The sequence below is a fragment of the Protopterus annectens genome, chromosome 16.part0 (genome assembly GCF_019279795.1).
Source record: "Protopterus annectens isolate FY-2018-M chromosome 16.part0, PAN1.0, whole genome shotgun sequence".
NCBI lineage: Eukaryota > Metazoa > Chordata > Ceratodontiformes > Protopteridae > Protopterus > Protopterus annectens.
Window position 1 is genome coordinate 808,780,889 of NC_056750.1, and position 72,089 is coordinate 808,852,977.

The following is a 72,089-nucleotide window of genomic DNA, read 5'->3' on the forward strand; positions in this document are numbered from 1 at the left end:
ATGTACTATACCATACTCGTAATCAACTTATTTTTCTCTCTCCCTATTTTCCCCTCTTTTCTCTTTGACACATCCTGACTACCCATCCCTCCACTTCTTTCTTACTCTATCTCCTTCTCCCCCCCACACACTATCCCTTAATCTTAAATTAAATCTCTCCTCATCTATACACTGTTCCACATCCTCTGATGCTGTTACTATTTTCCCCATGTTCCTCAGTTATCATGATTCAAAATATCAGCTGAAGTATATAATTCTTTTTTCTTTTCATATAAATTGTAAGGTATACAGTATTTACTTATATGTTTTACTCTAACTCTGTAGTCTAATTTCACCTTTATGCTGTACTCTACATATGTATTTTTACTTGTTAGCAATCACTTTTTAATAGAGCTTTTCACCCCAAACCTCCACTAAAAATGGGTTTATGCTCAGTTGGACTTTCCTGGTAAATAAATAAATAAATACCAGTGGAACCACAGCTTTCCTCAGATTCACAGTGAACTAGTCAGCACACGGCATACAGTTTTTGCATGTGTAAATCTGTAAAGATTTTGTTAAGTGCAGATCTGTCTCTCATATTATAGGAAAAAAAACATTTACTAACACTTCCATGAATGAATGTTATGCTTACCTCTACTTTATAAAAAGCTATGCAATAAAGAGTAAAGTAGTACAGCTTTTTAAATTAGTCTGTAATGAAGAGACATCTGAAAAAGAGCAAGAGGTCTTGAAAAAAATATAGAGCTCGCAAACTGGCAGCTAGTAATGATATCTATCCAATTCTACATCATCCTAAGAATTGACAGTATAAACATAAAGCTTTTTTGCTAGAGTAGGACTATTAGAAAATTCATCATTTATAACTGGAATATTTTAAAATGGCACAGTGACATTTTTAATGCAATTGGATAAACAACTTTGCTTTTTCTTACTAAGAGGCTACAATTTGAAAGCTTTCTTAGAGAGAGATGATACCATATTTGAAGTTCCCTCTCACAAGAACATTGGTACTTAAAATGTAAGTAATGTAAGCAATATAAGTATATTATTTCCAGGCTAAATATATAGTTACACAACATTAATGAAAGCACAGGGTCTAGGAAGTCTTCCAACTACAACTCTGTAGGCTTTAGTTACTTAGCAAAATGTGAAACCTACAATGCTTTCTATCTAGGAAAGACACTGCATAGTTTAATTTAAGAATATTGCAGCATTGCTTATCTATAAAGAAAAAAGTTACTTAAAATGCATTTTACCCAATAATGTTTAAAATGAGCTACTTTCAGGAAATACACCTTTTTCATGATAGGTCAGATTGCTTTAGACCTGAGAGGAAGGAATGCGGAGGTTGGCTGAAAAAAGAGAAAGTACAGTTGTGTTAATTAAACTTACCATACTAGTAGATGTTATATGGGTCCTGCTCTCTGCACAGGACAGTCTTACAAAGCTCTGGGAGATATCCAAGTGCTCCAACTGGCAGGAGCTTGTGGAGCGTTCTATATCACCATGGCATCAAGAATACTTGGTCTATGGATCTAAACCTCTTCTGCAACATCAACAGAATTGTTTGGAGGGACAGGAATATCTCACAGAAGATACTGCTCCCTCTCCATTTTCATGCTCAACTTAGACACATCAATGGGAAATGGAAAATTTACCCCCAAGACATCCTCCTGTACTACTAACGGACAGAGGCAACTCCTAAATGATTTACCAATGAATGGGTCCCCTCAAATTATTTTACGGTATTCTCATTAGGGGTAATGCATAATTATCAGCAATGGCACGGGTAAGGCCAATCTATAACCAAATGAGATAAGGTTATTTTCAACACAAAAAAGGAAACGGGTTAGGCTTAAAATGGCCCACAAGGGTAGCTAACGTAATACTTATCGGTGAACCTATGAACCTATAAAAAAGGCAGTTGGAGCGCCAATTTCTTCAGGGCAGTTCTGTCTAAGAGGGAAGGAAGGATGAAAACAAGATCCCTAAACAACTTGTACTAGGAAACAAAGTGAACTATATAAAAAAGAATGACACCAAGCACACCCTGGCAACACAACATGAATAGCGAGATATTGGGGGCTCAGCTACTGCAATGATGATCCATTAGAACATCTACTGTTATGGAAAGTTTATTTACACGACTGCACTGTGTGTAAAACATAGACCCCCATTACAGCAGCCTAGGCTGGGTGGGTAAATTATCATACGTTAGACAGGAAATTACTATATGGGTAAATTACAGTAACAGTCAGGAACAGACTATATAGGTAAATTACAGTAACTTGGACAGGAACAGACTATATGGGTAAATTATAATAAACAACTAAAAAATAAAAAAGAAACCAAATATAACGACCAAAAACAGGATCCACCACAGATTTATTGAAATAATCTCTAGCGCCTCAGCATACGCCTTACAAGGAGAATACAATCAAAAGCAACAAGACACATATTTATACAATAAAACCATATCAATTAGACAATAAAATATTCAATTAACTAATTATACCATCAGCTATTAAAAAACTTTCCAATTACATTCTACATTAATACCACCAGGGGCTAAAGTACCATATTTCAGTATAAAAATTGTTTCTTTATATAAAAGTTTCTTTTTTAAATAAACATCATTCTGAACAGTAGAAATATGTTCTAAAACAGTTGCTAACATGCCATTTGGATTACTGTTATGATAATTGTTAAAATGCATTGGTAATGGACTTTCTACTCTCTCATTTCTCATATCCCTTACATGTTCTTGCAACCTTGTTTTAAAAGCACGTTTACTTTCACCCACATAAAACATTCAACATGGACATCTCAGTGCATATACAATTCTTTCTGTATTACATGAAAATTTACCTGTAGATCGAAAATGTTTTCATTTATATTCTGAAATGTCTTATTTATATATTGGCATGAGATACACCTACCACACGGATATGTACCCATTAAATTCACATTTATGTTTAAACTAATCGTCGGGGTAAGGAATCTGGCATGAACCAACATATCCTTTAAATTTTTACCTCTTTTAAACGAAAAATTTACATTTTTTTCAAAGATATCTTTCAAATCTCTGTATTTAAACAAAGAGGTCCAATAAAATTGAATTATCTGCCTCACCTCTTCTGACAATAAATCATAAGTCATTACCATATAAATTTTTCTTAAATAATCTAATTTCTGACTGCCACCATAATGTTTATTATAGCTTTTACCAACTTTATGCATGACACGTTTTCTAACTTTATCTAAAGAAAGTGCCACTTCTTCAACATTATATCTTCTTTTGATGAATAACCAAGATGTCTTTTCAAGTTCGCTATCAAGTTCAGTAGTATTATTGCATAATCTTTTTACTCTCATAAGTTCCCCATATGGTAAAGATTTCAGTAAATGCGGGGGATGGAAACTATATCCATCAATAAAATGTAAACCCTCCTCAAATTTACGAAATACTTTAGTAATGATTTTTCCATCTTTTCCTCCTTCAAGACTGATGTCCAAAAAATTCACTTTATTACCTAACTGAAAGCCATCAAATTTTAAAGAAAACCTATTCTTCTGAAGGTCATGCAAGAAGTTATTAACTTCTTCCCTGCCCCCATTACAAATAAAAATCAAATCATCGATGTAGCGACAATATTTTACCACGTTTTTTAAAAAATTCCTTTTGATACAAGAATTCCGTTTTAAAAGAAACATCACAACATTAGCATACATGGGGGCAAAAGCTGCCCCCACGGCTGTACCCTTTAACTGATGAAATATTTATCCATCAAATATAAAATAATTATTTTTTAAACAAAATTCCACTAATTCTACAATATAATATGATAAAGAACTGTCTCCCAAAGTTTTTATCAATGCTTTTAGTCCATGTTCATATTTAATACTTGTATACAGACTCTTCACATCGGCTGTTAGCCAATACATATCCTTAGTCCACTTAACTACTAACACTTGTTCTAAAAAATCAAAACTATCTTTGATGAAAGATCTTTGTCTAGTAACATATGGCAAAAGGAAACTATGCAAAAATATACCTATATTATTCAAAAAATAACTACATGCAGACACAATAGGATGACCAGGTGGATGATGGATATCCTTATGTATTTTAGGTAGACAATAGAACTTAGCGATTTCACAGTTCTCTGTCTTAAATTTATAATCCATGTCATCCTTTGAAAAATATCCCAAACGATAGCCTTTTTGAACTAGGCTATTAAATTGTTTGGGTAAATTATATATGATTATATGGGTAAATTACCATAAGTTAGACAGGAACAGACTATATGGGTAAATTACAGTAACTTAGATAGGAAAAGAGAAGAAGGAGGAAGCCAATAATAAGAAGTTATGTACCTACCATAACGTTCCATGTTAGTTGTCTTCTTCTCGCCTTCTTTCTTGCTGGTTGGGGTTTGGAGCCGATCCTCGGCTCTGACTCGGCCATCTACTAAAGCTCGAGAGCTATTTACTGGCTCGAGGCCTCCCCTTATCCCACAATGCTTGGCGCTAGATACCCAGATCTCGTTTGGCAGAGCTAACACCATAGAAAAAATTTTAAGGACACCTGTCCAAACTACAAGGTTTACCTACAGTACTAAAACAGAGGAGGACATAACCCAGATAAGACTTAGCCAGAGGAAGAAGGCCTCAAAAAGGGACTCTTTTCCGTCTGTCCAGGCTAGGGGGATGGAGGGTGGGACGCAAGAAAGAAGGCGAGAAGACAACTAACATTCACGTTATGGTAGGTACATAACTTCTTAATGTTAAGTTGCCTATCTCACCTTCATTCTTGCTGGTTGGGACAGCATCCCTAGTACCTTAGTCCTGGGTGGCTCATCGGAACAGACTCTTGAGCACAGTGGAACTAAAATCAGCTCTACTCCTAGAGGCCATATCCAACTTATAATGTGAAATGAAGGTATGAGGAGTGGCCCAAATAGATTCCATTGGTAGTCTAGCTTGAAAAGCTACCAAAGTAGCTAACGCTCTGGTGGAATGACCTTTAGGTTTCGTAGGGAGTTCTTTAGGTCTCAGCTGATAAATCAAAGTAATAATAGAGGACAACCACCTGGATAAGGTTACTTTAGAAACTGGCAGGCCCTGTTTGCCCTCAGCATAGGACAGGAAGAGTTGGTCTGATTTTCTTCTTTGCTTAGTCCTATCCAAATAAAAATGTAATTGCCTATGAACGTCCAATTGGTGCAACTTTTGTTCAGCTTTGTTCGAATAGTTAGGAAAAAAGACAGGTAGATCAAGAGCCTGATTCAGGTTTGTTTCAGAAGGTATCTTGGGCAGAAAAGAAGGATTAGTCCTGAGTGAAACTCTATCCTTGTGAAACACAAGGTAAGGAGGACGAATACAGAGGGCTTAAAGTTCCGAAACTCTCCTAGCTGAGGTGATGGCTACTAAAAAGAGAGTCTTCCAGGAGAGTAATTTTAAGGAACAGGAAGCCGCAGGTTCAAAAGGAGGGAGAATCAAGGATGCTAATATCAAGTTTAAATCCCACGGAGGCGGGGGATCTCTGACCGGGGACCTAAGCAAAATAGTCCCTTTAAGAAAGGCCTTGCAAAGTTTGTGGGACATGATAATGGTTTCTGACAGGCCAGCGTGGAAATTTGTGATAGCAGCTAATTGGACCCTAATGGTGGCAGACGAGGAACCAGCTTGAAAAAGTTCTGCTGAAAAATCTAGAATGTGATGGACAGGGGCTGTAAAAGGGTCTATATTCCTAGCCTCTGCCCAGAAAGAGAAACGTTTCCACTTACTAGCATAAGTCTTCCTAGTGGTAGATTTGTGCAAAGAAAGGATGATTTCACGCACCGGCTGAGAAATATGTGGAAGCCTGGCTAAGGTTGAAAGTGGAGCAACCAAGCTGTGAGGTTGAGAGACTGAAGGGATTGGTGCAGCCCACCCGACTGATGGACCAAGAGGTCTGGCACTGGGTCCAGATTCCAAGGCTGCTCCAGCAGATGACGATGCAGGAATAGGAACCAAATTTGTTGAGGCCAATAAGGGGCAATGAGGAACATCCTGGATCCCAATGCAGTCGCCTTCTGAATTATTTTGGGAATTAGGGGAAAAGGCGGAAATGCATACAGAAGACCCCGGGGCCAATCGTGAACTAGAGCGTCTCTGGGGGACTGGCCAGGGAGGGGGAATAGAGTGAAGAAATCGTCGCACTTGCTGTTGAGAGGAGTTGCGAAAAGGTCGCAGCAAAGTTGACCCCATCTGCGGAAAATTTTGTCCGCTACTGACTGATTGAGAGACCACTTGTGAGGCATGAGAATAGCTCTGCTTAGTCTGTCTGCCATGACGTTGGACTTCCCGGGGATGTGCGTTGCTTTCAGAAACTGTTGAGAGGAGATCGCCCACTGCCAGAGTCTGAGTGCTTCTCGACATAAGGGATAGGACTTGGTTCCGCCCTGCTTGTTGATGTACCACACTACAGATATATTGTCTGTTTGAATTGCAATAGTCCTGGTGGGTAGAGAGTCCTGAAGAGCTTGCAATGCTAAATGCACCGCTCTCATCTCCAAGACATTTATGTGCAGGTGGTACTCTAAAGGTTGCCAAGTGCCCTGGACAGTCCTGCCCTGAAAATGCCCACCCCCACCCGATCAGGGAGGCATCCGTGGTCACCGTGGCAACAGGAGGAGGAAGAACAAACGGTCTGCCCTGGAGTACTAGAGGGGAGTCCATCCACCAAGCCAGGTGGTCTTTGCATGATTGAGTGATTATTATGTTGTGAGACATCGGAAGTTGTTGAAAAGACCATTGGGTAAAGAGCATCCACTGAAGAATCCGCATGTGAAAACGAGCCAGGGGAACTAGTATGATTGCTGCTGCCATGAGACCCAAAGTTTTTAGTACAAATCTGGCCTGAATCCTCTTGCACTGTCGTAAGACCTGCACATGTCAGCGAATGACTGACACTCTGTCTAGAGGAAGTTTTGCAGACAGCTCTTTTGTATTTAATCTTGCGCCTATAAAGGTTATAGACTGACAAGGCGACAATGTAGACTTTTCGAAATTTATTGAGATACCTAGCTCAGAGCATGTTTGGATGGTATAATCCCTGGCTCACAGTAGCTGATGCCTGGTGGAAGCAGTAAGGAGCCAGTCATCTAGATATGGAAACACCTGGAATCCTCGCCATCTCAGGTGAGCCGTAACCACTGCCATACATTTGGTGAACACCCTGGGGGCTGTGGTGAGACCAAAGGGCAGGGCTCTGAATTGATAGTGACTGGCTCCCAGCCAGAAGCGGAGAAACCTTCTGGAGCGCCTGTCCATTTGATATGGTAGTACGCATCCTGAAGGTCTATGGAGCACATCCAATTGTCCTGACCCAAAAAGAGTAGAATGGACTGAAGCGTGACCACACGGAACTTCGTTCTTTTAACAGATTTGTTTAACCTGCTGAGATCCAAAATAGGTCTCCAGTTCCCTGTCTTTTTTGGTACCAAAAAGAACTTGGAGTAAATTCCGGATCCTTGCTGGTCTGCTGGGACTGGGTGGATGGCCCTTTTTTTCTAGCAGTTTTGAAATTTCTGGCACTGCTTGTTCCCTTAGACCGGGTGGAACATCTGGAAGGGACTTGGTTGTTTGTACAGGGGTGTGGACAAAGGGGATTTTGTAGCCCTCGGATATGATGGACCGTACCCATTTGTCTTGTGTGAGGAGTTGCCAGGCTTCTGGGTACAGTGACAATCTTCCCCCGACTGCCTCCGAAGGCGGACAGTCGGGCAGCCCCTCAGGGGGTGCTGAAAGGGTTTGTCAGAGAAAGATTCTCTGCTACCCTGATTTTGCGGACCCTCTCTGCCCCTCGGGCGGCGTCTATTATTGTTCCCTCCCCTGCCCCTGGAGGGAAACTCGCCACGTGTGTCAGGCACGACTCCCTGGGGTTTCCAAAACCACATTTTCCCACTCTTCTGACCCTTAGGGTATGGTCTATAGGGAGTAGAAAAATGGACTCCCACGGCAGAGAGAGTCTTGCCTTCCTGCTCACACCTGGTAAGGGTATCCTTCACCTGTGGTTCAAACAGAGCCGAACCATCAAAGGGGGTATTGGTGAAGGACGCCTTAAAGGGGTCAGCAAAGTTACATAACCGCATCCAGGCATGTCTTCTCAAAGCCACGCCTGTACCTGCGGCCCTACTCGCTCCATCGGCTGCATAAGAAATGAGCCGCATGGAGGAGTTGACGATAGAGTTAAGGGTCACCAGCTGGGAGTTAATCTTATCCTGATCTCCCGCAGCTGATGGATCCTGAGGGGTATCACCCAGTTCCTTGAGAAGATCCCTTTGAAGGCGGGTGAAATGGCACAGATAATTCAGCGACCGCATGGAAAATGTGGCTGAGGAAAACATCTGCTTCCCATACCTGTCCATTCTCTTAGACTCTTTATTAGGTGGATGGACAGGCACCGAAGGGTCAGCCAACTCCTTAGTGGCTGCTGCCACCACCATGGCATCAACGGGGACACCTTTTGTCAAAAATTGTTTGTTGGGTGGGGCTGTAATGAATTTAGTTGGCCTGCGGGGAGTTGGTTCCACTGTGTCCGGGGCTGACCACACCCTTCGAGCCACTACTTCCATGAGCGGGTCGAAGGGTGGAGACAGCCAGGAGGTGGAAGGGCAAGAACCAAACGCGTCCAGGTATACCGACTCGTCCTCGGAAGGGTTAAGGGCAGTCCAGTTCCCCCTCTGCTTAAGGATCTCTAGGATGTCTGAAAAAGAGACATCCTCAGAGGGGGATCTTGGGGACCCTTCCGAATCCTCCAAGTCGGTATCAGACGTGACCGACTCGGGGGAGTCGACATGTTTCCTCTTACATTTGCTCTTCCGAGGGGGCTCCTCTGAATGATCAGGGGAGGCCTCGGAAGAGAAAGATACGCCCAATGAGGCAACCTGGAGCATCGGTTCTCCATGCTTGGGGTCAGGAGGGTGGACAGAGACCAATACAGGCACCATGGGGGGGAGGAGCCGAAGAGGCCGATCGAGGAGCCGACTCAGGAGTCAGCACGCTCCTCATGACCTCGAAGGCGCCCCTATCAGGCAGAGCAGAGGATCCCTGCTCTGAAGAGACGTGAACCCCTCCCGGCACCGAGAGGGACAGCTCCGAGGCCGATGTCGGGGGCGAGCTCACCTGCGCCAAAGCCCAGAGAGGGAGAACGGGGTCGGACAAGAGTCCGATGCCACTCGCCCCCTCGGAGCCGACGAGGGAGTCCTGGCACTGAGATCCCTCCGAGGAAAGAACCAATGAAGAGATCGGAGCCGACGAAGATGTGGTATCGGCTCCGACGTTTCCAAGATTCGAGCTCCAACCAGCTCCGGCTCCGAACACAAAAAGGGAGTCGGAGGAGGAACTGCTGAAGACACCGGGACAGCCACAGTCTGTTGAGAAGGGCTGGTTAACATTTTGGCCAGGGCCTGCGATTTAAGGAGTCTACTGACCACCCTCTCCAAGTCATGATCGGATAACCTGGAAGACCGAAAGGAGTGGGACCTATGGCTTAGTTCTGACTGAAGCAACGGCGACCTCGGAGCCGAACAAACCAATTCTAGGGAAGGGGACCTAGAACGTTTTCGGCCCAACGACGGTTCTGACAGTAAAGTCGGAGCCGATTGACGTCTAGGGATGTCGGCTCCAGCCGGAGCCGAAGAGGAAGCAGATGCTCCGCCCGGCGACGGCTCCAAACTGAGAGCCGACGGCTTGGTGGGCTTTGAGGATTTCCCCGACTGAGGCTTTGCCGGTGATCCCTCTGGCTTAAGTAAGCCTCTCAAAATAAGCTTGTTCCTACGCTCCTGCAGGACTCTTGGGCTGAAGGGATGACAGACCGAGCAGGAGTCCTGCAGGTGTAGGGAACCCAAGAAATAAACACAAGAAGTGTGACCGTCTGTCAGAGACATCTTCTGACACACGAGTCACACTTCTTAAAGCCTGAAACTTTAGTATCCTTGGATATACTGGCCCGGGGATACTAAAGAGAGAAAAATTAAACTAGTGCTTAAACAAGGCACACAGAAACACTCACACACCCGCACTAGTTAAGCTAACAATAATAACCACAAAAACTATCACACACACTTAATAACAACTATCCTTAATAAAAAAATACAAATAGTACAAGGCTAAACACTACCCATATAGGTACAACAAGGGTGAGGTTAGCCACTAATAGAGAGAAACAAGGGGGAGGGAAGGGTAGAAACTCTTTAACAGAAAACGAGTTTCCTTAGTGGGACAAACTAGGGGATACACAGTCTAACTACACTACAAGGAAAAGACAATTTATATCTAAGAAAAATACAAGGTAAATATTAGCTAGTAATACAAAAAAAAAAGGATTAATACGACCTGAGCCAGTAAAAGCGCAACCTCATAGCTGAAGCGGCAAACGAGATCTGGGTATCTAGCGCCAAGCATTGTGGGATAAGGGGAGGCCTCGAGCCAGTAAATAGCTCTCGAGCTTTAGCAGACGGCTCCGAACCCCAACCAGTAAGAATGAAGGCGAGATAGACAACTTAACATCTAAGAGTTCAGGACCGCCTAGAGTATGGTCCCTTGCAAAGCCTGTCCTGAACCTTGAAAAGGAATTTGGTTTGTACTGCTTTGTAAAACTATCTATAGAAGACTATGTTGCAGACTCTAGAACACTTCTGGAGTACATCCCTTTCCAGAAAGCCACCAAAGAAACCAATGCCATTGTTGAATAAGCTGTTACCCTGCCTGGAAGTGGTTTATTATTGTGAGCATAACAAATACATAACAACAGACCTATACAGAAATAGTCAATTTTGTCACTGCTTGTCCTTTCCTATTATCTTCACAGGATACAAACAGCTGATCAGCTTTCCTGAAAGTTTGAGCTTTGTTTAGTTAGTATCTGAATTTCCTGTGTAGATCTAGAGAGTGAAATAATCTTTTTTCCGTTGTTCTTTGGTTCAGGAAAGAAGACTGGAGATGACTAGTCTGCATAAGTAAATTCTGAGCTAACTTTACGCAGAAAGGTAGGATTTGTTCTCAAAGAAACCCTATCCTTATGAAAAATGAGATAGGGTTGATCCACCATAAGTGCGTGTAACTCAGATACTAGCTTAGCAGATGTCAGAGTAATGAGCAAAACAGTCTTTCATGTTAAGAACCTCAAATCAACTCCATGAGCTGGTTGAAATGGAGACATGCAAGCTTCTTCAGCACAAAACTAGATTAGATCTGGATCATTGCCACTGTTAAATTGATACCTCAACCCCATGTGCAAAAATGGGAGAAAGAGGTTATGGGTGGATGGACCACTCCCAGATTAAGTATCTTTTTTAGTGTGGTTTAGTCTTGTGATACCTCCTACTGCCATCAAAAAAATTAATCATATGAGTCTGTTGACCAACAATAAAGAGCTCTTCGGTGCTAACAGAATGAGTGCTACTGAAAGCGAAACCAATAATTTCCTTCAGTGTCCTTTCAATGAAGGTGTGGACATGTTTCTGATTTCTAAAGGTATGATGTATAAAGAGGTCATATCAAGGGCATCCTAAAATATACACAGTTCAAATATTGACACAAGTCAGTATTTGCCCAAAAGTATGCAATTTCACTTTACCATCACAAGATAAAAATGATGTTCTATCCCACTGAATGTAGTAGCAATACTTCAGGAAAATGTTTGTGACTCCAGATTTGCAGTCTTGACAACCAAGCACTATTATCTACTCGGTTGTACTACCTGCAAACCCAAGTGTCACCATGGTACAGTTTCCTAAACTTTAATGCAAAAACAAAATATGATAAGCATTAAAAATAACAACTGTGTTTATCACCTGATTATACTGATGAACTAACTGCTTTTTCCTGCTGCTGTTTGTCACCTACCTTTACTGCCAGTGCTTAGTTCTAGGTTTCTTGCTAACCTTTACTCTAATATATCCATCAATCAGATTCATCAATCTACTAATCTGTATACTATTCTGCTATGGGCCTTCTGCCAGAGTAATATAGTCCATCTCTTTCTTTTAGATCTTGCAAGCTGTAACTAACTATGGGATTAAGACATGATTAAGTTGCAATGACAGCATGTTAGAAGCCCTTGACTTTCAGCTGCCCCTAGTATGAATCATACATCCACAACCTTACTTAAAGACAGGTAAGAAGTCCTATTAGCTTGGGTTTTAAATATGTTGTGACTAAAGGACTCTCCTAACGAAACACAAGGCTATTGATAATAATGTACATTAAGAACATGAGATGGTATTCATAAGCGACTAAGGATTATGCACAGCTCCTTTGTGTGGCCTTGTGCAGTTGCAAGTTTATTACAATTCTAAAGCTGCCATTGTTTAGCTGAGCAATGATTCACAGCTGAAAAGCAATGTTCCCTAAGTACAGTACTTTTCTGCATATCACTGGCATCACTGTTATGGAAGGTGTACAGAGTAGTAATTCAAAGATGGTCATACTATGCAACCTCAGCAAAGAGTCCATGCAGCCATTATCTGCATTATACCGATTCATTTTAATAGAGAATATCGTTTCCTTAATCGAGGAAGCAGTGGAAATAGCTGTAGCTGCACGGCTCAATGCTTCTGGGCTGCTGGTAAACATTTTAGAAACATGACACCTCAGTCAGAAAAGGATACTGCATGTAAACTGGACTATTGTGAACAAATATGTGCTGTTTATAATGACAACACCCCCCCCCCCCCGAAACCTAGTGAAAATGAAATACTATATATCAGCTAGATTGTTTCAGGAAACTGAAAATGCCATGACATCACATCCTATCAAATGCATTATTCATGTAAAATATATTCTACAGTTTACAACTTAACTTTGTTAAAAATGAGGGTCTGAGGTTCAAATACCATCAACTCAATTTGCATATCAGTTGTTAGACTCCCTCTTTGTTGCATGATTTTATCCATGACAGCATTTCCACCAGTATTGAGGGTCAGGCTTGTGCTGTGTAAAGGTATCTACAAGGTGCTTCCATCTAGTTTACTAAAGTAGGACTGATTGCCACTCCTAAAAAGCAGAAATAAAGGTCAGAAAAATGTAGCCTTCAGCAGTACACTCCAAAACTTGAAATACAGGTTCTGGATACATTTCCATGTTTTATGTATTGTCACTGTGAAGACACTATTTGTATCTATGCAGTATATTACTGGAAAGCTTGGTAGGGTTCTTGCCTTCTCTGTTCTACTTGCATTAATATTTACACAAAACCAAACAGTTGCATTAATATTTAAATGACACTGAACAATGTGCTTAATTGTACAGAACTTAATGTTGCTATGTGAAGAGGGAGGGACGGGGATTCAGGGAGGGACTGAGCAACTCATATTAACAGCCTGGGAGACAGGTGACAAAAGACAGGTGAGTTTGCACTTAATAAGTAACTAACCCTTTGGCTGATGATACGTTACGAACATTTCCTTAAGAAGACTGTTACAGAGAGCTTGAGGCCAAACAATTATGTTTTGGGCCCATTCATGAAGAAACAGCAATGGCGTTAGTGTGGATGTCTGAATAAGCTGGCTGAGCTATTTTTTCTGTATCCTTTGGCACTACAGCAAAGTACATTGTTTAAAGAGACATAATTAATTTAAAGAAGAAAGGCGGAGTTAGAACTTACATTGGCAGATCTTGAAGCACTAAGAACCGTATAAGATAAAAAGTTGGATCACCTCACTGTAAAGTACACCTCCGTCCTTGATGATCACTGAATAGTGCCAACCAGTCGATGGCCATGCTAAATCAATGGGAAATTATGCCCCCTCATCAGCCCATACCGGAGTGCCCCATTTGCTACACAGGCTATGATAACGTGTTCAAGACCCCACTGCTGCTGTCCTGCTCACACACTTTTTGCATGGAATGCCTGTCAAGGATGTGCATCTTTATGAAGCCATTACACACTTTTTACTGTCCACTCTGCAGAACCGCCATCCAAATTCCAGCAGAAGGAATTCCTCGCCTTCCACCCAACATGGACATTGTAGCCCAGCTCCCACTATGGATGCAGAACTTACAGACAGTCCACATGGAAGGTTCGAAACTGTGCTGGGAAGACACAACTAGAACAAGGGGAAGTTCACCTTTCCAGCCTGAGGACCACAGTCTGGATGTGCCTGAAGCAAGAAGAGTCATCACTGTTCATCTGTTGCCAGCTAACAGCTCACAGGCATCCCTGCCAAATGATATGATCAGTGTTGTCACTTCAGGGCATTTGTCTAGGTTCTGCGCTGTTTCCCACAGAGGCTGTTGGTGCCTTGTGTTGCTCACACTCATTCTGCTTCTCATCTTGTTTAATACTATTTTCTTTCCTCTCTTCTGGAGAAGTTTTAAGAGGCGTTCTCACTAATCTTACTCATTACTAGGATTTATTGAGCTGGACCTTGTCAACTCAACAACAAATTTTCTTTTATTGTTACTGTTTTAATAAAACAGACAGGCACCAAAAAAAGCAGATAAAATTATTGGTTAACAGTCTGTAAAGAGTACATATCATATCTAGAAAGTATAAATTGCTTCTCTCAATTCTGGGATAAATTCTTAATGTGAACTAAAATATGCTAACTCATAATTATCTCTCGGTATAAGAAGAATCTTGCCTGACATTTGGAACTTTGCTTACAGGCTGAGTCATTGCTATTGTATATTATGTACATTGTCTCTACGAATACCTGATTAAATAAATCTTGTATAATGAGAAAACCTAACCTGCAATATTACTAAAGATAATGTTTGTATACTGATCTAATGGAGTCAAAAATACATGCCTCTTATAATTACGGTCATTAGCCTTACAAATTACTGTGGTACATTATGAAAACTAATAGTATTTTTTCGTGTGTTTCAATGCTTTTGGCAGAAACACTTATGAACAGAAGTTATATTCAGAAATAAAACTTCCGAAACATCTAAAACACAGTACTTCTGAAAGTATGAGCTCTGTTTGCCTACTAATTCTTTGGTGCCTGTCCCTGTTTACAGATATACATGTTGAAAATTAATTGTTAATCATACGTACATGGTGATGGCAGAATGAAAGTTGTTCATAAGACTTCACTGCAGATTTTTGACACCAGAAATATGTTTACTTGATTTCCTTTACTTATATTGAACATCACCTTCCCAAGACCACAATGCAAGATGCCTTGCTTTGTGTTTCACTGAAAGATCAGAAAAACTGACAGAACTGCTTCTTTAATAGCAAACAAAAAAATAGGACTTTCAAGATGACAGAGTAACAGTTTTGAGCTGAGGTTCCTTACTTCTATAGTATCCCCAGATTCAGCCCACTACACAGGTGCATTAAGGTGAATAAAGCTATCAAGTGTCAGTGCCAAATGTCGCTCTAATGCTAGTCTACTGAGGTAATTTTTGTTCAATATAAAATAATTCTATGACTGGTCAAACATCTCAATCATAGTTTCTGATTAAAACTAAAAGACATTATACCTAGCCTATCTGCACCTATATTCCTCTGAGAGATGGAAAAAAAAGCCAAAGCAAAATGATGCACTGGTGGGAATTTGTAGCATCATCATTGTTTTCACACAGATTCCTTCTACAGATCCCTGACCACCATCTGCACTAGTCATCCGACACACTGGCCAAGTGCCTTAATGTTGGAGATACTGTCCTTTATTGCCATTAGCAGTTGGAGCTACTGTGTGGTGAGACTGCAGAATCAGTGCTTGTCCTCTGTATGGTCCTGAAGATGTGTAATTTTTTTCTGCAACTTAGTTCCATTTGTAGTTCTTTTTCCTGTCTAGTAGTGGGTACCTTCTCATCAGGCAGTACACACATTTCATTTCTTACAGGAGAAACTGATCTGTCTTAGTAGGATAGTATAAAAAGAGAATGTGCTGTAGACCCTCCATAATTAATACCTTTTCATAACTGATTCCAGCTGTCCTGAATTCTTAGACATGACAATATTGTCAGTCCCATGCCATACTTTGTTTTTATTTATTATTACTAAAGTATGTATATATGATGAGTGTCTGTTCCATCCGTAGGTCATTGAATCACAAACCATCAAACTCCAAACTCTGAGACTTGAGTATCATTAGTAAATATGAAATACTTCCTAACCACATTATCAGACAATGACACTCCTATCACAGTCAGTAAGGATGCTTATCAACTGTTTGGCCATCGATCAAGTGGCACTTGATGGAGTATTAGGATTCCATGAATATGTACTGTATATGAAATGGGTTTGCGATACTCAGGCAAACACATTGTCTAGCTGTGGTATGCAAATCCCAAAATATGTCACTCAAAAAAGAGCTTACCCAAAGAAAAATCATGCAGTTTTATAAGAGCTATGACCCACGTGTGGGCCATGCATTGAACAAATGTTAAACCCCCAGACTTGTAAGTCATTTGCCCACTGAACATCTGCCTCACAACAGCCTGAGTGGGTGCTGATTATCTTTTCAACTCATGCTGCTGTATTTGCTACTGCTTATATCCACACACATATTTTTGATAAGTTATCATTCTATCACTAATTTTACACTCTGCTTTCAATTTTGTGGTTGATACTGAATGCACTTCCCACCAAAGTAAAGTGGTACATGCCATGTACTTTTTAATTACACCAACCTTTCCCAGCAACATTTGTGTACAATAACTCCTGCTAATTGTCTCATTATACAATTGCATATCCTACTGAACTGCACAATCTTTTGCACCAGCTTTAATTGAGAGTAACCGTGTAGCTCATGGCTTTGTCACCAGCTTGAAGAAATAACAGGTACTGGCAAAAGGCCACAATACAATCCATCCTTTACTGAACTGTACTTGATCATTTTATAAAGGTGTTGCACGAATACATTTATTACGGTATTCCTAATGAGAACTTTATCTACCTACATTATGACTGTAAAAGATAAGTCAGTGATGTCACAAGTCAAATGTGTTCATAAGACTGTTTCTTCTATTCATTATTGACCCATTTGCTCATGGTGTTGTGAAGATCCTGCATGAATGTGACATACAAATAAAATTAATGCTAACGTTATTTCTTCGACCCTATTATGTGAAGCACTGATTGTGTGCCATTAACTCACGGCGCCTCTGCTGTTTCATTAACCACTAAGGAGCTGTCGTGGCATGCACTGCTTGCAGCAGCACCTACAGGTTACTCAGACATGCAGAGGGAAATGTATACTTACATCAATATTGGTAGATGCTATACCATCCTGTATTCTGTAAAAGAGAAGAATAATAGGGTACTGTATTCAGTCAGAGACGCATGAGATGTTGTTTGAACCCTTAACTGAACTGGTCTTATGCATCTTGAAAAATTAGTCAAAAAAGTCGCCACTGGATGTGGTTAATTAAATACACCCACCTCTTTTGTAGCATATCATGGAGTACAGCCAAAGAACTTAAGCCACAAGATATTTGGACAAATATTCCACTGTGATTAAATAAAAGATACATATCTCACTTAAATGTATTTTATTGTTTTTTAACTTTACATCAGCTGCATATCTAACCTATTTCATTATGAATGCAAAGCTTCTTTTGATCTTCAGGATTATATGTTGCTAAAAGCTGTCTGCACAGGTAATAATGCAACAGTTTGGAAAGGACATCACAATTCAGGATGTTTATCACTTGTTTGGCTTTTACTTGCTCCTCACCAATTCTAATTTGAAATGTTCTGAAAATTGTGGAATAAGACTATAGCTATGGCAACATTGCAATGTTTGGTCATATGATAATTTCCGTTTTCAGAGTTTCAGTATTCTTTTTGTGATTACCACCAGTCACACAACATCCCTGATTTATGTAACTCTGCCCTGGAAAAGCGAGAAAATGGCATATGTTCTGACATTTTAGTAGGAAGAGCTTCCATCTTTTTCAAATTTTAGCAAAAGGTTGATACTATAACACAGAAGGCTTAATATATAGGATTATGATAGGTAGCCAATCATAACCTGTTTATTATATATTAGAGTCATGGATGCCAACAGATTCACCTCAAGAGTGAAGCTCAAGAGGTTAATCTTGGCATCTATGCAGAGACTAATGATGTTTGAGGATCACGCTAATGTTACTCCACAATTAGACCATCTAACATTATCAAAGACTAAACAATTACCCTCAAATTCAGCTTCTGTTTAAAAAATAAAGCAAAGCAATGCACTGGAGCTTTCACTTTTCCTTTGTTGGCTATTGAAATAATGTTTACTTTACAAATACAAGGTGCACAGTTTGATTCTCAAATTAGATAACTGGCTAAGTTTAAAATGGCCCACAAGGGCATCTAGCCTAATACTACCCTAACCTATAACATGAATATAATAAAAAAAAATAAGAACCAAAAGGAGTATTTTGTCCAAAAAAATTCCAATCTTTTCTGCAGAATGTATACTGCAAGATTCTTATAAGCCTTGACAAAACACAAAGAGTTCAGGATGGCTTTTTTTCTTATTAGATTAGATCCAAATATAACCTGGTAAACCTTCACTTCAGAAAATTTAAGCTAGAATTCATCACAGGTCCAGTAAATTCCAGGTATTACTTTATATGCAGCCAGTTAAAATTAACTTTAAAGCAAACTTTGTAAGAGTAAATGTCATACATCAAGAGGGTATGTTATTTTCCCAATACAATTTGTAATTAGCTCACAGAAAGTTATGTATACATATAACATGAATACCATATGGAATCTGATATCATCAGATGTAATCTACACACAAAGTGGTGTATCAGCTATCATTTGTGATTATATTAAAATATTTTTAAATATTTAGTTGAAAAATATTAAAGCAGCAAACATTTTCTCTTAGTGCTAAGTTAATACAGTTATTCTCTATGTTCTAAGAAGAAACATACATTCAATTCAGTTATAAACAAGTTAATACAAAAATGTTTTTGCTATTACAAAGACTGAGGTATTCTTTCATGGAGTTTTAAAAGAAAGTTTTTAGTTAGAGCTAGTTAGCAAACACTGGTATTGTATACTTTGACTGTGAAGGGATTACGTCCATCTCAACTCTGGGAAGAGCTGAGGACAAGCATGTTCATTTAAGGTAAACAGAGCTTGGTAACATTCAGTCTGTGAAATCTATCATGTAAAGGTTCTCCGGAATTAATTTACATTTTTGCCATCCTGACCCTGTAAAGCCAGTGTCTCATAAATTGTTCGCCCATTATTCAAATTTGACTTTACAAACCCCTTCTAGTCTTAACTCATCTGTTCGTACTATAAGATCATATCGAGAAGACTCCACCCCCATGCCCCCAGAGACTGATAAAATTTAATTCACCCTCTCTTTCCTATATTCACACACATTAGGTACACATGGATACACCTATAGCATTAACTCCCTTTTCCAGTTTAATTTTAGTATCTGTAAAATCTAGAACAAGACTACAAATCATTGGAGAACTTCTGAACAGCTTGAAGTTAGTACCGCTGTTTTGCTCATGGTAAGAGAAAGAGTAAAGGCACATGGACTCTTTTAGTTTTCCTAGAGATGAAAAAAATCAGGAAAGTTTTTAACTGGCTTTTCAGGAGCTTGTTTGAGATTAATACAACTGTTTTGCTCTTCATAAGAGTAGTAGCAGAGGAACATTATTTTTCGTTACATCTCCAATCGTTTGGTTTGTATGATACTTTTTGAATAACTGCTTGTAATTTTGACAGGAACTTCTTCAGTTTAAATTTGCAGCTCTATGCTTTTTTGTGCTGAGCTGCTGAATAAGCTACCATGTGCATCTACCAAGAGAAACACACTGACCCCTGCAATATCTGGGACAAGACTGCTAATTGTTGGATAATCTGCAACCCACTTCTCAGGAATCATCTTAGAATTAATGCTTCTGTTTTGCTCCTGGTGAAGTAGAAAAGGGACTCTGACTCCTAAATATGTGCAACTGTATCAAGGCCAGCACTGCGTCTGGCCAGATAGTGGGTAATATGCAAATTATTGTTGAAGTCAGGACTCCCAGTCTATACTTGTGACAATTCACCAGGTTAAGTAGTTAGTAACTTATCAGATCACTTAATGATCCCTGCCAATGTTTTGTCCTCTTCATCTGCCAGCCTGTTTGCACTAGGGACTCTTCTGCTGTTTAGCAACTGACCGACTGACCCATGCGTACTGATAATGTTTAGTAACAATCCTTTACTCTTATCCTACACTGATGCAAGTTGTGACAGATGCAAATACTCAGTTGAGAGGCTAGTCCCTCACATACCATACTTAGACAAACCTCAGCCATGCAGTACCGTACCCACAACTACATCTGACAGATGGAAATACTCAATTGGGAGGCTAGCCCCTCACATGCCATACTTAGACAAACCTCAGCCATGAAATACCATACCCACAAATACATCCTCACCTGCACTTTCATCCACACCTACAAGGAGTCACTCTGGCTCCAAGCCCACTCCCATAGAGTCTCCAGAAGATGTAGCCACACGTGTTTCTCTATCATCAGGAGTTGGTATGTGGCCAGATCTATTAGGTCCCTCCAACTCTCATGCAAGTATGACCTCATAATTTGCCATATTAGGGTGATTCAGCCTAAGATGCTCCACTGTAGACAAGATGCAGACAGATATGCTTGACCTCTACATGCAAGTGTCTGAAACAGAAAAGGCACTTGTCTTGAACAGTATCTTAACATCTGTACAAATTATGCCATACTCCCAAAACAAAATAATTGACATTGTCAATTGACTAACTAGTATCATTCCAAAAGGGTTCAATATGTATCAGCATGAGATGCAGCAATCAACAGGCCAACCTGTTTGACCAGGGATGCCCTGCTCTCTCTCTCTCTTAGGGCTTCTGTATATTCGCTAATACATTTTCTGCATCCACAGTTCCTTTATTTAGGCAAGGTCCATCTCTTGGACATTCGAAATTACCATATTCCAATCTAGTTTATATTAAGGCGCTGTTCAATGCTATAGGTCTGAAAAAAATTAGAAGTTATGTACCTACCATAACGTTCCATGTTAGTTGTCTTCTCTCGCCTTCTTTCTTGCTGGATGGGTTCGGAGCCGATCCTCAGCTCCGACTCGGCACTTGCTAAGCTCGAGAGCTAATTTTACCAGCTCGAGGCAACCCTATATCCCATGATGCAAGGAGGAGATTACTCAGATCTCGTTTGGTAGCTAAAGAAATAGCAGTATTTTCTTTCAACTTAAGAGGAGGAAGAAAATAAGGATACTAAATAACATCATAACCCTCTAGAAAGGATCAACATAATCTAGTGACACTAGGAGTTGAACAGCTAGAAAAAGTAATAATGTCTTAATAGAAGATGTATAATCTTCCCGGTCTGACCAGGCTAGGGGGATGGAGGGCGGGACGCAAGAAAGAAGGCGAGAGAAGACAACTAACATGGAACGTTATGGTAGGTACATAACTTCTAAATGTTAAGTTGTCAATCTCGCCTTCATTCTTGCTGGATGGGACCGCGTCCCTAGCACCTCTATCCTGGGTGGCTCAATGGAACAGACTCTTGAGAACGGTGGAACCAAAATTTGCTCTGTCTCTGGAGACCAAATCTAATTTGTAATGTGAAACAAAGGTATGAGGAGAGGCCCATGTGGCTGCTGCACAAATAGTGTCTATAGGAAGTCTAGCTTGAAAAGCTGTAGATGTAGCTAGAGCTCTGGTAAAATGGGCTTTTGGGTTAGAAACCAACTCTTTGCCTCTGAGGTGATAAATGTAAGTGATCACAGAAGACAGCCACCTAGATAAAGTTACCTTAGAAACTGGAAGGCCTTTCCTGTTCTCTGCATAGGATAGAAATAGTTGATCAGATTTCCTAAAAATTTTTGTCTTGTCCAGATAATATCTGAGCTGACGGTGAACATCGAGATAATGTAACTTTTGTTCAGCTCTATCAAAATAGTTCGGAAAAAATAGTGGAAGATCAATGGATTGATTTAGGTTAGTTTGTGATGCCACCTTTGGTAAGAAAGATGGATTAGTTCTTAGGGATACCCTGTCTTTGTGGAATATTAGATAGGGAGGGTGAACACAGAGAGCATGAAGCTCAGATACTCTTCAGGCAGATGTAATGGCAACTAGAAAAAGTGTCTTCCAAGAAAGCAATTTCAAAGAACAGGCAGCTGCAGGTTCGAACGGGGGAAGAATCAAGGATGTTAAAATTAAATTTAGATCCCACTGTGGTGGGGGGTCTCTAATCGGAGGTTTCAATAAAAAGATACCTCGAAGGAATGCCTTGCAAAGTTTATGTGACATAATGTCGTGGTCCAAAACGCCTATATGAAAATTTGAAATGGCTGCCAGTTGAACTTTCACTGTGGAAGAAGAGGATCCTGAATGAAAAATGTCAGCTAGGAAGTCCAATACCGAATGAATTGGAGCAGTATAGGGGTCTATGTTCTTAGCTTTTGCCCAGAAAGAGAAACGTCACCATTTACTAGTGTAAATCTTTCTGGTAGAAGATTTTAGGGAAGCTACTAAGATATCCCGTACAGGATTAGAAATCATAGGAAGCCTGGCTAAGGATGGAAGTGGAGCAACCAAGCAGTGAGGTTGAGAGAGGGTATGGATTGGTGCAGTTGACCCGACTGGTGGGTCAGAAGATCTGGAACCGGGTCCAGATGCCATGGCTGTACCAAGAGGTAATGATGTAGGAACGGAAACCATATCTGTCGAGGCCAATAAGGGGCAATGAGAATCAACTTAGCTCTCAAAGCGGTTGCTTTCTGAATTAGCTGAGGTATCAGCGGAAAAGGTGGAAAGGCATAAAGAAGTCCCCGGGGCCAATCTTGGGTTAGAGCGTCTCTGGGGGGATGGCCTGGAAGGGGGAAGAGAGAGAAGAAGTCTGGGCATTTGCTCTTTTGAGGTGTAGCGAAAAGGTCGCAGCAAGGAAGACCCCACTTCTGAAAAATCTCTTCCGTCACTGACTGTTTGAGAGACCACTCGTGAGGCATGAGAATAGCTCTGCTCAATCTGTCCGCTATGATGTTGGATTTCCCGGGGATGTGCGTTGCTATCAGAAACCGGTGAGAGGAGATTGCCCATTGCCAAAGTCTGAGAGCCTCTCGACACAGTGGATAGGACTTGGTTCCGCTCTGTTTGTTTATATACCACACTACGGACATATTGTCCGTTTGGACTGCAATAGTTCCCAGGGGAAGAGAGTCGTTGAGGGCTTGCAACATTAAAAGCACTGCTCTCATCTCCAGAACATTTATGTGCAGATGGTACTCGAAAGGTTGCCAAGTGCCATGGACTATTCTGCCCTGATAATGCCCCCCCCCCACCCGATCAGGGAGGCATCCAATGTAACCGTGGCAACCGGGGCAAGAGGAACAAATGGTCTGCCTTGATGGATTTGAGGGGACGATATCCACCAAGTCAGATGTCTTTTGCAAGTTGGAGTTACTATGATCTCGTGACGCATGGGAAGTTGTTGAAAGGACCATTGGGTGAATAGCATCCATTGGAGAAGCCGCATGTAAAAGCGGGCGAGGGGAAGAAGTGTTATGGCAGCCGCCATAAGACCCAGTACTTTCAGTGCAAATCTGGCCAGAATTTTTTTGCTGAATAGAATCACTTGGACGTGTCTTTGAATGTCCAAGATCCTTTGGTCTGTCAACCTTGCTGAAAGTTGTACGGTGTCCAATCTTGCGCCTATAAAAATAATATATTGACAAGGCGACAAGGCAGATTTTTCAAAATTTATAGAAATTCCTAGCCCTCTGCAAGTGTGAATGGTGTAATTTCTGGCTTGGAGAAGCTGATGCCTGGTGGTGGCAGTGAGGAGCCAGTCGTCTAGATATGGAAACACCTGGAATCCTTGACGTCTCAGGTGAGCCATAACCACTGCCATGCATTTGGTGAACACTCTGGGGGCTGTAGTGAGTCCAAAGGGCATGGCTCTGAATTGGAAGTGACTGGTCCCCAGCCGGAAGCGGAGAAATCTTCTGGAGCGTCTGTGAATTTTTATGTGGTAGTACGCATCCTGAAGATCTATCGAGCACATCCAATTGTCCTTGCCCAGAAAGGGCAGAATGGACTGAAGCGTGACCATCCGGAATCTTGATTTCTTTACAAACTTGTTGAGTTTGCTGAGATCTAATATTGGTCTCCAGTCTCCTGTCTTTTTTGGAACTAAAAAGAACCTTGAGTAGATTCGGATCCTATTTGGTCCGCTGGGACTGGCTGGATGGCTCTTTTTACTAGCAGTTTTGATATTTCTAGTACTGCTAATTCCCTTAGACCGGGTGAAACGTCTGGAAGGGTTCCCTTTTGTTGAACTGGGGTTTGAATAAAGGGAATTTTGTAACCCTCGGATATAATTGACTGTACCCATTTGTCTTGAGAAAGGGAAAGCCAGGCTGTTGGGTACAGCGATAGTTTTCCCCCGACTGCCTCCGAAGGCGGACAATCGGGCAACATCTCAGGGATGCTGGAAGGGTTTGTCAGAAAGAGGCTCTCTGCTACCCTGATTCTGCGGACCACCTCTGCCCCTAGGGCGGTGTCTATTATTGTTACCCCCTCTGCCTCTGGGGGTAAACTGACTTCATGCATCAGGCATGACTCCTTGAGATTTGCGGAACCACATTTTCCCTCCCTTCTGTCCTTTGGGGTAAGGTCTAGAAGGGGTGGAGAAACGGACTCCTACAGCAGAAAGAGTCTTGCCATCTTGTTCGCATCTAGTCAAAGTGTCTTTCACTTGAGGACCGAACAAGGTCGAGCCATCAAAGGGGGAGTTTGTGAAAGACGCCTTGAAGGGGTCTGCAAAATTACAAAGCCGCATCCAGGACTGACGCCTTAAAGCCACTCCTGTGCCTGCGGCCCTACTCGCTCCATCGGCTGCATAAGAAATGAGCCGCATAGAGGAGTTAGCAATGGAGTTAAGGATTCCTAGCTGTGAGCTAATCTTATCCTGAGACCCAGCAGCTGACGGATTGTGTAAAACTTCTCCCAACTCTTTAAGAACGTCTCTTTGAAGTCGGGTGAAGTGGCATAAGTAGTTCGGCGATCTCATAGCAAAAGTCGCTGAAGAAAAAATCCGCTTACCGTACCTGTCCATAGTCCTAGAATCTTTATTAGGAGGATGGACAGGTACTGAAGGACCAGCTAATTCCTTCTTGGTGGCAGCAGCCACCACCATGGCATCAACTGGGACACCCTTTGTCAAATATTGTCTATCTTGTGGGGCAGTGATAAATTTTGAAGGTTTCCTAGGGATAGGTTCCACCGAATCTGGAGCCATCCACGCCTTCCGAGCCACTACCTCCATGAGAGGGTCGAAAGGTGGAGACACCCAGGAGGTGGAGGGTCGAGATCCGAATGCCTCCAGGTATACTGACTCGTCCTCGGAGGGATTAAGGGAAGGCCAGTTCCCCCTCTGTTTCAGGATTTCAAGGATGTCTGAAAATGAGACATCCTCGGAGGAGGACCTTGGGGATCCATCCGACTCATCCAAGTCAGTACCTGATGTAGTAGACTCAGGGGGGGTCTAAATGTTTCCTCTTACATGTCCTCTTACGCGGGGGTTCTCCTGACGGATCAGGAGAAGCCTCGGAAGAGGAAGATATTCCCAATGGGGAAACCTGAGGCATTGGATCTCTGGGTCCGGGAGCAAGAGAGTGGGAAGAGACGTCAGCAGGCACTGTAGTCGGAGGAGCTGATGGAACTGTCCGTTGACTAAGCCCAGGGGCTAGTACACTCCTCATCACCTCGAAGGCTCCCCCGTCAGAGAGACCAGAATGCTCCCTCTCCGAAGAGATAGGAACCCCAGGCCTCACCGAGAGGGAAGGCTCCGAGGCAGATGTCGGGGCCGAGCTCACCAACGCCGAAGCTCCGAGAGGGAGAACGGGGTCAGACAAGGGTCCGATGCCACTCGCCCCCTTGGAGCCGACGAGAGAGACTAGATGCCCGGATCCCTCCAATGAAGGTCTCAAGGAGGAAATCGGAGCCGAGGACGACGGAGCCGAAAGGGGTGGTATCAGCTCCGAAGTCACAACGGTACCGGTTCCGAGGAGCTCCGGCTCCGAACTCTGTAAGAGAGTCGGAGGAGGAATGCTCGGTGGATGTGATATAGCTACCGTCTGTTGAGATGGGCTATGGAGTATTTGGGCCAATGCCTGAGACTTTAATAGTCTACTCACCACTCTCTCAAGGTCGTGATCAGATAGCCTGGATGACCGAGAAGATCGGCTCCGATGGCTCAGCTCCGAGAGCAAAGGTGATCTTGGAGCTGAATGTATGGATTCCACTGAAGGGGATAGAGATCTCTTTTTTGAGATCAATGGAGCCATCGGAGCCAAAGTTACGTCGGCTCCAGCCGGAGCCGACACTGAGTGTCTGGATCTGGTAGTATCGGCGCCGGATGGAGCCGATACTGAGAACGACATGGAAAGATCGGCTCCAGCCGGAGCCGATCTCGAGCCTGGTGATGAAGGACCTGAAGCCGACGGCTTGGAAGCTTGAGCCGAAGGCTTAACAGACTTCGAGGGCTTCCCCGGCACCGACTTAGTCGGGGAGCTCTCGGGCTTTAATAAGCCCCTTAATATGAGTTTATTTTTTCGTTCCTGCAGGACTCTTGGGCTGAAAGCATGACAGATAGCACAAGAGTCCTGCAGGTGCGAAGGTCCCAGGCAATAAACACAAGAAGTGTGACTGTCTGTCAGAGACATCTTCTGACAGCACGAGTCACACTTCTTGAAGCCTGAGACCTTAGTGTCCTTCGACATAACTGTGTCGAACAACAGAACACAATCACACAAAAAAACACTCAGTCCAACAAAATAATTTAAATTAATTAAATTAAATTACATTAACCAGGGAAAACACACAGTCACACACAAACAATCCCTGACAAAAAAAATTTAGGGAGGGGAAGGCCTAAGGCCTGACTAGGGGCAAGGGAATATTTAGTCAAAAAGAAGGGAACACTGACGGGAATAGGGCTAAGGTGAGTCGATAACTAACAAAAATATAATATATATATATATAAAATTAAAGGGGGGTAGACGAAAGTCTCTGAAAAGTTCACTTACCAAGAGCTGGTAAAAGAAGGCACCTCGTTAGCGAAGCGGCAAACGAGATCTGAGTAATCTCCGCCTTGCATCATGGGATATAGGGTTGCCTCGAGCTGGTAAAATTAGCTCTCGAGCTTAGCAAGTGCCGAGTCGGAGCCGAGGATCGGCTCCGAACCCATCCAGCAAGAATGAAGGCGAGATTGACAACTTAACATCTGTCCATTTTTGAGTCCTTCCTGACACTCACATGCATGCACGTGTAGTTACCAAAGCTTCACTTCAGTGTGCTGACAGCATAGTACCCCGGAATGGACTAAGTACTAATAATCACTCACACCATCTGGGAGTGGCAGAGGGAGTGACCGTATTTATCCACTCCCCCATTACCACATGCCAAATCCCTCATGACATGAATTTGGAATTCCTGCACACTTCAGTCACACTAAATCAAACTGATTACCACATTATTGCCAAAATGTCTCTTGATGGCAATAATAACTACCTGAAAAAGATTAATTTTATGTCATTAATCCCAATATGCTGATTCTGGGTGATTTATCTACCCCCCCATGGAAATCTTACACAACAAAAAGAAGTAAAACCCAGCACTTCCTCACAGTTGTCAATACGAACTCCCTAGATCAAATCGCACAAGTTTCCACCAGAGGTGTCAACATACTTGACCTCATCCTTAGATACGTTGCCTCTGCCTGCACCTCTACAGATGTAGATCCCAACTTCATCAAATCTCAAACTGGGCCACCATGTCAGCTCCACTGGCACTGAGGACTAAAGTCAGCCCAAATGGGCTTGAGTGACTAACAGAGCTGCCAAGGGAAGACGGAAATACCCATCCTGGGAGATGGGCAGGGGAGAGCAAACCGTGGAACATCACTGTCTCTTGGAGGAGGAGCAGTGACATCAAATGCAGTCTGCATTGAGATGAAGGTGTAGGCCTCCTCACTGATGGGGGTCACACATTGCCTTGCTCACAGATGGGGCTATGGTCAAAATAAATGCCTTCATAGCCAGGATGCTAGTCAGGAATCAAGGAACTCTCATAGCTGTCTGAATAGAGGATCCTCCAGACAGCTGTCACTCCAGTGGTTGTGGGAGGCTCACCACCATAAGGGAACAAATGGACTCAGGTTTGGGGGAGGGGGTTGATGGTCAATAAAAACAAGATCAAAAATAACTTAGAAAAAATGTGACCACCATATTCTCATCTCACAGCTAGTATCAACCTGTCCAATAACTCTTCTATGCTCATATTACTCCAAAAACAACTTCGTATCTCTGGCGAAGGGCCTCAAGAAATTCAAAATTACTCAGTCTTCAATGTTGTATATAATATAATATATTACAATACATATACATATATATATATACACACACACACACACACACACACACACACACACACACACACACACACACACACACACACACACACACACACACACACACGGGTCCACTTCAGTTGATCAAACTTTTAAAAGTTCGAAGCTCATATGGCCGAGACCATATTACTGAACTTTTAAAAGTTCGAAAGGACTGACTGGAGATCCCCGTACAGTGCGGAACGGGAAGATTTCCCTTCTCCACAATGTAGTGCGATCTCGGAGTATGTATATTTAAGTAGCGGGGGTGTGGGGGTGCAGGGAGATTTGCCCACCTACTACGCACGTTTAGTTTTTTTTTTTTTTGTTTTAATTCAGTGTTCGAACTTTTAAATGTTCAATGTTATGGTCTCGGCCACATGGGCTTCGAACATTTACAAGTTTGATCTACTGAAGTAGATCCAAATATATATATATATATATATATATATATATATATCTATAGTGCACTGAAAAAGTATTTGCCTCCTTCCTGATTTCTTATTTTTTTTTTTGCATGTTTGTCACACTTAAATGTTTCAGATCAAACAAATGTAAATATCAGACAAAGATAACCCAAGTAAACACAGAATGCAGTTTTTAAGTGATTTTATTTATTAAGGAAAAAACCTATCCAAACCTACATGGCCCTATGTGAAAAAGTAATTGTCCCCTAAACCTAATAACTGATTGTGCCACCCTTAGCAGCAACAACTGCAATCAAGCGTTTGCGATAACTGGCAATGAGTCTTTCACATTGCTGTTGAGGAGTTTTAGCCCACTCTTCTTTGCAAAATTGTTTTAATTCAGCCATATTGGAGGGTTTCCGAACATGAACCGCCTTTTTAAGGTCATGCCAGAGCATCTCAATTGGATTAAAGTCCGGACTTTGACTAGGCCACTCCAAAACCTTCATTTGTTTTTTTAAGCCATTCAGAGGTGGACTTGCTTATATGCAATGGTGATGGGCAGGTTGACAGATGAGATCAGACAGGAGTCCCTGTGGACTATGATGTTTGGAAATGACATTGTGATCTGTAGTGAGAGTAGGGAACAGGTGGAGGAGACCCGGGAGAGGTGGAGATATGCTCTAGAGAGAAGAGGAATGAAGGTCAGCAGGACTAAGACAGAATATATGTGTGTGAATGAGAGGGAGGATGCAGGGAGTAGAGGTGGCGATGGTGGATGAGTTTAAATACTTGGGATCAACAATTCAGAGTAATGGTGAGTGTGGAAGAGAGGTGAAGAAGAGAGTACAGGCAGAATGGAGTGGGTGGAGAAGAGTGTCAGGAGTGATTTGTGACAGACGAGTACCAGTACGAGTGAAAGGGAAGGTCTACAAGAGGGTAGTGAGACCAGGTATGTTATATGGGTTGGAGACAGTGGCAGTGACAAAAAGGCAGGAGTCAGAGCTGGTCGTGGCAGAGTTAAAGATGTTAAGATTTGCACTGGGTGTGACAAGGGTGGACAGGATTAGGAATAAGTATATTAGAGGGTCAGCCCAGGTTGGAAGGTTTGCAGACAAAGCCACTTGAGGCAAGATTACGTTGGTTTGGACATGTGCTGAGGAGGGATGCAGAGTATATTGGGAAAAATATGCTAAGGATGAAGCTGCCAGGTAAGAGGAAAAGAGGAAGGCCTAAGTTAAGGTTTATGGATGTGGTCCGAGAGGACATGCAGGTGGTTGGTGTGTCAGAGCAAGATGCAGAGGACAGGAAGAAATGGAAACAGATGATCCGCTGTGGTGACCTCTAATGGGAGCAGCTGAAAGAAGAAGAGAGGTGGATTTGCTGGTGTGTTCTGGATCACTGTCCTGCTGCAGAACCCAAGTGCACTTCAGCTTGAGGTCACGAACTGATGGCCGGACATTCTCCTTCAGGATTTTTTGGTGGAGCGCAGAATTCATGGTTCCATCAATCACAGCAAGTCATCCAGGTCCAGAAGCAGCAAAGCAGCCCCAGACCATCAAACTGCCACCACCATGTTTGACTGTTGGCATGATGTTCTTTTTCTGAAATGCTGTGTTACTTTTACGTCAGATGTAATGGGACGCACACCTCCCAAAAAGTTCAACTTTTTTTTTGTCAGTCCACAGAATATTTACCCAAAAGTCTTGGGAATCATCAAGATGTTTTTTGGCAAAAGTGAGATGAGCCTTTATGTGTCTTTTTGGTCAGCAGTAGTTTTCGCCTTGGAACTTTGCCATGCATGCCATTTTTGCCCAGTCTCTCTCTTATGGTTGACTCATGAACACTGACCTTTAACTGAGACAAGTGAGACCTGCAGTTCTTTAGATGTTGTTCTGGGTTCTTTTGTGACCTCTTGGATGAGTCGACACTGTGCTCTTAGGGTAATTTTTGTAGGTTGGCCACTCCCAGGAAGGTTCACCACTGTGTTCCATGTTTTCTCCATTTGTGGATAATGGCTCTCACTGTGGTTCGCTGTAGTCCCAAAGCTTTAGAAATGGCTTTGTAACTGTTTCCAGACTGATAGATGTCAATTACTTTGTTTCTCATCTGTTCCGGAATTTCTTTAGATCACGGCATGATGTCTTCCTTTTTGTATCTTTTGGCCTACTTCACTTTAAACATCCAAATGAAGAGCCATCAGACTGTGACGAGCTGTAAAGATTATTTATTGTAAAAACCATGAACAAACAAAATGAACAAACAGACCGGTTTCGGCTTGACAAAATTTAACAGCCTTCCTCAGTGTTGATTTTAGACCATAAAACACTGTGCTTAAATATCTGATGGCTATACCAATAAGCCATGTCACTGGTTAATTAATTAAAGGAATTTAAAAGTACCAACACCGGACAAGTTTATGATATAACTTTTTTTGCCAATTGTGTGTCAGATTGGCTCATATATTTAGCAACCTGTACATGCCATACCTTTTACGTAGGACAGACATCCAGATCCCTGCGCATATGTATTTCAGAACACTTAAATGGTATCAGGAACAGGAAACCCACAAGCGCCCTATATAAACATACCATTAACCATCCAAATGCTATTTTCAGATTTACCACTATTGATAAAATATTAGGAAATAAGACAAACAAAGGAGGTTGGCATAGTCTTTTGGACTCTAAAGAAAAAAAGTGTATCATAAAATTGCGTGCTTTATTTTCACCTGGACTAAATTAATACTTATAATTAATTAACCAATAACATGGCTTATTGGTACAGTCATCAGGTATTTAAGCACAGTCGTGTCGTCTAAAATCAACATTGAGGAAGGCTGTTAAATTTTGTCAAGCTGAAACCGGTCTGTTTGTTCATAAACTTTACAGCTCGTCACAGTCTGCTGGCTCTTCATTTGGATGTTTGGACTTTGGTTTTGAGCCGTGCAGTTGCCTTACGTGCAGAATTCTCTCTGGTTCTACTTCACTTTGTCTGACAGGTTCTATTTAAGTGATCTCTTGATTCAACAGGTCTGGCAGTAATCAGGCCAGGGTGGGGCTAGTGAAATTGAACTCAGCTTTCCCAAAAATGTGATTATCCACAGTTACTTCATGATTTAACAAAGGGGGGCAATTACATTACTTTTTCACATAGGGCCATGTAGGTCTGGATAGTTTTTTTTCCCCTTAATAAATAAAATCATCACTAAAAAACTGCATTTTGTGTTTACTTGGGTTATCTTTGTCTAATATTTAAACTTGTTTGATGATGTGAAACATTTAAGTGTGACAAACATGCAAAAAAAATAAGAAATCAGGAAGGGAGCAAATACTTTTTCATTGCACTGTATATATATATATACAACGCGGGTAAAGGAAAAGTCCCTTTTCCCCACTGTAGATCGATCTCGGAGTGGGAATAATAAAGTAGGGGGGTGTGGGGGGCACAGCCACCCATGCAGAGGGCAAAGCCCGCAGAAACGTAGATTTTTTTTTGAACTACACATACACGGAAGCGCTTTTCAATGTTAAGCGCTTTCATGTATGTGTGTTTGATGTTTTGTGATTCGGACATATGCTAGTCGAGCATGTGTCCTAGACTCATATATATATATATATATATATATATATATATATATATATATATATATATATGTGTGTGTGTGTGTGTGTGTATGTGTGTATACACACCTTTAGCTTCTATGCCCATCTTAATCAATGCACAGAGAATTTCAAACAATTAAAACGGGAAATCTGAAAATAAGTCCTGATTGCGAGGCTACCAGATAAACAAACCTTACAATTAAAAGAAAAAATACTTTCTTCATGTAATTGACTCCCCTCTTCCTAACACAAGAAAACACTTAGGTAAGGCAAGAAAGAACTTAGGCATGCCATTAGGAAGACTAAAACAGGATATAGATTAAAACTATCCACCTACTGCAAGGGCAACCATAAGACCTTTTTAACTATATTAGGACTAATAGAAATAACATCCCTACCCTAAATGTATCAAGCTCCATTTGAATGAAACTGCCTAGTTTGATTCCAAAGACACTGCCAACATGCTACCTGACAAATTCAATTCCAGTTTCACCCTCTCGCTCACCCCCACATTCTATTCCTTCCTCTGAAAGACCATATCCTAAAACCTCTATCCAACATGGGCCCAGACAATATATATATTAGATGGTCTCCTAATGAGTACACAGTAAAAGATTGCTAAGCCCTTCCTAAACCTTTTCACCCTTAGTTTCTCTACAGGTTGTTTACCTGATCTCTGCAGAATACCAATCATGGTGCCAGGCCACACGGGCAACAGGTAGCTCTCCCACAGACCCTAGTAGGCCAGCCTCAATGGCACACATGAGCATCATCTATAAAAGTATGGACCATATCTTGGACAACCTCAGAAATAAGGAAGTTGGTGATCTACAACCCCCTGACCCTAAGCAATCTGGCTCTGTAAAAGTTTGATCCTTTTTTTAACTCAATGATTTGTTTGAAATTTAATAGCTCACTAAAACGTTTAATATGATTCTTCATGTTGACATTATTTAAAAACTCACTAGTCTAAACATAAACCCCTACAACATGTACTGGTTTGCAAACCGGCTTTCAGATCAAATGCAGCCAGTAAGAGTTAGTGGCATCTTCTCATCTAAAAGGCACATCACTAGTGATGTCCTAGGAGCTATCCTGGGTCTCCTCCTCTTTGGCATCTTCTCATCTAACAGGCACATCACTAGTGATGTCCTAGAAGCTATCCTGGGTCTCCTCCTCTTTGGCATCTTCTCATCTAACAGGCACATCACTAGTGATGTCCTAGGAGCTATCCTGGGTCTCCTCCTCTTTGGCATCTTCTTTTCTGATATAAAAGCAGATGTCAAAGGTCTACGGATAACCAGGTTTGCCAATGTCTGTAAACTTGGTGCTATTACTGACCCACCCCAATGAAACTCAGGTCCTCCAACAAGGGCTTGCCAGAATCAGCACTTAGTGTACTGATCATGGCCTTCAGCTTAACGCCAAAATGTAGTGAAGTGTAGTTGCCTTCAGGAAACAAGTTTAACTTGCATAATAATACATAAACAAGACCCCTCTTAAGACTGACATTGTCAATACAGATTTAGGTACCTTTGTCGACGATGAGCTATCTTCAGTCATCACATATCAGTTATAGTTACAAAAAACTTCTACCTTATCTAGTTAATTACCAAAGGTATTATAATACCCCCTCTATTCTTCCCTCATCAGGCCAATCACCGAATACAATGCACTAAATGGAATGCACCTCTCCATCAAACCCCTTGCCCAATTAGAAAGACCACAGTTTTTTTTGTAACAAAAAAATACTGTTCCTTAACTACCATCTCGCTTTTCTCTGTCTCATACAACTCCTACTTTGTGACTCCAGCATCATCTTCTGGATTATAAAAGATCCTTCGATTAGACCTCCTTCTCTGAAATAATGTTCTAAAAACAATTATTCCAAAATTTTCATCACAAACTAAGCAAAATCTCACGGAGAGAAACATTCATCTTCCTATGAATGATGTCAAACAATGTAACACACTGGCTTCCTTCATGTTCTGCCTTGATACCTGTATGGATACCCACAAATTAACTTCTGGGTTAAGCATAATGGCCTTCACTGAGTAGGGTAACAAATCAACCTACTACGTTCTCTGGGTAGCATGGCTAGATTACATATTGTAACTTTGACCTAACTAGTAAGGACAGATGAACCTAAGCCATCTAGGTATAGCACATCATCTGTTAACAAGCACATATAATAAGTGCATGCATTTATATTGTAACTGCTTCTATGGAGATATTTTCCTGGAATATAAATAAGCTATCTAGTCAGGTCAATAGAAAGACAATTTAAATATGTTAAACACCATCACTTATTTTTTGATTGACTAATTGATGTATGTTTGCTTACCAGGAAAGTCTGAATGGGCCTAAAAGACCAATTTTCAGTGGAGCCCCATGGACAAAAAGTGCCACATATAAGTGCATATAATGTATGCCTCCATATATATCGACACACACAATACCTGAGGCAGTGCAGAATCTTGCACGTCACAAACAACTGTACAAATGACAAAATACATTTAATTTAAGACAGTACAAGCACTTGCAGTTCACAAATCATGGGTACGGAATAATAAAGCACATCCTATGCTATTAGACATCAGTGTCAGTGTTTGAAGAAGAGAAAGTATGTTGTGGAAAATACAGAGGTACATATTACTATACTGAACAAGACAAGAAATGCAGTAACCAGCAGAGGTGACAGTACAAAGAAAATGTATTTATTTGACATGTGTTGTCTGGGTTAGTCCATCTGACCTTGTGCCCTTTTTCAGCGGAGAAAAGCTCCAAAGTAAGAATGATACAAAAATTATACAAAAAATTAGATTCACGGGACAAATAATGAAGGCTAATATTTGCAATGTAGAAGTAAAAAAATACACAAGTTCACAAAACAAATTATACAAGAAAAAAATTCCAAGGACAAATTGTGCAGGCAAGATGATGAAAGTACAGAATAACAAATATGAATACAGATACCATAACATGTATGTATAACAGAGTTTATTTGGTGGCCAATTGTACTATGAGAAGGGATGTCACTGAAAATGGAATTTCACATTAAAAGTGGGTATTGAGCATATGGTCAGAGCCAGGTAGCAGAGATGCAGAGGAACTTGTTGTTAGTGGTCAAGTAGGAGAGACTAAAAAGTTAGTTTGTCAAGTATAAGTAAGAAGTGAAATAAAAGAGAAAGGTAGAGGAGGGAGAAGGAAGATTAGTATAAGATTACTGGGGCAGAAATTGGAGGGGTGAGGAGGGGAGTAGTAGAATGTTGTTTTAATACATAGGAAGTTAGAAGAGTTTGCATGTTTGTGGGAAAGGAGGTAATAGAGAGGAACGTGAGGGTGGGGGAAAATAAGAGAAGAAAAGAGGAAGGGGAGGTAATTTTAGGTGGGATGGTTACAGTGACATCTCCTGGTGCTATGTAGGTAATGTCTGAGAGCTGCCTTGAGTTCTTGAGCATAGGTGATATTTCTAAGGGGCATGGGAAGATTATTCCATGAGAGAGCAGGAAGATAGCAAGATAGGTTTTGTCCTAGTGATTTTTTCGATTTATAAATCTGTAAGAGGCATTGGTCTGAGCTTCTGAGGGGGCATGATGGGTTGTAGAGGGAGACAAGACAGGATATGTTACGGGAGGAGAAAGGCTTATTTTGGATGGTGTGGGTTATTAGAAGTTGAGAATATATGAGTTGGTTAGGAAAATCTAACCAGCTGAGATTCTGGAGAGCAAGACAGTGATGAGATTTAGGTGGCACATTAGCAGCAAATCTGGCTACTTCATTACATGTGGTTTTGAGTTTAGATAGAAGAGAGGACTGTTAGTTAGTTAGGACCTGAGAGCAGTACAGGAGGTTAGGAAGGAGATAAGCCTGGGCAAGTGAGATTCTAGAGTTAGGGCTGAGGAGCCTTTGGTTTCTATAAAGTAAGCCAAGCTTTTGGTGGGTTTTCTTTATACAGTTCTGTACATGGATATTTAATTTAAGTTGGTCATCTATGATTACTCCAAGTAGCTTAGTGTGCGGTTCATTTGAGATAATGGTGTTATTTAGGGAAGACATGGTGAAAGAGGATTGTTGTCAGTTAGTCAAGTTTCAGTGAAGTAAAAGGAGGTTTGAGTAAGGGAAAGCAGATCAGAGGGATTGTCGGTACTGGTGATGATAGTGGAATCACGTGCATACTGAATGAGGGATGACAGAGGACAGGATGTATGGAGGTGGGTAGTGAATATGTTAAAAAGAAGGGGGCCTAGAATGGAGAAAGTGAGATAGGGCTGACAGCCATTTGACTGATTGCTGTCTGTTAGTGAGGTAGCTGGAAAACCAAGAAATAGTTGTGGGGGAGAGGTTTATTTGAGGTAGTTTAGAAAGGACAATGGAGTAGGAGACAGTCTCAAAGGCTTTGGAGAGGTCTAAGAAGAGGCAAGACACCAATTTATTGTTGTCTCTGACTAGGGAGATGGAGTTTGTAAAGGAGATGAGGGGGGTAGTGGTGCTGTGGTGGGGGCGAAAGCCGTGGTGTTTTGGGATGATGAGATTTTCTAGCATGAGATAAGACAGAATTTGTTTATGGACACACTGCTCAAGAATTTTGGAGATTGGAGACGGTATGGCAATTGGGCGGTAGAGAGTTCTACAGAGTTCCCACCTTTGCAGATAGGTATGGTGCGGAATGTCTTACAAAGAGTTGGGACGGTGGATTCATGGAATGAGTGGTTCATGAGGATGGATACTGGGTATGCAATGGAGGTGGCAGCTGTCTTTAGGAAGAGTGACGGTAGAGGAGTTGATGGGGAGCATGGTTAAAGTTTGTAAAGATGCTTTTTAATGTAGCTAGTGGGGATGGGACTTAGTGAGAATGGGGAGTTTTGATGTGGGTGTGTGCTGGGAGGAGAAATAAGAGACTAGCCAGCAGCAGAGCAGGAGCAGAGCCAAGTTTCTGACAGGAATTCCTTTAGACTGGCTTTGAATGTTTTACCTATTTGCATTTCAAGATTAAGGTTAGATCTGATGTGTGGTGGGATGGGATTCCAGTGTTTTGCTACAGTGTGGCAGTACAAGCTGCGATCAGGAGAATAACTGGGTTTGTAGATTGAGACGAGATGTTTGTTGTCAGAGCAGGGAGGTTTCTTGGATTAGTAGCAAGGGAGGATGTTGTTGAAAGTAGAACAGGCAGAGGCATTATAAAAAGAAGTTATGTCTTACCATAACGTTTCATCTGTATTGTTGATCCTCATTCAGTCATTACGCATGGGTATCAGTTCCGACCTCGGAACCAAGCCGGCCATTTTCCAAGCTCGCGTCAGCTTCAAACTCTCGAGCTAAACTCTTACCCACAAGCCCCCTCTCCCTGTTACCTCAGATTGAGTTTGCAAGTCAAAGAAGGCAGAGGCTACCTCTGGTCAAATAACCTAAGAGAACCGGATGGTGAGATCCACCAGAAACCACAGGAGGGGGAAGGAGGGAGGGTCGTAATGACTGAACGTCAACAATACAGATGGAACATTATGGTAAGACATAACTTCTTTATCTGATATTGTTAATCCGCGTTCATTCCTTACGCATGGGATAGAGTCCCCAGCTACCTCTATTCCTGGGAGGCTCTCATGGAAGGACATTCCTGAGCACCACAGAACCGAATGATGCTCTTCCCCTGGAGGCCAAATCCAATCTGTAATGATTGATGAAGGTATGAGGCATAGCCCAAGTTGCAGCTGCACAGATGTCATGTAAAGAAGCTCTGGCATGGAAGGCAGCAGAAGTTGCCACTGACCTTGTTGAATGAGCTTTCATGGTAGTAGGCAATGAGATATTACATTGTGTATAAATGAAGGTCACACAGTCCTTCAACCATCTAGCTAATGTGACCTTAGCAACAGCAGATCCTAATCTAGGTCCAGAAAAGGCCAAAAATAACTGGTCAGAGTTATGAAAGGACCTAGTCCTGTTTAAGTAAAAACGGTTTTGCCTGTGGATATCTAGTGTATGTAGGCAATACTCACCTCTGAATGATTGGGAAAGAAAACTGGCAATTCAATGGTTTGATTAATGGACATTTCAGAGATCACTTTTGGCAGAAATGATGGATTAGTTCTCAGAGACACTCTATCTCTATGAAAAATCAAGTATGGACTCTTGATACATAAAGCTTGAAGCTCAAAAATATGTCTGGCAGAAGTAATGGCAACCAAAAATAAGGTTTTCCATGACAAATGCTTGAGATCGCAAGAAGAGGCTGGTTCAAAGGGTGGCATTGTCAGAGCTTGTAGAACTAATGATAAATCCCATGGTTGAATAGGTTCTCTAAAAGGTGGCTTCAGATGATTTACACCTTTTATGAAGGTCTTGCACAATTTGTGGGACATAAGAGAGGAATCTTGGACACTCTCATGAAAATTAGAAATTGCAGCCAAATGAACTCTAATGGCAGAGGCCGATAGACCCGATTGGAAAAGGTTGGCCAGATAGTCTAGTATTATCGACACTGGTGTTGAGAAGGGATTACTTGTTTATCTTTCAGCCAACAGGTAAATCTTTTCCACTTGCTCAAATAAGTAATTCTAGTGGAAGACTTATGAGATGCAATGAGAATGTCACGCACTGGTAAAGAAAGATCATTCTGCCTGGTATTCAAGGGAATTGGAGTAGCCAAGCTGTGTGCTTCAGGCTGTTCAAATTGGGATGAATCAGGTTCTGTGGATGTGAGATCAACTCCAGGGTAGGTGAGGCCAAAGGAAGGGGAATCAAATCTGTCGAGGCCAATTTGGTGCAAAGAGGATCACTTTGCTCTTCAACCGACGGGTTTTCTTCAGAAACAGGGGAATGAGGGGAAAGGGTGGGAATGTGTAAAAAAAGACCCGAGGGCCAATCGTGGACTACAGCATCCCTGGGTGACTGCCCTGGAGAGGGAATCAGGGCAAAGTAGTTGCTGCATTTGTAGTTGGTCGGGGATGCAAGGAGGTCGCAGCAAGGACGGCCCCAGTGGTGGAAGATCTCCGCCACTATCAACGGGTTCAGGGACCACTCGTGAGGTTGAAGAATGCACCTGCTGAGTTTGTCTGCTATCACGTTGGAACTCCCGGAAATGTGCGTTGCTACAAGAAAACGACTGGTAGCCATCGCCCATTGCCATATCCTCATGGCCTCTCGACAAACGGGGTACATTTGGTTCCACCTTGCTTGTTGATGTACCAGACCACCACCATGTTGTCTGATTGAATCGCAATTGTCCTAGAAGGCAGCAGGAGATGGAATGCTTGCAACGCCAGAAGCACCGCCCTCAGCTCTAGAACATTTATATGCAGATGGGCCTCCAGTTCGGACCAAGTGCCTTGGACTGTCTGTTCCTGACATGGCCCCCCCCCACCCAATCAAGGAGGCGTCCGTGGTCACTATGGCCTTAGGTTGCTGGAGGGAAAAAGGGCGAGACCATTGTGACAGATTGCGTGTCATCCACCAATTTAAATCCTGTTTGCACCTGTGGGTTACTCGAATCATGGCCGAAAGAGGACGCTGAAAGGGATACCATTGGGTGAGCAGATGCCATTGTAGAAGCCTCATGTGAAACCTGGTCAGGGGGACAATGGTGATGGAGGCTGCCATGGAACCAAACAACTGTAAAACCGAATGAGCCGTGGATTTCTCCCTTGAAAGGAATGGAATCAGTTGTTGCTTTATCCTAAAAATTCTGTGCTCTGGAATGGCAGCTCTGCACCCCTATGAATTCTGTCGACTGAGATGGGGTGAGACTGGATTTTAGCCAGTTTATGGTTATGCCTAGCCTTCGTGCAGCAAGGAGAGAGTATGCCAGGGCTTCTTCCAGCAGATGTCTGGTGGGGGTGGAAATGAGCCAGTCATCTAGGTATGGAAACACCTGGAATCCTTGAAGTCGCACGTGAGCTGTGACAACTGCCATGCACTTTGTGAACACTCTGGGGGCTGTAGAGAGTCCAAAGGGCAGTACTCTGAACTGGTAGTGACTGGCTCCTGCACGGAAGCGCAGAAATCTTCTTGATGGCCTGTCCACTTTTATGTGGTAGTACGCATCTTGAATATCTATCGAGCACATCCAATCATCTTTTTCCAAAAGCGGGAGGATAAACTGTATTGTGACCATCCGGAATTTTTGTACTGTCACAAACTTGTTCAATACACTTAGATCCAAAATTGGTCTCCAGTCCCCGGTTTTCTTTGGCACCAAATATAGTCTTGAGTAGAATCCGGATCCTATCTGGTCTGGAGGGACTATTTGGATGACTCTCTTTCTTAGCAGCTTTTCTATCTCTAATGCTGCTTCTTCCCTTTGAATGGTGGAACGTCGGGAAGGTTTTTTGAAAGGACAGGACAAAGATCGAAGGGGATATGATAACTTCTGGTTATAACCCCTTGTACCCAAGAATCGGTGGTGATGGTTAGCCAGGCAGAAGGGTACAAGGAGAAACATCCCCCAACCACCACCAGAGGAAAGGAGTTGGGCCGCTCTTCAGGAGCGCTGGTAGGATTGGCCAGGGAAAGAATCCCTGGAACCCTGGTTACGTGGCACCCCTCTGCCCCGAAAGGAGCATCTTCCCTGTGGGTTTCCCCCTCTGCCTCTAGGGGAGAACTTGGCCTGTGTGTCACGGAAAGGACCCTGAGATTTCTTGAACCATATCTTTCCACTCTTTTGGTTTCGGGAGAAAGCACGGAGAAGAATAACGGACACCTACGGTAGAAAGGGTCGTACCGTTCTGTTTGCATCTGGCCAGTGTACTTTTAACTTTGGGTCCAAACAACGAGGAGGCCTCAATGGGAGCGTTAAGAAAGAAAGCCTTAAAGGGTTCCGCGAAATTGCACAAGCACATCCAGGCGTGTCGTCTCAAGACCGCAGCTGAACCTGCTGCTCTTGCTGCTCCTTCTGATGAGTGAGATATCACTCGCATAGAGGAGTTAGATATTGACTCAATGGTGGCCAGCTGAGAGGCCACTTTGTCAAGGACCTCATCAGACACAGCTCCAGCTAAGGTTTCAGAGAGCTCAGAAATCAGATCCCTTTGAAGCCTGGTAAAGTGCGCCATATAATTCAGGGACCTGATAGTAAAGGTCGCTGATGCAAAGGTGCGCTTCCCTATCCTGTCCAGGGCTCGGGACTCTTTGTTAGGCGGATGGACCGTCTGGCTTTCTTCTACTGCCAGATCCTTTTTTGTTGCGGCGGCCACCACCAAAGCATCCACAGGAAGACCTTTTGACCAATGGGGATCCAAAGCAGGAGGGGACAAAATCTTATCTGGCCTCTGGGAAATAGCTTTGACCATGTCAGAAGCCTTCCAAGCACACTGCACGATAAGCCAGACAAGTTCATCGGCAGGTGGAGTAACCCAGGAGGTAGGGGGCCGGGCGCGAAAGGTCTGCAGGAACACAGATTTTTCAGAGGTTGGATTAGAGGACTGCCAGTCACCTCTCTGTTTCAGGATTTCAAGGATATCACCAAAGCATACCTCAGAGGGTGACCGAGGGGATCTTTCCCCTTCATCAAAATCTGTGTCTTCAGTAAGGGACTCCTCTGTGGAGTCCATGTGCTTCCTCTTATACAAACTTTTCCGGTGGACTTCCTCAGTGGGAGAAGCTGGGGAAGACAGCGGAAAAGGGGTTTCCTGTGGGAATATGTCCTGAGGCCCTTGCACCCAGTGTCCGCTTGGTGCAACTTGTGAAACCAGTGTACCAGAGGTGGGCGGAGGGATAGACAGTCCAGTATCACCAGCAGCAGCGAAAGCCTTCTCCATCAGTTGGAAGGCTGGTCCATCTGAAGAGGAGTGAATGTCTATGACAGGGGTCACCCCTCCCCTAAGTGGCTCAGCCTGCAGACCCGGAGTCCCTGGATGGCCGTGGAGCAGCAAACTATGCATGTCACAAACTGACATCCTGGGTCGTAGCAAAACTTTCCTGCCACAAAGGCAACTGCAGTTCCTTAATGAGATCCATAAAAGGAACCACAGAAGGGGAAGACTGTGCTATATCAATGGACTTCAAAGGCAATGAAGGAGGAGAATAAGAAGGGGTCTTTGGAGATGGGTGATCACCTCCCACGGAAGGATAGTTTCTGGGGGGGGGGGTGGGATACCTCTGGCCAAGAGCACCTGATCCACAAGACGCAACACATCATGTCTGGAAAGGCTTCTAGTGGACCTCACGGAGACTGAGGAAGAAACAGGCCTGTCCACAGAAGAGACAAACTCGGTTACCATCTCACCAGTTTGCACCGAGAACAACGATGCCAAGAGAGACTGGACTATGGGTGTCTGCACCGAAGAAGTCATCGGTGTCGAGGTCATGGTCTGCACCGATACAGGGATCGGTGCCAAAGTGGTTGTCGGTACCGAAGCTGGAACCGACAAAACTGGAGTCAACAGTAAAGGCATCAGTTCCGAGTAAGATGGAGCCGACGTGGTCAAGGTCTGCACCAACTGAACGGTCGGTGCCGATACAGTGGTAATAGTCTGAACCAAGGAGCCCCTCGGTGCGGATATAGTGAAGGTGGCAAGAGAAGACGGAGCCGAGATCACTAATGGAGCCAAAGGCCTCAGTGCCAAAAGTCTAGGCACCAAAAGCAGTGGGGCTGACTGAGTGAGTTCCGGAGCCGAAACTTTAGCCTTTTTAGGTTTTGGTTGGCGGGAGTCCGCAGCCGGGGACGAAGGCAAAGATTTGGCCTTGGCAGGAACATCCAAGATTTTCTTATGGGCTCTAGGAGGGGTTGAGGCCTCCAACCCAGAAATAGCCTCTGAAAAGGGAGATTTAAGAAGTCCCCTCAGCAACAGCTTGTTTTTCCTTTCCAACAAAGTTCTATTTGAAAAGATTTCACAGATAGTACAGGGCGGGTCAATAAAGAAGTGGGACGCCCCCAAACAATAAACGCACAAAGAGTGTGTATCAGAAGTAGGTAGTTTGTGTCCACAATCAGAACACCGTTTAAACTCCAGACTACATTTCTTATCTGCTATGATAGCAAAATTAGAAAGAAGAAAAGGGTACCAGCAATGATACAAAAGAATACCCAAAGGTATGAAAAAAGGCAAAGGTTACCAATGATGGTAAGGGGAGAATACCTCGCGGTAACAAAGTAGAGAAAAGAGAAGAAAACCTCAAGAAAATATGGTCGCTAGATGTGATAAGGTAAGAGACAACGAAAAGGAAACTTTTCTGACAGAAAAGTAATATAAATGACTATTATACAACAAATAACTGTACTTAGCTCAAGAGAAGCAGCTTGACATGACCGAATGGCAATGCGGCAAATGAAATCTGGGGTAACAGGGAGAGGGGGATTTTGGGTAAGAGTTTAGCTTGAGAGTTTGAAGCTGACGCGAGCTTGGAAAATGGCCAGCTCGGTTCCGAGGTTGGAACCGATACCCATGTGTAAGGAATGAAAGAGGATTAACAATATCAAATATGATGTTATGTTCTGTAATTAACTGTATGTAAGTGAGCTGATGGAGATACTGTATTCAAGCCAGTTTAAAGACTGGAGTGCAGTGCAGTGGTGAGTGAAGTGTGTTGACCTAGTGGCAAACTTTACTATCATATTATAGCATACTTCGAGTTTACATTTTAATGTGTTGGAAGTTTGTAAAGAATTGTACTCCATATTATATTGAGGGAAGGATAGCAAGAAACCTAGAAAATCCATTCAGAATCTAATGAATACTGCCAATTATTAAAGCAAAACTTTCTCACACCAAGGAGAAATAATATAAGCTTGTTTAGTTGTATAAAAATAGCTCTTTGATTAGGTAATGTTAGAGCGACTCTAGCCCCAGCTGCTTGAATTCCACGGACTCTAACAGCTGTAAAGCCAAGCAACCAGCTGTCCACACAGGTGCTGATACTTGAACGTGAGTTCACACATGCAACTGCTGTAATGGCTGCATGCAATCAAATCCTCGTCATTGAAAAGGTAAGTGGGGAAGGGAAACTGAGAGGGGGACTTTAGGTTTAAGGAGAGGATGGGGATTTCAGCTTAACAGAGGGGATTAAAAGGTTAGGGAGGGGAGGTGGATTTAGGCTTAGGGAGCAATCAGAAGATTGGGGTTAGGGAGAGGAGGGGGGATTTTACCTTAAGTGAGGGGATCGTAGGCTTAGGGTCAGGGAGGGGGATTTTAGTCTTAGGGGTTGAGCGGCAGTTTAGGTTTAGGTAATGGGTAAGGGTTTTTAGGTTTAGGGTCAGGATTCAGGGAATGATAGTTAGCCTTTCATAATGTTACAGGGATCGACACAGTGGGAGTTAATCCACTTAGCAACATGACTGAGTGGCAGCAGGGCAGTGTGTCGTGAGTCAACAGTATGTGAGCCACTTTGATTATCTCATATATCTCATTTCTCTCTACTTTCACTGGCTTATGTGAGTAATCACAAAATCATCACTTTTGAAATCCCACCCCTTCAATTATTTAAATGTATTGGCCATCCTACAGTATTTCATAGTACCAAAATACAAAAGTGACCACCCCTTTCAGTCCATCTTGCTGTTTTAAAAATAGTAACTCTCCACTAAACCTTAACTTTTTAAACAGGTAAAACTCAAGTTACCTACTTTCACATCTAACTTCTCTAGTGCACACTGCAGAGTGCATTCTTTTCAATCTTACCTTTAAGCATCCCTGTGACTAGCACTTTCTCTAATACCTGCTGGAAAGCACTAGGAAGCCTTAAACTCATACAAACACTGAACTCTCCTTGTTAACAAGGAGAAATTAATAGTAGGCACTAAACAGCCTATAATTGCAAAGTACCTTGCTAAGGAAACAGCTCCTATACTTTACAAAGAAAAAAAAGCCCCAAACCAGGCATGTCCAAGGGTCAGCTTCCGGTGATTTCTCCTGTCCACCTGGTGAATCTGGGCATACTGGGGCAATGCAGCAATTGCCTCATGTACACAGACAACCCTCTCCTCCTACCACCCAACACTACAACCTGTGAGAGATGCACTTACATAGCCAAAATGGAAGCAAAGCTCTCTCCACCCAAGATTGTGCTAAACAGTCAAGAGGAGAAGGTTAACACCCACACTACACCTCAAGCAACACATAGCCCTTCTAAACCCGCACCACCAACACCCACATATAGCAACACTAAATCCACATATGCAGAGGCCCTTAACTGTAATCTGCCCAAGCAACAAAGACCTCTGAAGCTGAAACGCAAACAAACACCAATCACAATAGTTCACAACACCAGTGTGCCACCCAGCAACAGCCCCTAAGGCAAGACAATGTACCTAACACTTTAGTCATAGGTGACTCTATAGTCCGGCACACTGATGTCCCTCTCACCAGGTTGAATAAGGAGAAAATTACAGTCAGCTGCCTGTCGGGTGCCAGGATCCGCCACATAACGCATGCACTCAAGTCACTCCACAACAAGTACAAATATGACTCTGTCATTGTCCATGTTGGAGTGAATGACTTGAGACGTACCTCCCTGGACTACATGAAAAGAGACATGGAAGAGCTCTCGGATCATGTGGCCCAGGCAGGTATGACACTAGCCCTGAGTAGCATCCTGCCTTCGCCCAGAATGATACCACAATATAAGGATAAAATGATTGACTTCAACAATTGGCTAAGCTTATGGTGTCATTCAAAGGGGATCCAGTATCTGTCTGCCTGGGATGACATGATTGACAGACCACGATGCTTTGCCAGAGATGGTCTGCATCTGTCGCCCCTGGGATTCAGGTTACTGGCTAAGGCTCTTGCCACCCCTATAGTGCCTTTTTTAGGCAAACTTCAAAGGACAAAACCACCACCATAACAGGTACAAGCATGCAAAATCTGAAGGTAATGCTACTCAATGCTAGAAGTCTAAACCTCAAAATGCACTCTCTCGAGGCACTCCTAAAAATGGAGAACATCGATATCTGTGCAGTAACTGAGACCTGGTTCAAGGCTCCAGAGAGCACCCCTGCAATACCAGGCTACAACTCTTACCACACTTCTTCGCCACCAAACCAGGATCGAAACACTAAAGGTGGAGGAGTGTCAATATTCACCAAGGATATTCACACCACCAGGCTAGCTGGCCAACACAATGTGTCTGAAATTCTCCAAGTGCAACTAACACTAGGTAAGACTGCAATCCAAATTGTAGCTTGCTACAGATCCCCGACCATACCCCAAGATTCTCACTACACCTTTCTAAACATACTGGAAAATATTAAGATAGAACCAAACACCCTAATACTGGGTGATTTTAACTACCCTGCCATTAACTGGGAAAACGACTCACGTCCCAACACCTTTGCGCAACGGTTCTTGGAATTCATAAATTCCAACGCCCTGGATCAACTAATCCATAGTCCCACCAGGGGCTCCAATATCCTAGACCTGGTCATTACTAACATGGGAAATCAATGCTCCATACCTATGGTCACCCCCTCGTTAGTCAGGTCTGACCATAAGCTAATCACCCTTAACATCCACATCCCACCCCACCCCCAGTAAAGAAACCACCATAAAAAACTTCTCCAAAGCCAACTTCATGCTACTCAAGTCAGAAGTGACAAACTTCATGACACCCATGCAGACGGGAACTGAAAGTTCAACTGCTGAATCCTACACTATGGCACTGTACGAGCACATCCACTCATGCATGAATCATGCCATCCCAAATAGAACCAAGATGCTCTCATCCAAAAAAAGGAAGCCAATCTGGTGGTCCCCTGCCATAAACAAACTTTACAACAAAAGGAGGAAACTTTTGCAGAAAAGAGGAAAATCCCAGGATGCAAAAAACTCCCTTACTAGCCTCAGTAAGAAACTGAGATGCCTCATAAAATCCTCCAAAGCTAGTTACGAAAATAAAATTGCCAAAGATTCCAAAGACAACCACAAAGCATTCTATAAATATGTCAAGAATCTAAATGGCAATGCTCAGATCTGCTCTGAGCTAAAACAGAATGGCATTAAATATACTGATCCGAAGGATATTGCCAATATCCTGGCAGATCGATTCAGTGCCAACTTCACCCCACTCTCACCCCCTAAATGGCCCATCTCAATACCAGAATATTGCCAAATTCCAGTAATAACGTCCACACAGGTTCAAAACGCACTCTCTAAAGCCAAAAATACAGCATCCATGGGACCAGATGACATCCCGGGCTGTGTACTACATGAACTACAATATGAACTGGCACCTCACCTAAGTGTCATGTTTAATCATAGCCTCACCTCATGTTTCGTGCCCACTGAGTGGCGCAGAGCTACAGTTATCCCAATCCACAAGGGGGGATCCATCTTGGATCCCGGAAACTACCGTCCCATCAGTCTGACAAGCCTTATCTGCAAGGCCATGGAGCGTATTATCATGGAACTTATAAACAAAGACATTGGCAACCTTCAAACACTGGACCCCACCCAGTTTGGGTTTGTGAAGGGCCGATCTTGTCTCCTGAACCTGATTTCTTTGAATCAGTCTCCAGAGCCATGGACAAGGGTAAGGTGGTCCACACAGCCTATCTAGACCTTGCCAAGGCCTTTGACACCATCCCCCACTCTGGAATCATAGATAAACTTACTAAGTTGGGCATAAATCCCTATGTCACCCAATGGGTTGCTAAATGGCTTACTGATAGAACCCACACTGTAAAAGTAGCCGACTCCAAATCCAGCTCCAGACAAGTGACAAGTGGAGTACCTCAGGGTTCAGTCCTGGGGCCGCTCTTGTTTGGCATCTACTTCTCTGAAGTACAGGTCAACACTAAGGAACTCTGGCTAACAAAGTTTGCAGATGACTGCAAACTGGGAGCCATTATTGAATCCCCAAATGATGTGGATACTCTACAAAGGGGCCTTACAGAAACAGATGCTTGGTGCCAGAGCCATGGGCTCAAGCTCAATGCCAAGAAATGTATTGTTATCCCCTTTGGGAAAAAAACATGTATCCATGAATTACCATATAGGTGGCAGTACACTAAACACAGAAAGTGTGATAAGAGACTTAGGGACACAGGTGGACAGTGGTCTCACCTTCGATAACCACATCGCCACAACAGTCAGGAAATCCTTCTATGTGGCACACCTCATCACGAAGGGCTTTTCATCCAGAAAAAGGAGGTCATTGTCCCACTGTACTCATCCCTCATTAGACCCATTATAGAATACAACGCCCCATTTGGTATGTACCTCTCAAGACATCTGCAACAACTGGAAAGGCCTCAGAAATACCTCACTAAAAGAATCACAGGCCTAAAGCAGATGCCCTACTGACCTTAAAAACTCCAGCTATACTCTGTCATATCGTCTACTCAGAGGCGATCTCTGCTTAACATACAAGGCCATGTCAAACCCAGAGCTGTTGGACATGCTACACTTAAAGAAATCCCAATCCCTCAGAGCTACACGCTCCAGGGATCTAAACCTTGTCATCACAATAAACAAAACATGTTGGAGGGATAGGTTCCTGACCCAGAGACTCCCCAGACTCTGGAATAGATTGCCCATACATGTCAAGCAGAGTGCCTCTTTGGACCTCTTCAAGAGGAACCTTGACGATTGGATGGGAGAAAGGAAATTCACCCCAGGGATCACGTCAGTCGCCCTGCTAGACAGGGGTCCAGGAAAGTAAATAATGTGGGAAGAAATAGTCAGGGAATTGTTATGGCTAGGCTTGTATAGGCCCTAGGGCTGATAGCCTAGTACCAACCTATGAACCTATGCTCATTACAGAGGTATTTGGCAGAGCCCTAACTAGGAGGGGTATACTTCTATCCTTTAAAATGAGAGACTCCAACTTGCACCATTGTTCTTGCATTACTAAATCTGAATTGTTGGAATTTTTTCAAGTTCTTTTTTGAGGGGTCACATGCTCATTTCTGGCATACTGTGGACCACAAGTACTTCCACCATCCTGCTGCACAACGGTACAATTCTCACATTTTTGCAGTCCCCCATTATTTTTTTTACTTTTTCTTCTAATAAGTTACTGTACTTTGCACTAACAAATGTGTACTAGGGAACCTACATAACTTATTCCTCCTGAATAGTGGTGAGCAGTAATGTCACTGTCACATGCACATTTCTAAACATGCTGACATCATATACTCTGCCACCCACTCTGCCTCATAGCCACAAGTCATAGAAGTTACTACGACCTGCACTGGAGTGCTTGTATTACTACCTAGGGATTTGCACCTGAAAGATGAAGAAAAACCCACCTTGTCCCATTCCCATTCCTGAGCCCAGCTTGCTAGCAGCAAGGTCAGACATTCTTCATCTGCAACAAGGGGCCCAGCATGAAGGACTGTTTTTTTTCCCTGAACTTAATGCATTTTCTGAAAGTCTTCTTCCGGTTGCTCCATTAGGGGTCGCCACAGTGGATCATCTGTTTCCATTTCTTCCTGTCCTCTGCATCTTGCTCTGTCACACCAACCACCTGCATTTTCTGAAAGTATGTTATTGAATGTAAGGAAGTCGAATGTGTTACTGCTCCCTTCAGAGTTATCTAATAAATCACACTCCAGGAAATTAATCTTTCTCTTTAAAAATATATTAATATGCAAGTAATAAAACTGGTATAATGTCGTATCATGCTCCTTGAACTTACAGAGGAGTTTTACACACCTCTCTGTTTCCCATACAGTTTATATTGACAGTGGTGAAAATCACTGTTGCTTCCTCTACATTTCCATTGATTTTCATGTCACTAAAGCTTCAACTCAATGAAGCAAACAAAAAAAAGTACTTTTCTGTAAGAGGAAGCCCCAAACACCCTAGCCTCTCCTTCACTTATATATACTAACTCTATTGTTGCACACCTGCAGAGAAAACAAAAGCCGAGCCTGTCTGAATCACTGCCAGTGCACAGAAACTTCACTGGCAATGATTTCCTATGTAAAAAGCAGCTGAGCAGTTAACATCAAAAAACAGAAAACAGAAAGTTTAGGCTTTACTATAGTAGCTAATATAAAGTTACAGCAGTACACTTCAAGTAGTACAGGTTGAATAGTGAAAGCCTGACTCAGCAATATGTCCAAATTTCATACCTTAATTTGCTTTAAGCCAAGCAAAGGAGTATTTACAAACAAAAAAAACAGCCATTCACACATACGCAACTGAAACAAATAGGTTAGCCCAGCACCTACCAAACATAGCTACCATAAAGATGAGCTCTAGACAACAGATGGAGTGCAAACAAAATGTAAAGTTCCACAAAAGAGAAGGACGAACTAGCATGGCATGATGAAGAAGCCAGTCAAACATCATGGTAATAACTGCATGCAGTATTGTAACATACATCACATGTCCATCACACCCACAATACATACTACACACGTCAGGCATAACATATCATTGCCCAGTTATAAACTAAGTGCAGAAGGCGACCGAAATATATTATGGTTTATAGATGAGTCAAAAAACTATAGCATGTACTTACAGTGTAGTATGGATTTTAGCTAGGTAAAGAGAGAGAGGATGGCAGCAATGAAATGTAGAAATCATACATGTAGGTATCCTGCAATGTATCAACAAATTATAGTACAAACCACAGTATAAAGTAAATATGTACCCACTGCAGATGCAGGTTATTGCATGAAAGAATAAGTGACACTAGTTTAAAAACAGTGACATCTTTTGGGAAGAATACTAGACTGTGTGGAGGTATAGTTTGCTAGTGTAAAGATATACATTACTGGGCATCTCTACACACTTTGAATCAGGGAAATGTGGCAAGATATAAAGATTGTGTATCCACTCCCCAAAATAATGATGACATGCATGCATAATTAGAAGTTATGTACCTACCATAACGTTCCATGTTAGTTGTCTTCTCTCACCTTCTTTCTTGCTGGATGGGTTCGGAGCCGATCCTCGGCTCCATCGGCTACTGCTTAGCTTGAGAACTCCTTTTACCAGCTCGAGGCAACCCTATATCCCATGATGCAAGGCGGGACTATCTCAGATCTCGTTTGGTAGCTAAAATACCCTGCTAAAAGACTAACCTAGTAGAACTAGGAAAAACAAGTTCTTAACAATAGACTCTTCTATTGAAGACTCAGGAGAGAACAACCTGAGAAGAGAAACCCTTCAAGATCTGTCCAGGCTAGGGGGAAGGAGGGAGGGACGCAAGAAAGAAGGCGAGAGAAGACAACTAACATGGAACGTTATGGTAGGTACATAACTTCTAAATGTTAAGTTGTCAATCTCGCCTTCATTCTTGCTGGATGGGACCGCGTCCCTAGCACCTGTATCCCGGGTGGCTCAATGGAACAGACTCTTGAGAACTGTGGAACCAAAACTGGCTCTGTCCCTGGAGGCCAAATCTAATTTGTAATGAGAGACAAAGGTATGAGGAGTGGCCCAAGTAGCTGCTGCACAAATGGTATCAATTGGTAGCCTATCCTGAAAGGCTGTGGAAGTGGATAGGCTCCTGGTTGAGTGTGCCTTCGGTTTAGAGGGTAGTTGCTTGCCTCTGAGCGAATACACGTAAGAAATGGTGGAAGATAACCATCTGGATAAGGTCACTTTAGATACAGGGAGACCTTTCCTGTTTTCTGCATAGGAGACAAATAATTGGTCTGATTTCCTGAATTGCTTGGTTCTATGCAAATAATACCTGAGCTGACGATGGACATCCAAAAAATGAAGCTTTTGTTCAGCTTTGTCAGAATAATTCGGGAAAAAACTGGTAGATCGATGGATTGATTAATATTAGTTTGAGAAACAACTTTGGGGAGGAAAGATGGATTTGTTCTCAAGGATACCCTGTCCTTGTGAAAAACCAAGTAAGGGGAACGGATGCAGAGAGCTTGAATCTCGGAAACCCTTCTTGCTGAAGTGACAGCCAGTAGAATATAGTTTTCCATGTCAATAACTTCAAGGAGCATGAAGCAGACGGTTCAAAGGGTGGTAAGATCAAGGATGCTAACAATACATTCAGATCTCATTGTTGAGGAGGATGTTTTATTGGAGGCTTAAGGAGAAAGACTCCTCTAAGAAAGGCTTTGCATAGTCTATGTGACATAATGTTATGATCTTGCAAGCCAACATGATATTTAGAAATGGCCGCCAATTGAACTTTGACTGTTGATGAAGAAGACCCTGACTGAAAAACTTCAGCCAGAAAATCTAAAACAGAATGTACAGGTGCAGTAAAGGGATCAATGTGTCTGGAGTTTGCCCAAAGGGAAAAACGTCGCCACTTGCTAGCATAAACCGTTCTGGTGGACGACTTCAAAGAAGCTATCAAGATGTCTCTGACAGGATCAGAGATCATAGGAAGCCTGGCTAGGGAAGGAAGTGGAGCAAACAAGCAGTGAGGTTGAGAGAACGAATGGCCCGGTGCTGTTGACCCGATTGGTGGATCAAAAGATCCGGAACTGGGTCCAGATGCCAAGGCTGCACCAGGAGATGACGATGCAGAGTCGGAAACCAAATTTGTCGAGGCCAGTAAGGGGCAATGAGAATCAACTTGGCCCTCAAAACGGTAGCTTTCTGAATGACTTGTGGAATCAAGGGGAAGGGAGGAAAAGCGTGCAGAAGTCCCGGGGCCAATCCTGGGTTAGAGAGTCTCTCAGGGGTTGGCCTGGTAGGGGAAAGAGGGTGAAGAAGTCGGGGCATTTGTTGTTTTGGGGTGTAGTAAAAAGATCGCAACAAGGGGTGCCCCACTTCAGAAATATCTGGTCCACTATTGATTGATTGAGAGACCACTCGTGAGGCATGAGAATGGCTCTGCTCAGCCTGTCCGCCAAGAGGTTGGATCTGCCGGGGATGTGCGTTGCTATCAGAAACCGATGAGAGGAGATTGCCCATTGCCAAAGTCTGAGAGCTTCTCGACACAAAGGATAGGACCTGGTCCCGCCCTGCTTGCTGATGTACCAGACCACAGACATGTTGTCTGTTTGAACTGCAATAGTCCCCGTGGGAAGAAAGTCGTTGAGGGCTTGCAACGTTAAAAGCACCGCTCTCATCTCCAGGACATTTATGCGCAGGTGATATTCTATGGGTTGCCACGTCCCGTGGACCATCCTGCCCTGATAATGCCCCCCCCACCCGATCAGAGAGGCATCCGTAGTGACTGTGGCAACCGGAGGAGGGGGAACAAATGGTCGGCCCTGATGAAGAAGAGGGGAAGATATCCACCAGTCCAGGTGAGTCCTGCACGATTGTGTAACTAAGATTTTGTGTCTCATAGGAAGGCTCTGGAACGACCACTGAGTGAATAACATCCACTGCAGAAGACGCATGTGGAAGCGAGCCAGTGGTAGAAGAACAATGGCCGCAGCCATAAGACCTAGAACTTTCAGTATCAATCTGGCTTTGACTTTGCTGTTCTGCAATAAAATCCGAACGTATTTTTGGATGTCCAGAATTCTCTGATCTGTTAGTCTGGCTAACAAACTGACGGTGTTTAATTCTGCGCCTATAAAGGTGATAGATTGGCAAGGCAGCAGAGAAGATTTTTCGAAATTCACTGAAATTCCCAAACTTTTGCAAAGCTACAGAGTGTAGTCTCTGCTCTGAAGAAGCTGATGCTTGGTGGTGGCGGAGAGGAGCCAGTCGTCCAAATAAGGAAACACCTGGAATCCTTGACGTCTCAGATGAGCTGTGACCACTGCCATGCATTTGGTAAACACTCTGGGGGCTGAAGTGAGGCCAAAGGGCAGGGCTCTGAATTGATAATGACTGGTCCCTAGCGAAAGCGGAGAAACCTCCTGGCGCCTGTGTATCTTTATGTGATAGTCTGCAGCGTCCTGAAGGTCTATCGAGCACATCCAGTTGTCCTTGCCCAGAAAGGGCAGAATGGACTGAAGCGTGACCATCCGGAATCTTGCCTTCTTGACAAATCTGTTTAGATTGCTCAGGTCTAATATTGGTCTCCAATCTCCCGTCCTTTTGGGGACCAAAAGAATCTCAGTAGACGCGGATCCTACTTGGTCTGCTGGAACAGTCTGGGCGGCTCTTTTTCTAGGAGCTTTGAAACCTCCTGTTCTGCCAAATCCCTTTGACCGGGTGAGATATCTGGAAGGGATTGGTGAGGTCGGATACCTTTGAAGGGATTTTGTAACCCTCGGATATGATCGACTGTACCCACAAATCTTGTGAAAGGGAGCCAGGCTACTGGGTACAGCGAAATCCTTCCCCCGACTGCCTCCAAGGGTGGACAGTCGGGCAACACCTCAGGGGTGCTGAAAGGGCTTCTCAGGAAGAGACTCCCTGTTGCCCTGGTTCTGAGGACCCCTCTGCCTCTAGGCGGCGTTTATTGTTACCCCTCTGCCTCTGGGGGTAAACTGACCACGTGTGTCGGCAGCTCCTTGGGCTTTACGGAACCACATCTTCCCTCCCTTCTGACCCTTGGGATAGGGTCTAGAAGGGGTGGAAAAATGGACTCCAACGGCAGAAAGAGTTTTGCCGTCCTGCTCACACCTGGTCAAGGTTTCCTTCACCTGAGGTCGAACAAAGCCGAACCGTCAAAGGGGTATTGGTGAAGGCGCCTTAAAGGGGTCCGCAAAATTACAAAGCCGCATCCAGGCTTGACGTCTAAGAGCCACTCCTGTGCCTGCGGCTCTGCTCGCTCCATTGGCTGCATAGGATATGAGCATGGAGGAGTTGGTTAAGAATTTAGGATTGCTAGCTGTGAGGCAATCTTGTCTTGAGCCCCAGCAGCTGAAGGATCCTGAACCACTTCACCTAGTTCCTTGAGAATATCTCTTTGAAGCCTGGTGAAGTGACAAAGGTAGTTCAGCGAGCGCATAGCAAAGGTCGCTGAAGAAAACATCCGCTTTCCATACCTGTCCATAGTCCTAGAATCTTTGTTAGGAGGATGGACAGGTACTGAAGGATCCGCAAGTTCCTTCTTGGTGGCCGCCACCACCATAGCATCCACAGAGACGCCCTTAGAAAGAAACTGCTTGTCTGCAGGGGCCGTAATAAATTTGGATGGTCTCCTGGGAACCGGTTCCACAGAATCTGGAGCTGCCCACGCCTTCCGAGCCACTACCTGCATAAGTGGGTCGAAAGGCGGAGACACCCAGGAGGTGTAGGGTCGGGATCCAAAAGCCTCCAGGTATACCGACTCATCCTCGGAGGGGTCAATGGAGGGCCAATTCCCCCTCTGTTTGAGGAGCTCAAGGATGTCTGAAAGGAGACATCTTCAGAGGGACCGTGGGGAACCCTCCGACTCATCTAAGTCGGTATCAGATGTTGCAGACTCAGGGGAGTCTGTGTGTTTCCTCTTACACGTCCTCTTCCGAGGGGGTTCCCCTGCAGGATCAGGAGAAACCTCGGAGGAGGAAGTTATTCCCAATGGGGAAACCTGGGGCGATGGATCCCTGGGCCTGAGAGCAAGAGGCTGGCAAGAGACATCCACAGGCACCGAGGGAGGAGCTAAAGGGATGGACCGTTGACCTGGCTCAGGTGCCAGGACACTCCTCATCACCTCAAAGACTCCTCTCCCCGGGAGGCCAGAATATTCCCGTTCCGGAGAAATAGGAATTCCCGGCTCCACTGAGAGAGAAGGCTCGAGGCGATGTCGGTGCCGAGCTTACCAAAGCGAAGCCCGAGAGGGAGGCGGGGTCAGACAAGGGTCCGATGCCACTAGCCCCTCGGAGCCGACAAGGAAACTTCGGCGACGGATCCCTCAAGGAAGGTCTCATGGAGGAGATCGGGCCGAAGCAGGAGCCGAAGGGGATGTATCGGTTCAGCGCCGACACGGTCACTGTCCCGAAGCTCCGGCTCCGAACACTGAAGAGGAGACGGAGGGGGAAGTTCAAGGGGGAGAGCAATAGCCAAAGTCTGCTGAGACGGGCTATGGAGCATTTGGGCTAGTGCCTGCGACTTCAACAGCCTGCTTACCACCCTCTCCAAATCGTGGTCAGACAGCCTGGAAGATCTCGAAGATCGGCTCCGATGACTCCGTTCCGACAAAAGAGGAGACCCCGGAGCCGAGTGGATAGATTCCAAGGAAGGGGACCGAGATCTCTTCTTGGACAAAGCCATCTGAGCCGACGTCCTCTGGGTTCCAGATGGAGCCGAAGGCTTCTCGGCTCCGATACTGGATAATATGTCGGCTCCAGCCGGAGCCGACAAGGCAACAGTAGATTGAGTGTCGGAGCCGATCGGAACCGACACTACCACCTCAGAAGAAGAAAGATCGGCTCCAGCCGGAGCCGATCTCGACTCCGAAGGAGTCGGAGCCACCAGGGAAGGCTTAGTAACTGTAGCCTGAACCTTAGGTAGCTTAGAAGGTTTACTAGACCCAGTTTTAGTGGGTGAACCTTCTGGCTTTAGTAAGCCACGGAGGATCAACTTGTTCCTCCTCTCCTGCAGGACTCTCTGGCTAAAAGAGTGACATATGGCACAGGAGTCCTGCAGGTGTAAAGGCCCCAGGCAGTAAACACAAGAAGTGTGACCGTCTGTCAGAGACATTTTCTGACAGCACGAGTCACACTTCTTGAAGCCTGAGACCTTACTTTCCTTAGACATAGTCCAAGTAAAAAATAACACTCACACACCCCAAACAGTCACACTATTAATCCCAACAAACACACACACACAGATAGGGATTAAGAAAAGAGGCCTAGGCCTAACTGAAAAAATTAAACTCTACAATAACTAGAAAGTTTTTAAATATATGGGAAATAGGGTGGGCTGTAGAAACACTACACACTAAGATATGGAACAAGGGAGAGACAAAACCCTGACTAAACTGTTTGAAAATTCAAACTTACCTGAGCTGGCAAAAAGGAGACCTCTTCGCAAAGCGGCAAACGAGATCTGGGGTAGTCCCGCCTTGCATCATGGGATATAGGGTTGCCTTGAGCTGGTAAAAGGAGTTCTCAAGCTAAGCAAGTGCCGAGTCGGAGCCGAGGATCGGCTCCGAACCCATCCAGCAAGAATGAAGGCGAGATTGACAACTTAACTTCGTTCTGTAAATAACAGTGCTGCAGTGTTTTGACAAGTGCAAGGTTTCCTGAAACAGTCTGCAAACCACGCTCCTACATGAAACTATGCGAAAACAACAGAAGCATAAAACAGACATTGTATACACAATACAGTTGTGTAAATTGGAACCATAGTCCTTCTTTCAAAAGAATGTTTCTCCCTGGCTAGTTTTAGACATGCATTAAATACCTACTATTTTTCTAATTTGGCATATAATGAAGTACATTAAAAGTTTATGTTTTGTGACTTACACTGTTATACTGTTTTTACGGCTGTATGGTTGATATCCTACTGGGTCTTTTCTGCATTATGTTGTTATTGTTTTTCTTTTGACTTGTAATGGTACTTTGTTAAAAAGCACTTAAATATACTTGAACTTCTAAATGGCATGTTAACTTCTATTACATTATGTATTATTATTCTATTATAGTTAAATGTGACTACTGACAGCATTGTATACTTGCAGAAGCCACATAGCAAATATACATGCTGAGAATAATGCAAAGTACTGCTTTCATTTTTGTTTTACTGGGATGTGTTCTGTGATGATGTCAGACATCCAGAGCCGGATCATGGAAAAATTGAGCCCTAGGTGGGGTAACTGATAAGGCCCCCTATTCCCCCCAGTGTTCCCATCCAGCAGCCATTCCAGTGTCCCATTACTTGCCTTTCTCTCTCAACCCCCAGTTACCATAAAACACTGTTCAAACCTATTTTCTTATTTACTTCTACAATAATTATAGATATTTGGATTTAACTTAAAATTAGAAGTTATGTACTCACCATAACGTTCCATCTGAGTAGGTGACTTCATTTGGATGCAACCTGTGGGTATCGGATCCGAGCCGGCATTTCAAAAGCTTAGGCTCCGAGCTCCTAGCTCCTCCCTCTACCCATAACCCCTTGCCAAGCCCTGACTGACCTCAGATTGAGTTTGCCTATATAATACTGACAACAGTAACTGAACAAAGCAAAAAAATACTCGCTGTATAAAGGTCAGGGGGATGGAGGGGGGGGACGGTTGCATCCAAATGAAGTCACCTACTCAGATGGAACGTTATGGTGAGTACATAACTTCTAAATCTGAAGTAGGCAGACTTCATTTGTCTGCAACCTGTGGGACAGAGTCCCCAGCTACCTGAATCTTGGGCCGTCATGGAAGGATGTTTGAGCACCGCTGAGCCAAAGGATGCTCTTCCTCTGGAAACAACATCCACCTTATAATGAGAAATAAAGGTATGAGGTGAGGCCCAAGTGGCTGCCACAGATATCATCCAATGACACACGGGACTTAAAGGCTGGCGTGGAGACTGCCCTAGTAGAATGAGCCGTAACCCTCTGAGGAGCAGGTCTACCTGAAGTGTCATAAGCCTGCAGAATACAATTAGCAATCCACCTCGATAGTGTGACTTTAGAAACTGCTTTACCCAAAGCAAATTTAGCAAAGGAGACGAACAGCTGATCTGATTGCCAGTGACCAGCTGTTCTGTGAATATAAAATCGTAATTGTCTATGAACATCCAAGGAATGCAGTTTGTATTCTCCTTTGTTTGAGTACTTGGGGAAAAAACACAGGTAAGTTGATTGATTGGTTGATATTAGATTCTGAAGCGACCTTTGGAAGAAAAGATGGACTGGTCCTGAGGCACACCCTATCTGGAAAGAAGGAAAGGTAAGGCGGCTTGACGCATAAAGCCTGAAGTTCAGACACTCTTCTGGCTGAAGTGATAGCTACTAAGAAGGCAGTCTTCCAGGAAAGGTACTTCAGGTCTGTAGACGCTGCAGGCTCGAAGGGAGGAGCAGTAAGGGCTTGCAGAACTAAAGATAGGTCCCAAGGTGGTACAATGTCTTTGACTGGAGGCCTCAACAAAAAAATCCCTTTAAGAAAGGTTTTGCACAATTTCGCCATCATGAGGGGAGCTGTCTCATGACCAATGTGATAATGAGAGATGGCTGCCAATTGTACCTTAATCGTGGAAGAACTTGCCCCTTGATGAAAGAGGTCTGTTAAAAAATCCAGCACTGCCGACATAGGTGCTGAAAAAGGATCCAAACTTTTCTGGACCGCCCAAATATAGAATCTCTTCCATTTACTCCGATAAACCTGCCTAGTGGAAGGTTTATGAGCTGCCACTAGAATGGCCTTGACCGGTGACGAGATACCGGGAGTCCTAATCAAGGATGGAACTGGAGCAGCCAAGCTGTCAATTTCAGGGTGCGTAGATTGGGGACCGAAATTCCCAGAGGATGGGAGATGAGATCCGGAATCGGATCCAGAATCCACGGTGGATTCACTTTGTGAGACCATACAAAGGGGAACCAGGGTTGACGAGGCCAGAACGGGGCAATGAGAATCATTCTGCTCCCCAAACTGTTGGCTTTCTGCAGAATCCTCTGCATTAGAGGTAGTGGAGGGTAGGCATAAAGGAGACCGGGAGGCCAAGCATGCACCAGCGCGTCTCTCGGGAATTCCCCTGGTGGGGGAAGCAGAGCGAAGAAATTGTCGCATTTGGCGTTTGAGTGAGAGGCAAAAAGATCGCAACAGGGTTGCCCCCAAACGGCAAAAATCTTCTTCACTACCTGAGGATTGAGAGACCACTCGTGAGGGGAAAGAATGGTGCGACTGAGTTTGTCCGCAAGGATGTTGGATTTTCCCAGAATGTGCGTTGCTACAAGAAAGCGTTTGGTGGAAATTGCCCATTCCCAGACTCTCATGGCCTCTCGACAAAGGGGATAGGACCTGGTTCCTCCTTGTTTGTTGATGTACCAGACTACCGACATGTTGTCTGTCTGGATCGCAATAGTCCCTGAAGGAAGAACGTGGTGAAGTGCTTGCAATGCTAGAAGCACCGCCCTCATTTCCAGGATGTTTATATGCAACGAAGTCTCTGTGGAGTTCCACGTGCCTTGGACAATCTTCCCCGCAGAATGCCCCCCCCCCCACCTGAGGCAAGAAGCGTCCGTGGTCACTGTGGCTCGGGGAAATGCTGCACAAAAAGGTCTCCCTGTCAGAGGCTCCGGAGATTGAAGCCACCAAAGAAGGGAATCCTTGCATGCTTTGCTGACCGCTATCGGAGTGTTGAGAGAGGAACAGAGAGGGGACCACTGAACTTGAAGGGTCCATTGAAGAACCCTCATGCGTAGGCGCGCATGAATAAGAAGCGGGATAGCTGCCGCCATCAAACCTAGGGCCCTCAGGACCGAAGCTGCTGTCGGAAATGGTTGCAGGACCGCTGCGACATGACACTTCAGGTTGGAAATTCTGTCTGGGGTGAGGAAGGCTCGCATTGACCTGGTGTTTAGTCTTCCTCCTATGAAATCTATAACTTGTGTGGGGTGCAGTAAAGATTTCTCCCAGTTGACAGTGATGCCCAGCCTTGGGGCTATACGCAGGAAGTAGTCCCTGGCTGAGCACAGGAGATGCCTTGATGATGCCGTTAGGAGCCAGTCGTCCAGGTACGGAAAGACCTGTAATCCCTGGAGCCTCAGGTGGGCCGCTACAACAGCTAGAACCTTGGTGAACACCCTGGGGGCTGAGGTGAGACCAAAGGGAAGGACCCTGAACTGATAATGACTGGCTCCCAGCCGGAAGCGAAGAAACCTCCTGGACCGTCTGTCCATGCGAATGTGGTAGTGCGCGTCCTTGAGGTCGATGGAGCACATCCAGTCGTTCTCCCTCAAGAGGGGGAGTATAGATTGAAGGGTGACCATCCGGAACTTTTGCTTGGTTACTGACAGGTTCAGCAGGGAAAGATCTAAGATCGGTCTTAAGTCCCCCGTTTTCTTTGGCACTAAAAAGAACCTGGAGTAAAACCCTGACCCGGTTTGATCTGGGGGGACGCACTGGATAGCTCTTTTTTCTAGCAGCTGTCCGATTTCGATAGCTGCTGCCTCCCTTTGGTCGGGTGGAACATCTGGGAGGCTGCGAGATCTGGGAACTTTGAAAAGGGGAATTGTATAACCTCTGGATATCACGCGAAGCACCCAACGGTCTGTTGTGATGGACTCCCAAGAAGTTAGGTGCCTCAAAAAACGCCCCCCGACTGCCTCCAGAGACGGACAGTCGGGCAACCCTTCAGGGCTGCTGCGTGGGTCTATCAGAGAAAGGTTCTCTGGACCCAAAGTTTCTAGGAGCCCCCCTACCTCTAGGACGGTGACCTCCCCGTCCTCCTCTGCCACGGAAGGACTGGTTATCCGGAGCAGGTTGGGACTGCTGCGACTTCCGGAACCACATCTTCTTCTGTCCCTTTTGATTCTTCGAGAAGGACCTCTGGGGAGCTGAGAAGCGGACTCCGACGGCAGACAGCGTCTTCCCGTCCTTCTCGCTCTGGACTAATGTTTCGCGAACAGTTTTGCCAAACAAGGCAGAACCATCGAAGGGGGCATTCGCGAAAGTCGCCTTGAAGGGCTCTGCGAAATCACAGTGGCGGAGCCAGGCCTGCCGCCTCATGACTAGGCCTGCTCCGCTGGCTCTAGCGGCTCCCTCGGTAGCGTGAGAAAGCAGCCGCATAGATGTATTAGAAACTGCTCTAAGAGTGGCCATTGGTGGAGTATACCTGCTTATCCTCACCCGACATGGACTCTGAGGAGATGCAGCGTATTCTTTAATCAGATCCCGCTGCATCCTGATGGCGTGTGCCATGTAGTTCAGCTCTCAAAGAGAAGGTTGCTGAACTGAAAACTCGCTTCCCAATGCGATCCATCGAGCGGGACTCCTTGCCCGGAGGATGCATAGAGGGACTCTCCTGGGCCAATTCCCTCTTAGTGGCTGCAGCCATCATCATGGCATCTACTGGGGGGCCTTTGCTCCAGTGAGTGCGGTCCGCCGGAGGGGAAAGGATACGGTCAGGATGCTTGGGTACAGGCTCAACGGTGTCCGGATCCTTCCACGCTCTGATGGATATAAGGTCCACCAGAGGATCGGTAGGAGGGGACACCCAAGAGGTAGATGGGCCCGCCTCGAATGCCTCCAAGAACACAGACTCGTCTGAGGAGGCCTTGGGGGCAGACCACCCCCCCCGATCCTCAACATTTCCATAATGTCTCCAAATGAGACGTCCTCAGGGGGTGATCTTGGGGAGCCTTCCCCTTCATCCAGGTCTGTGTCTTCGGTAACGGACTCGGGGGAGTCCATGTGCCTCCTTTTGCACCTACGCTTCCGAGGTACTTCTTCGGGGGGGGCTGTCCGAGGAGTACTCTTCCGCAGCTGGATGTTCCAAGGGAACTACTTGGGACATCGAGGCGGGCTGTCCCTGGGACCGGCTGGTGGGGGCCTGGCCCAACTGCAAGGGAGTGCGGGATGGAGCCGTGGCAGGGACCGGGGGTCCGGAAGTCCTCAACAGTGCCCTTTCCACTACGTCGAAGGCCGAGGGGGAGCCAGCTTCTCTAAACCCTGAGAGCCGACCCCCACTTGGATCCGGCCTTGCGGATCGGGCGGAGCGAGACCGTCGGATCCGAGACCGTGTGCTCCGACCTGACGGAGCTGAAGACACACCAGCTCCCTCGGATCCGAGGCTCGGTCCTCGGCTCGAGAGGTCGGGTCCGGTACCAAGCACTCAAGGGATGGGACGGATCCGAGGTGCGCCGACCTATCGGATCCGACCCACCCCGGATCCAACTCTGCCCGGCGCCGACAGCTCCGAACCCATGGTGTGGGTCGGAGAAGGAGCCAAAGGGGCGAAAAAAGGTCGAAGCCCCTCCCGGATGGGGGGGGGCTAGGAGCACTCCCATTTGCATTTGGGCCTGGATGAATTTCCTCATCATCCGGTCCATGTCTGCTTCACTCATGGAGAAGGTGGATCTGGTCGAGGCCACCGAAGCGGATCTAGAGAGCCTTGGGCACCTCGTTGAAGGGCTAGCCTCCTCCTCCTCGGGCCCAGGAGAGAACCGAGGGGAGTGGAGCCGAGGAAGAGGGAAGCTAGAAGGCACAGGAGAGGCCCGCTTGGATGGAGGAGCCGAACTAGAAGTTTCAGCTCTCCGTTTGTGGTGCCTCTCCCTGTGCCTCTCCTTCTTCTCTCCCTAGAAGACTCTCTCTCCTCCGGCATTTTGAGGGAGGTTGAGTCCCAGCCGGTGGAGGAGAGCCCACAGCAACTGTTTGCTGTGTAGAAGGGCAGAAGCGGCGGTATCTGGAGGGAGAAGTCCCGCCAGAACCGGCTTCGACCTCCGCTCCCTCAAAGCTCGGGGGTTGAACCCTGCACAAATGGTACAACCAGATGACAGGTGTTCAACCCCAAGCATTCTTGCCGAGTGTGGCCATCCGCTGGGGACAGCTTATGGCCACACTCGTACATTTAGAGAATACTGCCTTATGGGCTTCAGACATGTTAAGCCCTAACAGGCCTAAAACACACACACACACAAACTACGCAAAACCCGAGAAAAAATTAAAAAAAATAGAGAGGAAAGCCTAACACAAACACTTCTAACTAATTAAATTAAAAAAGTTAAAGTTTTTCAAAATTTTCCTGTCAGAAAACTTATCTGCACTAGGAGCTCAAGGAATCCGTCGCAACTTGAAAGCGGCAAACGAAATCTGAGGTCAGTCAGGGATTGGCAAGGGGTTATGGGTAGAGGGAGGAGCTAGGAGCTCGGAGCCTAAGCTTTTGAAATGCCGGCTCGGATCCGATACCCACAGGTTGCAGACAAATGAAGTCTGCCTACTTCAGATCTTTTATTTCAAATTTTATAGCACAAACACTGATAACCATTTGCTAAACAAAAACATAAGAACCAGCAATGAGGATACCCATTTCAGAACATTTCTAACTATAAAATCTCACCCATACTGCTTTCATTATAATCTACAAGTAACAGTCAATATACAGTCTCTGCAAAAGTAAAAGTCACCTGAATAATTTCACATTAAAAAGACCTGTAACCAATGTACAGGTTGCTGCCGGGAAACAACCTTTCATTTCAGTGCTTCAACTACAAATTCAGTGCCTGCTGCATTTAAAGAATAAATTGCTTATGTTTATTTATTTATTTATTTTTATTTTACATTTGTTGACCGGGCTAGTCTAGCTGGATATATGTCCATTTTCAGTAGAGGCCCGGGGAGAAAAGCTCCACTAGTTATTACAAGTTTAAACAGAAATAGACAATATAGGTTATAACAGATATTATGATGGCAGCAAACCAAAATAGGTAATAAAATAATTTTTTTTTCACATGATGTGAATTACAGTAGTCAGACAATATATATGTGAAAAAAAATATATACATAAATGTTATGTAAAGGGAAAGTTATCAAGGATACAGGGAAAAAAATTATGGGAAAAGAAAGAGAAGAAGAAGCAGAGTTAGTCTGGGTTAGTGCAGGAGCATAGCCAGTGTTTATTGAGATACATTTTCAGTTGCCTTTTAAAAATTGTGAGAGAGGTCAGAGATATGATATCAGAGGATCGTTTGTTCCATATTTTTCCAACAGAGTTGGAGAAGAGGCAGTCTCCTGCAGAGTTATTGGGTTTAGCAATATTAATCAGTAGTTTGTTTGAAGAGCGTAGATGTTTCAGATTGTTATATGGTGTAATAAGGCTGGAGAGTATTGGTGTTTTGGTGGGTTGGTTTAGGATCTTGTGAGCTATTGTGAGCTGTTGAAGTTCAAGCTGGTTAGGAAGTTCAAGCCACCCTAGTTGTCTTAGATTCAGGCAGTGATGGGTTCTAAAAGGGAATCCTGTAGCAAATCTAGCAATATTGTGGTAAGATGTTGCTAGTTTCTTGAAGTTGCTATTGGAGAGATTACTGTATATGGGGGAAGCATAGAGAAGAGTAGAGATTAGGTGAGTACTGGCTATGGTGGTTCTTGCTTCAGGTGTAAGGAAAGGTTTGATTCTGTATAGGGATCCTATTTTTTTATTCACTAATTTTATTGTATTGTTGATGTGAGAGTCAAAGTTAAGATTGTTGTCTATTGTTATTCCTAATAATTTAGTAGTTGGGTCAGGAGAAATAAGAGCACCATCAGTGGAAGTGAGAGTGAAGTTTAGTGGGGTTGACTTTCGGGTAGGTGAGAAGAGTAGCAGTTTGGTTTTCTTGGGGTTAAGGAGCAGGCAACGGTGTGAAAACCATTGTTCTACAGTGTTAAAAGCATTTTGGGTAAGAGACTGGAGTTCAGTTTGTGAGGTAGCTGTGCAGATTATAGTAGAATCATCTGCATATTGAATATGCATATGCTCCATTAGAAAATAATAAAAATTGGTGTGCTGGTGACATGCAATAGGGAATGGCTGGCAAACCAACAACAGATTCATAGTTACTAGGCATCTAATTCAAAGTAGGACACACTCAGGACTCAGGAGTATAGACATATAGACACCCCCCATTCTGCTACAGAGCCACTGGAGTGATCTCCAGGGTGAATTTTCTATTTCCCATCCACTCATCAAGATTTCTCTTGAAGAGGGCCAGTGAGGTGGCTCTGCTTGACATGTATGGGAAGTCTATTCCATAACAAGGGCAGTCTCTGGGTTATGAACCTATCACCCCAGCATGTTCTGTTGATTGTAGTAATGAGGTTGAGGTCACTGGAGTGTGCAGTGCGGAGGGTCTGGGATTTCTTTAGATGTAGCATTTCTAACAGAGATGGATCAGACACGGCTTTGTATGTCAAGCAGAGATTGCATCTAAACAGCCAGCAGCTGAGTGACTACAAGCTTTGCCAGTGTTGAAAAAGGAGCTGCACAACCTGCTTGCAAAGGTTAGACTATGACACTTCTGAAGGAGGGGCCCCTCATGAATCCTCTGAAGCATGGTATGTGACCGCAACTCCTGCCACCCTGGGTATGGTGGTGAAAATGGCATTAAATGTAGCATTACTAACACTGTGGACATATCCATTACGATAATTCAGAGTCACACTTCACATCTCATGTCAGAGCAGACTGTCACTGTGACCTTCACGAAAGCTTTGGGTCAACACATGAAGCATAAGCATGAATGACAAAAACTTCAAAGGACATTACCAGTACTGAGGCTGTGGAATTTTAGCCTTCAAAATCACCATTGCAGTAAGGCTGCTTTATAAACAAAACTGTTTCACTTGACAACATCTGTGTCACCACAGCAACAATCAGTGGCAATTTGTGTGATGTGCACATCATCAGCGTGCCTTATTAATGGCATCTTCCAAGCAATGGCATTAAGTGACCTGCAGCTGTATACCATCCATGTCTCTACTGGAGGCATCTTTAACTGCAGTATGTGGCCTCTAGTTTATGCATTTATGAAGCAACTGGAGGACTGATTTACACTATTCATTGTATTGTACATGGTATAAATCTTAGCCTATGTCCCTTTTATGTGTTGACAGGTTTTGAGGAGACAGCAAAGATGGTTTTTGACACAGACCTCCCTCAAACACATATTAAAGAAACACTTTCACCTAACTCACCTCAACTGTAGGACATAAAAATGTGGCTTACAAACAACATATGGGACTACCTCAACCACTGCACACTGTTTACACTGGCTACCAGCATTAGCATACTTGTCCACATATCAGCTGACAAGAAACATTTCCTGCTAACATTTCAGATATGTGTCATCTTCTGGCTGTGTGGTTTCCTGAAAACTATGTATTTGGCCATGGATTACATATTTACACACAATGTAAAACATTGTATGTCATTTACTGAAAAAAGAGTAGGGATATTTTAAAATTTATTCATCAGATGTTATTCACAATAATACTTTAAATGCACATATTACAGTATGACAAACATAAAAAAGGATGAAAAGCAAATACACCTTGACATATAGGGGAAAAATCAGCATCACTGCTTATCTTAAAAGGAATAGTGAAATAAATAAATAAATATAACAAATAAAAAGTACAAAGTGGTATGAGCAGACTGGGTTCCCAAACAACTAGTATTTGCAGAAAAATATAGGAAACACAAGACCACAGAAGATATTATCAAATAAAGCTCCAAAGTTTAATCCACAGTACAAAAATGGTGAGCGCTTTGGTAGCCAGAGCTACTTCATCAGACAACTCAATAAACTCCAAAGGGATTTTGTGCTGTTGCTGTTTTTAAAAATCCCTGTGGAGTTTATTGAGTTGTCTGATGAAGTAGCTCTTGCTATGAAAGCACTCACCATTTTTGTACTGTGGATTAAACTTTGGAGCTTTATTTGATACTATTTGCTTTTGTCTGGTGTTTCTATATTTTTCTGCAAATAAATAAATATCATTGTAAATGAAATTATTAAATATGCTCTTACCTTTCACTTATACCACTCCCTTCACCACAATTATGCTTTAATTTTTTATTGCAATATATGCTTCTCTTTCTTTACTTTCTAAAAAAAAAAAAAAAAAAAAACTTGTGACACCTCCCCAACCATATTTAACACATTCCTAACAAAATTATTTAGTTACTATATTCTTTGTGCAATTGGTTCATATTCTCAATAAAAGCCAAACTGAAATTTTTGATTTTTATACTTTATTAATTTATTTATTTTATTTTGTTAGCCAGGTGGGTAGACGTGTCATCAGACCCTTTTCAGTTAAGACTCTGCCCATTATGTCAACACAAAGGTACAAGGCAAAGATCTCAAGAATAACATATGGCTCAAACAAATAATTATAGTACAGTACCTGTGCTAATGAGACAGTAACACTGTCAACAACATATGACTACAATATGTATATATTTACAATGGGATGCATTTTGTGTTACCACATAAGAAAATAACTATACCAATGTGGCAATACTCGATCTGAGAGTCATAATGTACTTTGATGCAGGAACAATGGAAAGACATCTGTATGGCTCACCAGTATGCAATAAATTTACAACATGTGATCTTTGAAACCTACACACACACGCACGCGTAAAGTGTCATACTTATTGTTCAGCTCCATCTTGAAGCATGATTTCACAGTGACTGTAAAATAATCTTGAGAGATTAAACTGCAGTAAACTTTGCCACAATTCATAAGTTTGGGTCCTGACATGAGTAAGTGAAATTGTATGCTTCGAAATTCAATTTATCATCAGTGATCCCATTCTAATGACATTTGTAATCAGTCAAGCGATAACTGAAGTATGCAGAAGAGTTTATATTTCCTGATTACCTCTACTATATGTTTTGTTAATTTATTTATTGTAAACTTGGTCTGGTTGCTGCAGGCAACTCTATACTGGTAAGCAAGCCATTAGAATAGAGTGAACTACTTGATGGCTTTGGCATGTGCTTCAGCAGACCACTGTCTGCTTCAACCAGAACTTTATCCGAAATAAAGTAAAAATCATAGCTTTGCCTGCTAAAATTACTGGTCAGACTTTAAAGCTGGCACACATGGCATACATACATGCAGTGCATCAGTCTTCTGACAGAACACACAGACTGTTGAAGCTGCCTTTTAAAAATGCACAACTGCTGTTTATTCTACATGGGAAAAAGTGCAATAGAAAAAAATGCTTGTGTAAAGGAATTAAGTTATCTTGCCTCTGAGATTTCTAAATGTAAAATCTCATCTTCTTTTAAGAAATGCTACCTCTTCTTCCTTTGATCAGCCATATTGGGACATTAGACCGACAAAGCTCCAGGAGGTTAGCAGGGGACAGGAAAAGTAATTTCCTCCCAAAGCAAACACATACATGTGCCAACAAATGTTCTTCCACTAAGAAAAGCAGCAGCAACCAGAAATTCTCCTGTCAAGAGAAGCCCCTGCATTTGTCTTCATGTCATTGGAAAGTCTGACATCAGACTGAAAAGGTTAACTTTAGAGCAGTATCAGTACTAACAACTGCTACCACAGCAGTCGGAACCAATGACTCTGGAAGCAGGATTTCAGTGATAATGGATGAGCAAGCTTTAGGTTGGGTTGTTCCACTCCAACCAGCTGCAACAGACTCCGAAGACCTTGATCTCTCTTTGTCCCTAGAATCCTCCCCTAGGTGATCCCTGTTTTGGGAAACCCATCAATTTTATTTATTTATTTATTTTACATTTGTTGACCGGGCTAGTCTAACTGGATATATGTCCATTTTCATTAGAGGCCCGGGGAGAAAAGCTCCACATAAAACAAACAGCACATTAAAAATTCAGTTTCAAAACATTAAACTTCAATTAAAGATACTAGTCATACAAAACATGTGCTACAAGGTACATAAGCATATGTGATATAAGAAAGTAGAACAAAATAAGACCCCCCCCTTTTACTTATTTATTTATTTTTAAATTGCTGGCAACAGATTTACCAAGAATTTAAATCCAACCGAGAAAAGTCTTGAAGAATCGGCATAGGCACTTGGCTCACACTCCATGGATTATCCTTCTGTTTGGACTTGTAGCAGGACATGTCCATGGTGGTATGGCACCCTCCTGATAACATGCTACCAGACACTAGCTAGGCTTAATTAACTAAAGTTCCAACAAAATATTTGCTTCATCTTTGCGCAAACCCGCAGCAGCTATTTATATATCTTTCAGATTGCAAGGCATCCTGCCTACTGCAGAGACCTGAGCCCAAAAGCCCACTGGATCCGGATTGTCTGAGTGACAGAACATTTACCAAAGCTACCCTGTCAATGCAGTCCATCAGTTACATGGGACAAAGTATTCAAAGATCTTTGGCTAGGGATGTTCTGGATAAATTAGAATACACACTGTCTCTTCAGAGTATCTGTGACACACAGGGAACAGCCAAAAAAAACACTCTGCATATTTTCAGGAAATTTTGCAAAGCTGCTGATGCTGTAGGCATGCTGGCTTCAGTAGGCAAGCATATGTGTTGGCATGTATTCAGACTCATGAATGGTGCACTTATACATTTCAAAGTTTTTGAAGAAATAGCTAAGAGGATGATGATAAAATCTGCAGTAAATACCCTGCACTGATCAGGTGCACTTTCATAGAAGATCCTCCAACAGGATGCCTCATCAGTTCTATAAAACTCAGAGATGTTCTTGTCTCTTGATCCCAGTATATTTGTTTTTTACCAAATGAATAAGGGATACACGAATATTCTTGTTGGGGTCAGAGACATTTAAAAATAATATCAACAGTTACCATTCCAAAGCATGCAATAACTGCACTTCTCAACCAAAAGCATCTGACAATTTAAAAACTGCAGGATGTGTAATGCCATAGTTAAGTCTATATTCCACCTTACCCTGATGCACAGCAATATTAAGATACCAATTTCTACAACTCATTTCACCTTTTATACAACTGATATCTAGTGTCATACACACAAGGTACATAGACGGTAGACAGGATGATGAAATGCGGGTACCTGCAGACCAGGAAACAGAAAAAAACAAGGTATTTCATCAATGACCTGCTAAATACTTAATGGCTAGTAATAAAAACAGCTGTACTATTAGCAATAAATGACAAGTCCGATATACAAAGCACCTGTATTCCCTGGCTAGGGACTAAAAAAGAAGTTATGTACTCACCATAACGTTCGATGTATGTAGTCCATCTTGCCTCACATTCTTACCCATGGGTTCGGAGCCGAATATCAGCTCCGACTCGGCTGATTTTACTAACTCGAAGGTATCCCATGGTGCACTGCTCCATATCCCCAGATCTAGTTTTCTGCGAAAATCATTTGTACTCCATACACACACCACATCCATATAAAAAATAAGCTAATCACGGGGACTCTGTAGATGACAACCTAACCTCCAAATCCTCCAGGAAGGGGGAAGGTGGGAGGGTAAGTAAGAATGTGAGGCGAGATGGACTACATACATCGAACGTTATGGTGAGTAAGTAACATCTTGATGTTATGTAGTCCTATCTCGCCTACATTCTTACCCGTGGGACAGCGTCCCTAGCACCTACATCCTGGGTGGCTCTTAGGAAAATGCTCCTGAGAAATGTGGAGCCAAAGGAAGACCTGCCCCTGGATACCACGTCCAATTTGTAATGAGAAACAAAAGTGTGAGGAGAAGCCCAAGTAGCTGCAGCACATATAGCATCCATTGACAATATAGCTTGATACGCTGTGGATGTAGAAACAGCCCGGGTAGAATGTGCCTTGACTGGAAATGGCAGATTTTTACCTCCTGCTTGATAGATGAAAGAGATACAACTGGCTATCCATCTAGACAGCGTGACCTTGGATACCGGAGAACCCATTCGGTTTTCCGAAAAGGAGACAAAGAGTTGGTCAGATTTCCGGATATCTTTTGTCCGGTTTAGACAGAAGCGTAACTGTCTATGTACATACATCCAATTGGTGAAATCTAAATTCTGCCTTGTTAGAAAAGTGGGGGAAGAAAACAGGCAACTCAATGGACTGATTCATGTTAGACATGGAAGCCACTTTAGGGAGGAACGAGGGGTTTGGTCTAAGAGAGACCCTATCTTTATGGAAGATTAAATATGGGGGTTTGATGGAGAGGGCTTGAATTTCCGAAACCCGCCTCTCTGAAGTGATTGCTGTTAAGAATGCTGTTTTCCATGTCAGGAATTTTAACTCACAGGTAGCTGCAGGCTCAAATGGTGGTAAAGTAAGGGCTTGTAGAACAAAATTGAGATCCCAGGGCATGATAGGTTCAGACACTGGGGGACGAAGCAACAGCGTACCTTTAAGGAATGCTTTGCATAGTCTGTGTGCCATGAGACTAGGTTCATTTGCTACGTGGAAATTAGATATCGCCGCCAGCTGAACTTTTATGGTGGATGATGCGGACCCCTGATAGAAAAGCATAGACAAGAACTCCAGAACTGAATCTATTGGAGCTGTGTAAGGATCAATGCCTCTAGTGTGTGCCCAGATAGAG